The sequence below is a fragment of the Podarcis melisellensis genome (assembly GCF_964234715.1).
Source record: "Podarcis melisellensis genome assembly, chromosome: 14".
In the NCBI taxonomy this organism is placed as follows: domain Eukaryota; kingdom Metazoa; phylum Chordata; class Lepidosauria; order Squamata; family Lacertidae; genus Podarcis; species Podarcis melisellensis.
The window spans coordinates 35680538-35751865 of record NC_138546.1 but is presented as its reverse complement, the minus strand read 5'-3'; the positions used below and the strand labels follow the sequence as shown (position 1 = coordinate 35751865).

The window sequence follows — 71328 nt, the reverse complement described above, 5'->3', positions numbered from 1 at the left end:
GAGTAGCTAGACTGATGTGTGTGCATATCCAGAGCTGTAGAAGCTACTGTACAAGTTTGATCTTTGACAATAAAGAGTCTCTGCTGTGTGCATTCCTTTGGCTGGAGGTGCCCTTGACACTGGGGGTGGCAAAAGGGGGTCCCATCAGGTGAGAAGCGGGGTGGTTGTGAAGAAAGTGCAGATATTCCCTTTGCCTCGTGAGCCATGGAAGCTGAATCTTCAACAAATAAACAGTATTCAAAAGCTGGTGATTGACACAAGTGACTGAATCCATCCTTATCTTTCTGTGTACCGTGCAACCCAAAACAAGATTAAAACTGTCTGTTCGCATTATTCTGAAATTCAAGAATGCTCTTCCATATTTATTTATTTCAATCTAATTTGGGCAACTCATTTTCTTTTAATGCGATTGTTCACCTCAAATTCTGATGACAATCAGTGGTGACAAATGTTTATTCTCTTGCCTACAGGAAACCCATCTCCATAAAGGAAATCATCATACATTACTGATGAGAATAAACTGCTTTCAAACACCCGTTTGTTTTAGCCAAACTGGATTGGAATCACAAGGACAGGAGCTCTGTTTTAAACATCCCTAGATGTGCTGTTGAAGCACATCCAACAGGGATAGCCTTGTGCATAGTATAAGAATCATCATAGGGCCCAGGACCCTCAGATTAAACTGAACGTTTGGATATTCAGGACAGACAAAAGAAAGCAAATATTCACATAGTACATACCGGTAATTATCTTCTTCTTGGGCGATCACTCGTAGCTGAGTATGATCATCTTCCATAAACACAGGTTGTGGTTCGAGGACCCGATCCCCGCGCAGTGGAATGAAACCACACGGACACGTGATATAAGGTTAATGGGCAAGAAAAGGCCACAACTTTATTGATTACAGCAAGTGAAAAGGTATTGGCTTAGGCATTGGATTACGTCAGTTGACTCCACCCACTTGGAGAGGGGTGAGTCTAAAAGGGGGGTTTATTCACCAGTAGGTGGAGCCTGTTGATGCTAATCCAACTATAGGCTCTCCCCTGATGTCACCGAGGGAAAAAAACCCCTGGGGAGCCCCAACAAATGTCCCACTGTCTCCAGCAACTCTGGAGAAATACTGCTGAACCCACTGCTTAAAATGTGCCCATCAGCTGTTCAGTGGGAGGCTTAAAAGTAGCGGGCGGGTAAATGGTAGCGGCCACGTGGGCTAAGGCAAACGGAGTAAGAGGGGTAAGCTAATAAGAGAAGAGGTAAGCAGGTTTTGCGGTAGTAATAATAACGCTTCTGCAGCACGGCGCAGGGAATAGCAAATAAACACACACTCCCCCAGCACACACAGCGGCGAAACCAAAGTCGGACTGCTTGCACACGTGTGCGAAATGAGCGGGGCTAGGCAGAAAGGGATAATTTGTAACTAGGCACTAGGAGTGGGGGGAAATAGCAGATAGCAGATTTGGAAATATAAAATTAGGAACCCCTTGCTTAACAACCAAACACTAAAGTGGGGGGGAAATAGGAAAGGTAGCCTGACGAAAAGTAAACTGAAGCAAGTTACAACCAAGCTAAGATCCAAAAACTATTCCAGTACTCCAATCACAAAGAATTAGCTCCGATAGCAATAAAACAGCCACCCCACTCCAAGCCTTGCGAAATACTTCCCTGGCTTCTGCAGACAGCAACGAGGGCAGACCTGTTGACTCGCGACGGGACAACAAAGAGTGAGGCCACGTGGCTGGCGCAGCAGCAATTTACGCTGCCGTCCATGCCCCTTCCAAGGCACCTGGTTGGGTGCCTGCCAGTGGGCATGGTACGCCAGCCAGGTGAGTGGGAGGCAGGAGGCTAACGCCCCCTGCTTGAGGCGGAGATCGACTCCCGCCCACAACCCCTCCCCTCTTTTGCAGGAGGAGAGTCTTTTTAAAAGTGAGTCCATAAGTGACTGTGGAGGCCAATTCTGGATTCACACATCCTTCCTTCCATAGCGGGGACACAGGTTTCTGGGTGGGAGTTGATCACGATGAGGGTTTGTCAAGCGGGCCTTCCTCTTAGCACATTTCTCCCTTTCATCCTGAGTTCAAGCGTCTTCAAAATTTAAAATTTTTAAAGAAAATTTAATCTTAAATATGGAACCCATGTGGGGAGGGAAGGAGGTCTGAAGGTTCAAAAGAACCTTTTATTTTAATGTTTGAAATGGTTAAAGTTAAAATGTGTAAAATTGTGTAAAACCAATTGAAAATATTATATAAAAAACCACATGTACAGTGGTACCTCTGGATGCGAACGGGATCTGTTCCGGAGCCCCGTACGCATCCAGAGTAGAATGCAACTCGTGTCTGTGCGTGCGTGGGTCGCGATTCACTGCTTCTGCGCATGTACATGACGTCATTTTGAGAGTCTGCGCATGCGCGAGCGGTGAAACCCGGAAGTAACGTGTTCCGTTACTTCTGGTTCACCGCGGAGCGTAACCTGAAAACGCTCAACCTGAAGCGACTTCAACCCGAGGTATGACTGTATAACTAGGTCAGCATTCTATTCCCACATTAGTGAAGCATCCCACAAACAGGGAGCCACCACTGAGAAGGCCTGTTTTCATGTTGCTGCCTTCCTCACCTCTCTTGGAGGTGGCACCTGGAGAAGACCCTAAAATTATGAAGGCAGGGTCCAGGTGGGTTCATATGGGGAGGGACAGTCCTTGAGGTATTGGGGTCCTGACCCGCATAAGGCTTTAGAGGCCCAAACTCCTGTTCCCCTTACAAGCAGACAGGGAGTTCCCCTGCAAGGACAACATGAGGTAGAAGAGTCAGTAAAGTTAGAAGTGATCAAAGCCAAGGATACCAGCATACCTCTGTAGGCATGAACAGGCCAAGAGTTACCTTTTTAACTTTGAGACTCTCCTCCCCCCCCCCCCCGCAAGTTTATTAAATCAAAGCAAATTAAGCAGGTTGTTCAAGCCAACAACTCATTTCACTCTGTGGAATAAGCGGATTATGTGCACCGTATTTTTGTCTTCCTATATAAGGCAAGCATTCTAAGGGCCCAAAAAAGTTGGCACAAAATGTCACCAGGGCAATTAGGTTGTCTCTCTGCTGGCTCTCTGACAGATCTCAAGGTGTCTGTCTTGAGCTGAAAAGGACTTTCTTGATAAGGATAACTAGAGTTGCTTACAGAATCGACTTCAACCTGATTCCAGCCTGAATTTTGCAGTTTTGCATTTGTGACATCATTTCCAGATAGGAACTTGATGATTCAGAATCCATTTGGATTCTGAATATTTCTTAGAATTTTTTCCAGGTTAGAATGTTGAAATAAATGTTTTGTTTGTTTATTTATTTTCCCCTTCGTTTACTATGGATGGGTTGATTATTATCATATAAGTGGATTATTTAGCAAAATGACAATATGGGGCAATGGTGTAATTTGAAGAGAATGCAGACCCAACAACATCTGAGGGGACAGGAGAACAACACAGTCCTGAATACATTCTTGCCCCAAGGATCTCGAAAGAAGGGATTTTCTGAGTTACAGCCTCTTTCAAGCTCACTGTTTCTTGCATGGGAATACTGTGATAATGCAATTGTGCGATCCACACACATGTACTTTTATGGAATTTGCACATGAGCAGAATTCCACCACCTATGTTCCAAAATATAACTCCCTAACTAATCAATAACACTGATCTGTTTCCTCTAATGGTTCAACCTGAAGCATGAAAATATCCTTGGTTCAACCTGAAGCATGAAAATATCCTCCTGTTATAGAAAGGAAAGGCACACATGATCAGTTCAGAATTGTGATTAATCAGTCAAAATTGTGATTAACCAGTCAAACATTCTATTGCATCAACAAAGGTCATTGCAGGTACAGAAGCTCTCACGGAGAAATTAAATTCATCTCGAGAGTACTACAGGTGTACACACAAATGACCAAAACATACCCCGTTTATGTGTCAGCAACTCCTTTGTCAACCACTGTCCCGAGGGTAACATTGCCCCCTCATATGTAGTGTTTTACATTTCCCCAAATGACAGTCATGTGCTAATACAGTGGTACCTCTGGTTACGTACTTAATTCGTTCTGGAGGTCCATTCTTAACCTGAAATTGTTCTTAATTCGAGGTACCACTTTAGCTAATGGGGCCTCCCACTGCCGCTGCGCCACTGCCGCATGATTTATGTTCTCATCCTGAAGCAAAGTTCTTAATCTGAGGTAATATTTCTGGGTTAGCGGAGTCTGTAACCTGAAGCGCCTGTAACCTGAAGTGTCTGTAACCTGAGGTACCACTGTATAGCAGAAAATAAAATGGCCTACTCAATGACATCATTGGGGGTGGATGTCTAAACCTGCCCCCAGCTCCTGTTGATTTGAGCTGAAGGTTAATCAACTGTGGCCAAGATTACAATCCATTTACTGTGTCCTGTGAGAACTAAGATATATCTCTTTGTATAGCCATATGTAAGTAAATCGCTTTATTGTTGTGCTAGCCAAAGGCCATGACAAATCGAAAAACAGAACACAAGGATGGGATGCATTACATACAACTAGGGCCGTCAAGCCATAGCCATATTGGTTGAATGGACAGCAGATCTCTAGGCTCACAAGTATTTTTCAATGTTGCTTCTGAGCCCCATCCAGCTTTGGCATGTGGCTGCCCCCACTCTAGATGTTTCAGGGGAGAGAAGGAGCTTATTGTGATGACGGCTTCCTCTCTGTCTCTTTTTTTCATTCGATGTTTAAGAAACGGCACCAACGGCAGCAGCTCTTTAAAAAGAAGTTGAAAACTGTTGTGGGATAGCAGTGAGCCAGAGCATAGCTCCAGTCACAGTGTCCCTCCTTAGTTCTCCACCAAATGCCTATGGAGTGATATATATATGCACCTAAACAGCATTATGTCATAAAATGAGCACTGACATAACAAAAGCACTCATAACGATGACATCCGGAATGAATCTCGCCTAAATATTTCATGGCTTCCCCTTTGAGTTATGAACTTCTTATATACGAAACAGCCAAAGAGTCTATAAATCATCCCAACCTGTCGTAATTTTGGGGGGGGGGGGAAGTGGAAAAATAAATTATTATTTTTTTAAAAAAATGGAGAAAACTTTACTTGTAAATTAACAAATCTCTTTGTCGTCTGGCCAGTACGTCTATGTCTATGAAAGGTGAGCCATTCATTTAAGTCTGATATTATATTAATTTTGACGTTGTATGTCATCGTTGCGCTACTTTTTACAGCTTCTGGCTTAATGGAACGAAACAACTTGGAGGATCTGGCTGTTTGTCACAGTTGGCATCTATGCATGACCTGCCCAAAGTGAGCGCTTGGCAATGCACGGTGCGCATTTTGTAAGTCATTGAGGTAGTTGTCGATAAACATTTGCTTTGGAAGAGCGATGCACCACAGAGAAGGCCGACGGGAGCAGGGGATGCGTGACCATCAGGCTGCAATTGGTATAAATTACATACCGTAGAAAAGATAAATCCTGACTAGAGACGCTCAGCAGCAATATCTGCTCTATGACATATCAAACGCCAAGTCGCTCTGCAGACCTTGGGAAATTACAGATTATGCTATTTACAGTTCTCTCACGGAGAGTCTTTGGTGACACCAGTACAAGCTATAATGAATAAAATTCCAGAAAATGCTCCGTTACAAGGAAGGCTTGGGTCAATTCGAGGTTTGCATACAATGGAACGAAAGAGGTAACAAAATACCACTGTTTTCCATTCAGGTTCTGAAGCCTGAAAGGACAGCGGAAAGGGTCAGGCAGGTTTCTTTGTAATATAATTACTTTGGCTGGCCAGTTAAGTACAGTTGTACCTTGGAAGTTGAACGGAATCCTTTCCGGAAGTCTGTTCGACTTCCAAAACGTTCGAAAACCAAGGCCTGTGTCCTGGCCACCAGGCCTCCATAATTTGGTTTTCGCCATAAAAATGATGTCGTCCGATTCACTCGAAAATGGTGACAGCTACAAATTGCCCCTGCAGCATTTGGCAGTGCAATTGCCACGTTTCCCAGTAGGTCAGAAAAGGAGCCCTCAGCGCCATGACCTGCAAATGGTGACAAACACCTGCAAATTGCCCCCGGGACATTTGCGGTGGAAACGCAGGTAGGCCACAAAACGAGCCCTCTAAGGTAAGGACGCTGAGGGCTCATTTTTTTGGCCTACCTGGAAACGCAGCGTTTGCACCAACAAACGTTGCAGTGGGCAATTTGCAGTTGGTCGGCACCATTTCCTAGTGAATCGGAGGACGTCGGATTTTGGCGAAAACTGTGAGAGGGCACCGAGGGTTCATTTTTTGGCTTACCTGGAAATGTGGCACTTGTACCGCCAAACATTGCAGGGGGTTTACGGTGCCAATCATCTGACATCTTCCGATTCACTCGAAAACGCTGCCAAACACCAACAAATTGCCCCTTCCAATATTTGGCGGTGCAAACGCTGCTCTTTCAGCTTGACCAGAAAATGAGCCCTCGGCGTCCTTACCTTGAGGCTCGTTGACATAATGAACAGTATCGGCATTTAGGCACAAGCTGCCTTTCGGGATTTTCTGCTCAGATTCTCCAAATGTAGGGAACACGTGGAAATGTAAACACCATCTCCCTCGTTTAGTCTCTCACTAGATTGCTTTGCATAACTTCCTAAGACAGTGACAGAGAAAGTGTTGGATGCCACCTACCTACCTGGAGGCAGTATGCAAATTATTTCATTCTGTGAGCTCTCTGCTCAAATCAGAAGAGGCATGAGGAGTTCCCCAGTTCTATTCCATTATTATCCTCTGGTTTGCTCTGCTGGGCATTCCACTCCTGCATTCTGGTTTACATGTTCTAAACTAAATTCCTGAACTGGAGCACATAGAGTTTCCTGCAGTGCTTGAGCACCCTGCCACGATGATCAGTTAGATTTCTGGGTACCAAAGGCAGAGCCTTTTCGAAGTGGCACCACACCTTTGCGCATACCCCGTCACCAGGTCAGGCCCAAGATATGTTGCTGCCTGCAGCAGAGGACTAAATGGTGGGTTCACAATTCAGTGTGCAGATCATGACTGGACTGGCAGGTGAATCTTATTACCTAAGTCGGAATGGGACACTGTACCTGAAGGCAGCAAACTATCTTAGGATGTGCAGAGCAAGCTAGCTGGGAGGGATTCTGGGGGAAACTACTGCCATCCCTGGCATTGTCCTCCTGAGGCCGTTGTCTCACTCTGCCAATGAGCTGCCCTGCTCTTTCCACCACTGGCACAGTTGGCAGCAAAAGCAAACAAACAAAGAAGTCCCAAGTGAAAAAGGAAAGACTCACATGTGGTACTGCCAGATATGTGGTAAATGTGCTGGCAATGATGCTCTTCTCAGCAGCTACCTCTTGGCTGCTGCTGTTGTCCCCACGTTATGTTGGAAGCTGAGGTGCAACTCAGCTTGCTCAGAAGGGTTTACATAGAGTTAAGAGAAAGTGGGGGACCTCCAGGTGCCTAAACTGTCGCTGTCTCTTTGGTCTCTGTGCTGACTTATCCACTGATGGCAAAGTGATGTGCTAAGCTGGATACTCTCTCACTTCTGCCTCGCCTCTCATGCTTTCTCTGGACCTCAAGTCAGGAGGTATCTTCTGACAACAAAGGAGCAATCAGGGCTTCTTTCTTTCACCACCAAGTTACTCAGCTATTACTGCAGAATTCTGTCCTACAAAGAATGTCCTGTAAGTAGGTACATGTAAGGTAAAGGGCAAAGGACCAGCTGAATTCAACTATGGGGTTGCGGCGCTCATTTCACTTTCAGGCCGAGGGACCCGGCGTTTGTCCACAGACAGCCTTCTGGGTCAGGTGGCTAGCAAGACAAAACCGCTTCTGGCGCAACGGGACAATGGAACAGAAGCCAGAGCACATGGAAACGCCATTTATTTATTTTAGTTATTTATTTCTTCAATTTATACACCATCCTATACCTGGAGGTCTCAGGGCAGTTCACAAACAAGACCACAACATATAAAATCGAACCAAAAACAATAACCTAATAAACCCTCCCCCAAAAAGAGCCACATTCTAAAAGGGTGTTGGATGTCAATAAGACCAACCCAAGGCCTGGTTAAAAAGGAACGTTTTTGCCTGGCGCCTAAAGGTGTATAGTGAAGGCACCTGGCAAACGTCCCTGGGGAGAGCATTCCACAGATGGGGAGCCACTGCAGAGAAGACCCGTTCTCGTGTTGCCACCCCTCCGGACCTCTTGATGAGACGGCACACCAAGGAGGGCTTCGGAAGATGATCTCAGGGTCCAGGTAGGTTCATATGGGATTTACGTTCCTGCCACAGAGGTGCCTATTTATCTACTTGCACTGGTATGCTTTCAAACTGCTAGGTTGGCAGGAACTGGGACAGAGCAATGGGAGCTCACCCCATCATGCATATTCAAACTGCCAACCTTATGACTGGCAAGCCCAAGAGGCTCGGTGGTTTAGACCAGAGCCCATCCTGTTAAGTATAATTGCTTAATTGACAATGAAACGGAGAATGCCTATGTTTATTGCTGAAAAAGGTTTAACGTGGGGAAATTTCCCTGGAGTATACTGAGGCTCTCTGAGCTCCTCAACAGGTTGAAAATTCAGTGTTAGTTCTTCTCTGGTAGCTAATATGTGAGTGTTTCACTTTACGCCACATGGGAAACAGTTGAAGTGGAATCTCACCATCATGGAAGTGGGGTGGCTGAGTCTTTGTTCTCAGGCTTTGTGGGAGTAAGGATGTGTAAATGACCCTCTCCGTTGAGTAAATACAGCTCCAGGCAGAATGGAGACAGCAAGGAGAGCAGACCTCTGATTTTAGATCTGTTTGGAGTATTTCATACGTTTTAAGAAGCTGAGACTGTGCTGGACTGGCACATGATCTTATGGATATTTTGGGTGTATCATTTACTGTTTTTTGTCCTGTTTTGAAGAAGGTTCTGCAAGTAAAGCTATAATTAAACTTATGGGCCCTGACAATGTTTCTTTTCTTTTCTCTTTTTTATGCTCACAGTTGCTTCAAGATACACAATATTAATGTCTGCACTATGTCCTTCTTATAAGTAGCCTCAGCTTTCTTGTTTTATGCCAAGTCTCTTCCAGTTGAAGGTGTGCTCCAAGCAAGGATTCATTTCACTAAAATTAGTATATGGAGTTCTGCATGCAACAGCAGAATGAACACAATACAGTCGTACCTTGGTTTTTGAACAGCCTAGTTCTCAAAGTTTTGGATCTCGAACGATCGAAACCCAGAAGTGACTGTTCCGGTTTTTGAACGTTCTTTTGGAAGCTGAACATCTGACGTGGCTTTCGCAGCTTCCGATTGGCTGCAGGAGCTTCCTTCAGCCAATCAGAAGCCGTGCTTCTGTTTTTGAATGCTTTGGAAGTCAAACGGACTTCCGGAACGGATTCCGTTCGGCTTACAAGGTATGACTGTACCAAGTCAGCTCAGAGACGGGGGTGTGGGGTGTGGAAGAGAATGATGAGTTGAAAGTAGGAGCTGCCCCCCTCCTCAATTGCCTTGGAAGATTAGCTGAAATGCCTCCACAATTCTCAGCCACTCAATGGAGGGGTATGTGTCTGTATATGCAGGGATGTTCATGCTCAGAACTAGCTTCTCCCACTACAGCTAGTCTCAGTCTTTTCATGTTCACTATAGCAATCCTGCACTCTTTAAATATAAATCGCTTGGCTAGCGTGGTGCCATTTCCCTGTAGTTTGTCAAGATTTATATCACATTTTAACATTCCGCATTCTGTCCTGAATTGACCAATTTTTCAGTATTCTATAATCATCCCTCCAGGAAATGGCGATTACCTCTGCCTGCTTCCCTGCTGTTCCTCTGAAAATGCTGCCCCACCCTCCATTCTACTGCTGCTGTAGAGAAGGGAAGAAAATCCCATATAAGGCCCTGTTGACTTCCTTGCTTTCTCTTACTTCCTCTTATGTTTATTTTTTATCGGTTTGTTCACTTGTTTATTTAGATGCAACCCATCCAAATGCTCCAGGCAGGTTGCAAATCTTTGATTAAAACCTTCCAAAAAACTAAACACCACTAAAAACAAGATCCAAAAATCAAACTAATGGCAGATAGTGACAACATAACCTAGCTAGATGATTTAAAAACAAAACAAAACCTCAGAGACTGTGTGCAACTAACTAGGCTTCTCTTCGCTACCTTTTGGGAAATGAAAAGGAAGGAGCCCAGAATCCATCTTCCCTAGGTCAGTCCATAGCCTTGGGGCAAATGCAGAAAAGGCCCTGCTCTGTCTCAATTTTATTAGTGGGTGAAGTGTCAGGGTGGGGCCCTCTCCAAGCACACTGCTTGAGCCCTCCCTATCCTTCTTGTTTAGCACCATGGGACTTGTGACAATAACAAATTAAAGGTTTTTGGAATAAGTTTCAGATGACCTTTCCCTCGCAAAGAATCACCTGTAACTAAAGGTTTTGTGTCAATGCACACACTTTGCATGCAGAATGTCTCAGGTTCAATCTCTGGCATCTCCTGTTGAAAGAATCCAATTGTGCTGGGCCCGGGGGTAACCCGAGAATCGGGTCCAGAATTTGAAGTTTCTGCTGGGAAGAAGGGTTTGGATTTGATATCCCGCTTTATCACTACCCTAAGGAGTCTCAAAGCGGCTCACAATCTCCTTTCCCTTCCTCCCCCACAACAAACACTCTGTGAGGTGAGTGGGGCTGAGGGACTTCAAAGAAGTGTGACTAACCCAAGGTCACCCAGCAGCTGCATGTGGAGGAGCGGGGAAGCGAACCCGGTTCACCAGATTACGAGTCCACCGCTCTTAACCACTACACCACACTGGCTCTCATGGGAGACAGTCTGACAGGGCCAAGGCGGGATACGATGCAGGAAACCAGGCAAGGACAGGTACAGGATCTCAGGCAGGATCTAGAATACACAATGTTGCTCCCACAACCTGGGGCACAATCCGACAACCTTTTATCTTTGTTGGGGTAACGGCTGGTCCTGATCCCCCGGTGACTCACCTCCCTGTTTCACCCGAAGGTGAGCACTCCTCCTGCGAGTACTCAGGTCTCTCCTTCTCTCAGACCTTAGTCTCTGCAGCTCGGGAGACGTCGGTGGGTTACTAGACCCAGGGGCAGCCTCAGCCTCCCCTGACCCAACCAGTAGTGGAGCAGCTGTAAGTGATGGCTCAGCGGAAGGCAACAAGGCAATCCCTGCATCTGGAGCCAGGGCAGGCTCAGGCCCCTGACTCGGCCCAGCTGGTGTTTGTTGCAGGGGAACCTGTGCAGACTGGGACTCTTCAGGACCAGGCCCCAGACTTGGTTCAGATGATGCCTGAGGCAAAGGATCCGGTGCAGATGGAGTCTCCTCTGGTTCCAAGTCTGAGCTCAAGTCCCAGGCCATCACACCGATAAGAGGAGATATAAAAGACCTCTACCTGAGAGTCTGGAGAGCTGTTGCCTATCAGAGTGGGGACTACTGGTTTACATGGACAGATAGGCTGACCTAGTAGGAGGCAGCTTCCTATGTCCTCACTAGAGGCAGAGGAATTTGTCACTTTTGTTTCTCATGTTTCCAGACTTAAATTTAGTTCTCTGAATTTCCACATCAGCTTGGTTGTTGGTTTTTTTAAAAAAAGTCTTTGTAATTCATCAACATTTTAGTACAAATTTTCCCCGATATATACATTTTGCATGCAATTTTGCCAAATAGTCACTGTTCTGCAAAGCATTTTTTTTCCTTAATAAAATGCAATGTTGTGTCTTACTTTCACTAATATATGCATTTTAACGCACAATTTAGTACATGCATTTTTGTGCGCATTGCCTGGTGGGACAACTGCGCTGCAAAATTCAGAGAAGAGGGATTTTGAAAGGGCCGTGTTTCCGTTTGCAGATGTGCAAATTGGGTAAGTTCTGCACTCATCCTCCATAATGCTCCTTTGACACTGCAGTGCTTAGAGTGGGTACCAAACATAATAATTAAAAATGCTGCCATTGTTTCTGCATTTAGAAGGAGGTCACTGCACCACTGCTTTTTTTTTTTAATTCCCAGAACTGAAATTTGCACACAGTTCAAAATGGCACAAGGAGTTTTGCTTTGTCTCCCTAAAGAAAGGGTTGTATGTTTGCGGGACTTGTGTGTGTGTGTGTGTGTGTTTCTTCCCACTAAGGAGATTGTCTCTGCTTAGTAATTACAAAATAGAAATGTCACTGCTGTCAAATGAGATAATACACCTCACGCATCAAGACACACACTGCTTAAAAATCAAAATGAGTAGAATAAAGAGGCTGCCGGGTGAATATGCATTGATTAAATTTACAGGCATTAATCACTTTGAATCAAAACTGAATCCCGTCAAGGAGGTGGTAAATGTGCAGGGAGAGATCAAAAAAATGGAAATGATCCCCCAACAAGGCTGTATTCAAATCACTACTGGGAACAGCTTTGAAAGTCACTTCGTTCAAGATCAGCCTGGCTTTAATTTCATGTCCTTTATAATAGGAAACCCAGCTGGTGAGTGCCAGGGAAACCCCTGGGGTTTCCAGAAGTAGAAAAATATTTTTAAAAAACAAAAGCAAAATGGCGGCGGGGGGGGGGGATTTACAGACACAAGGGTTGACTGAAGCACTCCACATCCCCTCAAATATTAACTTCAGGTGAAAATAGGGACATATTCTACATCACGGCCCCTGCACATCCTCCTCAGAGCCAAGCGATCGCAACAGTCCTTTTTTATGACCCTCCTCAGCGAGACGTCAAGAGATCAGGCCTTTTCTATGGTTGGTCCCTGCCTGTGAATGCTATCCAAATACATCCCTCTTTTCCCAGGCCTTTGGCTCATTAAACACTCTATGGCCTTTTAGACTGGATGGGGTAGGTGGGTATTGTTTTGTTTGTTGCTGTGGTATGTATTTTTGCGTTATTTTATTGTAAACTGCCCTGTGCTCCTCAGATGTCTAGAAATGTAATTAATTAACTAAAGCAGTTTCTAGACTGCTTAATTTATTATTATTATTATACTAATTAATCTCTGCCTCAGTGTTCCTCATCTGTATAGTGGGTATATGTTTTCTAGTTGCCACTCCCCAGCACAAGGCTCCCTGAAGAGTGACAGCACATCATCAAGTAATGTACGAGAAGGACCATTGCTCAGTGCCAAGAGAATCTGCTTTGCTTGCAGAAGGCCCCAGGCTCAGTTTCCAGGTCTGGCACCCCCATCTTGAAACCTTGGAGAGCTGGTCCCAGTTACTGCAGGCAATACTGAACGAGGTGGACCAAGGATCTGTCTCATTGTAATGCACAGTCTTCTGTTACTATGGGGGCATTGCTACAAAGGAACGAGTTTGGTGGCAGTGGTAGGAGCCCCATGCACTGGCTAGCCACTCATCTAGGTGAACAGAAAAAGCAGCTTTGTGTGTGTGTGTGTGTGTGTGTGTGTGTGTGAGAGAGAGAGAGAGAGAGAGAGAGAGAGAGAGAGAGAGAGAACACTCCTTATGCTATTAGTAGGTCCATTCCTACTAAGGGAATGGGGAAACTTGAGTTATACTGTTCACAGGTTGCAGTCGTATGCAGTGGCGTAGCGTGGGTTGTCAGCACCCGGGGCAAGGCAAGTAATTTGCGCCCCCTAACCCATGGATTTGCACCCCCTAACCCTAGCCCCCAGATGTTGCGCCTGGTGCGGCCGGCCCCCCTGCACCCCCCACGCTACGCCACTGGTCGTATGATGATAACAGCAACAACAACAACAACAACAATACAGTTGTACCTTGGTTTTCGAACAGCTTAGATCCCAAACGTTTTGGCTCCCAAAGGTCGCAAACCCGGAAGTGACTGTTACGGTTTGCGAACTATATTTGGAAGCCGAACGTCCGACGGGGCTTCCATGGTTTCCTGCAGCCAATCAGAAGCTGCAATTTGGTTTTTGAACGTTTTGGAAGTCAGATGGACTTCCGGAACGGATTCCGTTTGACTTACAAGGTACGACTGTAGTAGTAATAGTAGTAGTAGTTAGTAGTCGTAGTAGTAGTAGTAATAATAATAACAATACACAATGGCAACTCGGTGAGACTTATTTCCGAGTAGACAGACACCCACAGGGCTGCGCTGCAAGTTCTTTTGAATTTGGATGAAGCCGCAGTTGTAGACAAGAGCCGGGATTTGGCATCATGATTTATTGCATCCGTCCCACCGCTGAATCCGATTTGCACACATGCCTCTGCAAAATACTCACCTTGGCAGCCATCCCGTTTCCACCCCAGCCCGTCAGCCCCACCTCAACTGCAAATATAGCTAAGGACATCAACAGCCGGTGGAATTTGCAACATTGAGTTAACTGTCTCATCCATCTCCCTCACTATATTTTCATATTATGTCCTGGGGTTCTTCTGCTCCTTCCTCCTCTTTCTTCTTTGTAAATGTGTTGGGGGAGGAGGCATTTGTAAAATATTTGTCAAAAGAGCAAAAAACAAAAACAAAAGGCCAGTGGGCACAGATAATAATATTTGTTCCCCATCAACAATGTACTTGAATGTACAAGTGGAGGCAGAAAGAAAAATGGAGCTTACAGCTACATTTCAACAAAAACAGAAAGACAAAAAGGAATAGGCCAAGGAAACAAAAGGTGCATCTGAATAAATGCTGTTGGGCTCACTGCACTCGACAATTAAAGCCGTATCAGAACACTTTAAGCAGTTACAGTGGTACCTCGGGTTACAGACGCTTCAGGTTACAGACTCCCCTAACCCAGAAATATTACCTTGGTTACGAACTTTGCTTCAGGATGAGAACAGAAATCGCGTGACGGTGGCACGGCAGCAGCGGGAGGCCCCATTAGCTAAAGTGGTGCTTCAGGTTAAGAACAGTTTCAGGTTCAGAACAGACCTCCGGAACAAATTAAGTACGTAACCAGAGGTGCCACTGTATGGCTTCCCCCAAAGAATCCTGGGAACTGTAGTTTGTTAAGGGTCCCGGGGGTTGTTAGGATGAAACCCTGTTCCCCTCATGAATCTACACTTCTCAGAGTCCGCTGGGATTGACGATTGCTAGACACACACCCCTCAATCTGTTGCAGAAAACACAACTGTATGGATGGACCTTAAAGACCCTTCCTTTAAGGAAACCTGTGTTTCCTTCAATGCATTATTGCATATTGCTTTATTTGGTAGAAGTTGTTTATTTTAAAGTTATTGTGACTCTTTATATAGGATCTGATTGTTGCTATTCATGTTTGATGTTTTATTGTTGTTGTTGTGTGTGCTGGAAGCCACCCAGAGTGGCTGGGGCAATATTATTATTATTATTATTATTATTATTATTATTATTATTATTATTATTATTATTTCAGGTACTGTTGAACCACAACTCCCATCAGCCCCAGCTAGCATGACAAGTGATAATGGGAGTCTTAGTCGTAGGATGGCCATGATCCTACTTTTAAGGTGGGCATTTATACAACTTCCTGTTAGTCATACCTTTCAATGCATTTTCCCATCACTTTCCAAACCAAAGTATTACTACTACTACTACTACTACACACAGTATAAAGGTAAAGGAAAAGGGACCCCTGACCATTAGGTCCAGTCGTTACCGACTCTGGGGTTGCGGCGCTCATCTCGCTTTATTGGCCGAAGGAGCCAGCGTACAGCTTCCGGGTCATGTGGCCAGCATGACGAAGCCGCTTCTGGCGAACCAGAGCAGCACACGGAAACGCCGTTTACCTTCCCGCCGGAGTGGTACCTATTTATCTACTTGCACTTTGACGTGCTTTCGAAGTGCTAGGTTGGCAGGAGCAGGGACTGAGCAACGGGAGCTCACCCCGTCGCGGGGATTCAACCTTCTGATTGGCAAGTCCTAGGCTCAGTGGTTTAACCCACAGCGCCACGCACATCCTTGCACACAGTATACGGGGTGGATTTAGGATAGTGGGACTGGTTCAGGCGCACTGTGCATGGATCCTCAGGGGCAGCACAACTATGAAGTAGAATGGAAGGCGAGAGGCAGGGGGACACATTTTGGTGTTGCACAGGGCATCACTGAGATTTGAGACTCCAAGAGCCACCTCTGCAGTGCACTGTATAGATTCAATTGGATCTGTTGAGCTAAGGCAGCAGTGTGCATTCATCTACTTTAAATGCATAAACCTGGTAGGTTTATGGAGCTCATTGTTAACTAAAGTCCTTGCACCCGATTCAAAAGCCGCTCCTTTTTCATTTCCCTCTGTATAGCATAAGAATCTTGGTGCTTCTCTGCAGAATGCATTTCTTTCACTTCCTTTTTAAACCAAATCCCTTAATAATCAACATTTTTGAAAAACCCTCTTAATTAATAGAGTTGCTAAAAGCCACTCCGGCACACGGAGCAAAACACAACAAGAGACATTAGTTTGGCGGAAATGTAATAATGCAATCACACACAAATTACAGCGTGGCTAGAAATTATAAGCCGCAGCTGGTTTCAATTTGTTGTTTTGACCTTTAACTGAAAAATGAATTTTAATTGGCAATTGGCTTCGACAATGTGTTTGGTTTCCAAAGCAATATCGGAACGCAACGGTTAAGTGGTTTAAATAATTGAGGTTCAGCCTAGTCTAATCTTTTGAGGTTCAGTTTAGATCTTGAGCAGGGGGCGAGACCCTTTTTCCTGCGGTCTTTCCAACGAGAAGCGTTCTCAGAACAAGGTAAACAGCATGGCAGTTAGGTCTTTAGGTATAAGAGAAGGGACTGGATCGGCATTTAGTGGAAGAAGGGCCAGAGCATGGTTTGGGTTCAATGGTTGGCCAACAATATAAGAAACGTCAAAAATGCTTTGTCAGAACCCAGTAAGCTTGCCTCACACTCCCACCATAAATGTACGCAGCCCAAAAATGTTAGGCTACACCAGGGTTTCCCAAATTTGGATCTCCAGTGGTTTCTGGGCTACAATTCCCACCATCCCTGACTGCTGGTTCTGCTAGCTAGGGATGATGGGAGTTGTGGTCCAACAAAGCGTGTTCTCACTAATAGAGAGCATGTGTTGCGGTAGGGTCTAGCAGGCCACCCCACTGTTGCTGGGCTGATCTGTTTGGATGGCCACAGGCTGTGATTGGGTACTTGTGTTTCTGGGGAGAATTTGATGGATCCAATTTGTGGGTTGGGCTAAAAGGTTTTAAATACTGGGCACGCAGCTTTGAGCATCCTCTTTTGCTGCGTGCATTGGATCACCCGCCCACCCTCCCTGAAATGGGGATTTTGCGATTGACCTTGCTATGCCTGTCATGCGGTCGCCTACTTTTGGGGCAGGGGCCTGGTAGGAATTTTGTCCATTTGGCCGATTGGCTGGAGCGTAGCAAATCGTCACAACTTGTAAGGTTTGTGGTTAGGCATTGGTTAAAAAAATTGGTTGGTGGAGGGGTAAGTGCCTACCCCTCCAATGCTGGTGCTGCAAAGGAATTCCGTTAAAGGAATCCGGGGGCTTGCCATGTTTTTGTCCAAGTCCCTTGGGCATCGGGCCAAGGCCTCTGGGAGCATGCGGGGAGAGGTGAGGGTCTGGTGCCCAGCTTCATTTCTCCCCAATATTGTTTTTCCTGACTGGCTTCCCCTGGAATCCAGAAGGCAGTTCTGTCCCTGGGCGGGGGGACAGATAGTCAGAACCAATGCCTAAGCAACCACTCACAGTTATGTATTTAAATAAAGTTGTGGCCAAAATTATGCCAAAAAACAAAAATTACGTGTGATGTGTGAGTTATTGGGGTGGCTTGGGGACCTCAACATGCAACAGGTGGAGATTCAGCTGGGCTACACTGTTCATACAGCAATTCCTGTCTTCCATCTTCCACCCCGCATGGTGTCAACTGAAGTAGGTTCACTTCACCCTGCTGCATGGCACGGATGCTGCTGCTGCTGCTGCCATATTTTGGGTTTTTCCTCAGGTTCTAACTTGTATCTGGAGTCATCCTGGCAAAAGAAAAAAGAAGAAACAGCACAGCACAGCAAAACAAGCAGGCAGCAGCAACCACACAAGGAAAACAGCCATTTTTCTTCTCCTCCCCTCCCTTCTCGTCTTCCTACGGAGTGAAATGCTTCCCTAGTGACACAGTTTGAAGTGCGGACCAGGGTGTTTTGCACCACAGCTGTTCCTTTGACTTTTTATCTTGCATTGTGATTTCTTTTTCTCCTTTTCAAAGGCCTCACTACAAAGAAGTCTATGTAAGCTAATGAGAAAAATATTACATCCCCCATCGTCGGGGAAGAGTGACAAACCGATCCCATTATTTTTCTTGCGGACTCCAGTCTCCCACTCCCAGCGCACGCTTTCTTTGCATTCCTGAGCAAAATGGAATGATTTTATTACCCGTGTTCCGCATGAGTTCCAGGATCTCATCAGTTTCCGAAATGCTACCACACGGCCTTCTCGGGAACATAGATTAACCTGCCTTTTGCTTCGAGAGGGGGAATAATGAATACATTTTTCCCCTTTGGCAAACACAGAGTTTTAAGGCCATTTGGTAGAAGACCTGTAGTATTTATAAAATATGAGTGCTTGTTGGCTTTAAGCAAAGCCTAGCCAGTTCAGGGTCTGAAGGCCATTCCATGGATTATTTCAGGGAGAGGTCAATGTGGTGCTTTTGATATGTTGCAGATGATAATTCCCATCAGCCTCAGCAGAGTCAATTGTCAGGGATGATAGGACTTGTAGTTCATAATGATGGGAGCGTTATAGTCCATAAGGCCTGGAGGGCACCATGTTGATTACTACGGCTGTGAATACCCCCACCTGTTTTGATTCAGGGCCTGTTCTGGTGCTTCAAAGTGGCCTCGATTTAACCTGGAATGATTCAGGACTGACCCAACCTGAATCCAAACTCCAAATCAGACAATGCATTCTTTTTTTCTTCCATTTTCTATGCTGGTCTGTAACCAAAATAAAGTTTGACACCACATTCTCCTCCATTCTGCTTTTATCCACTATGGTTTTATGCCATGAACTGCGGTCTGTAAGGTCAACTAGGGTATGGAAGATGAGAGAGGGATGGGTGCAATGCTCTATTAATTTTCTGCATTTAAGGTCTTATGCTCTTATACTCAGGTGATGATGGTGGTGATGATAATTTTATTATTTATACCCTGCCCATCTGGCTGGGTTTCTCCAGCCACTCTGAGCGGCTCCCAACAAAACACTAAAAACAGAACAAAACATCAAACATTATAAACTTCCCTAAACAGGGCTGCCTTCAGATGTCTACTAAAAGTCAGATGGTTGTTTATTTCTTTGACATCTGACGGGAGGGCGTTCCACAGGGCGGGTGCCACTACCGAGAAGGCCCTCTGTCTGGCTCCCTGTAACCTCACTTCTCACAGGGTGGGAACCACCAGATAAATATAAAGGTAGATATAAATAAATATAAATAAAATAAAAGAGGATCAGAGATAAGAAAGCTCATTTGATCTGAAAATTTTTCTTTATGCTTCAATACAGATTAAGGAGAAATAATTCACACTGAAGCATGCTTTCAGGTTCAATGAAGATCAGATAATCAGAAACATTAGCATTAGGGTTTTTTTTAAAAGTAGACAAACTTTATTTTTTAAAAAACAGCTTTTCCAGCCTTCTTGTGAAAAATTTCAAATCACATCATGAAAATTAATTCTTGTGGTAATGTTTGATTCAATACTTAGCCTGGACAAATCCACAAGACATTGCTGAGACATTGTAAACTTTAAATGATTCTTAAATGGCTTAGGTCTGTTAAATCACCTCTCCCCAGAAGCTACTGTTGCTGGAATTTTTAATAGTATTCTTAGGATGACACAAACAATTGGAAACAGGTCACCAAGTCTGTACTCTGTTAACAAGTTCAGATCCAATGGCTTTAACTGTGCATTTACAACATTTGCTTTACGTACGGAGGGTAAATGTTGCGTTTCTTTTCCAAAAACATCACCATTAAGGTCAGCAGGATATTGCTCTGATAAAGATTTCCTCACTTTCAAACATGGTGAGAGATAAGTATCTCAAACGAAAGATTGTTTTCTCCTGTGGAGTCTACTATTTCAGCAAAGTACTTCGCAGGTTGCCCCTCAAGCAAAATGTGTTGTTTCACAAGATTCAAGGATTCTGAAATAAATTCATTTTGTGAGTCAGGCAACAGATAATGAACTCAAGTCACTCCTTTTCTGTGACTCCTCTGCACTTAGCACCTGTTCCAGTTTAGGGAAGTTTTTAATGTTTGTGTTTTTAATATCCTGTTGGAAGCTGCCCAGAGTGGCTGAGGAGACCCAGCCAGATGGACAGAGTATTATTATTATTATTATTATTATTCCTGAAGGATGGGGCCTCACCTGGAGAGCAGTTCAATGAGTCCTAAATGTGTTGGGATAAACCATTAAATACTAGGCCATCTTCTCCCAAGAAGAATACAACATTGATGATGCACTTTAAAAGGTTGTTCTATTTCACAGCTTCAGTTTCGATGATTCTTCTAAGATGATGTCAACTCCTGTCTCAGACAGCAGGTACCTTTCTAGTACCCACCAAGCTAAGTAACAGTCTCTGTGACTATTACCTTTTTCATGTTTTGGGATCCTGTAGGAATGCTTCTGCCACTTCCCATTAGAATCCCTTGTTGTTGTTGTTTAGTCGTTTAGTCATGTCTGGCTCTTCGTGACTGTATGGACCAGAGCACGCCAGGCACTCCTGTCTTCCACTGCCTCCCGCAGTTTGGTCAAACTCATGCTGGTAGCTTCGAGAACACTATCCAACAAAGACAACAGGCATTAGAATCCCAGTCTTCAGCAAATCTCAGTGCAGATGTAGAGGCAGAAGTGCTAGTCTTGACTGTTTGGTATCAAAACAATTGACGTGGAAAGCAATATAAGGCTATATCCATTGACTTCAGGCAAGCCACTGTGTTAAATGTACTTCTCCATTAGTGCTTTGAAATTTCAGTATGTATTTGCAGCGGCACTGTTGAGATGTGACTAGCCCTTTTATCTGCTGTAACATACTTCATGCTATAACTGATCTCCCTCTATTCAACTTTAAAAATGCTCTCAGGGCTTCACCATTCTTTCTGTCAGGTTCAGCTTTGTTTGTAATCAATATTACAAAAGTAAGTAAAAATCACAGCACCTAGCTGTGCTTGCTTGCTCAAAACAACAATGCAGCAAGAGAGCCCCTGAAAACTTTGCCTTGTTGCAAGTTGGCCGAAATAACTTGAGTTGTGCTTTAAAATTCTCCGTTCATTATATCTGAGCAACACCGTTTCTCAGGTTAACCATTAATTCCAAATTAACAGGACAGAGATGAAAAATTATCCAGTCTTAATAGGGCCAGATTTAGGTTTGAGGAGGCCCCAAGCTACTGAAGATCATGGGGCCTTTTATATGTCCAGCTGTCCTTTGTCAACAACAAATTGCTGCTGTTTTTTTGTGTTGAGTATATGCTATATGGTAATTTATGGACCTAATAGGTATCTAAAGCCATTTTATTTGTTTTCTATCTTATATTTTGGAAATGTACATCCTTGGTGGTTTTTTTTCTTTGAATTTTTTTGGGGGCCCCAAGAGCGTGGGGCCCTAAACTATAGCTTGTTTAGCTTATATGTAAATCCAGCACTGAGGCTTAATAAAGCAGAGCACTATGAGACGTCGTTGGTGTGTTGAGTTTTTGTTTTTATTATACCTTTACAAATAGAATTTGAATCAATGCAACTACTAACTATCTGCTGATCCTTAGGAGAGTTGTTTGGAAAAGATAATTTGACCAGATATAGTCGGCACATCATTTGTTCATGATAGTAATGGTGGCAATGAGCTGTTTCACCCTCCTCTGCTTAAAGGGGGGGGCACAGTCAGTGCTGACACCTGCTGCCCTTCACTCTGTCCCCTCTTAGGTAGGGTGCATCGCCCACAGGAGAGGCAAGGCAATCCCACCTTTTCATCTCGCCTACTTCTGCTCTCTTTCACTGCCTCTCTGGATTGCCCATAGGAGACGTACGCAGGGGCACGGTGTCAAACGAGGAAGCAGACTTACAGAAAATGTACTGTATTTTTCGCTCTATAAGACGCACCTTTTCCCTCCTAAAAAGTAAGGGGAGATGTGTGTGCGTCTTATGGAGCGAATGCAGGCTGCGCAGCTATCCCAGAAGCCAGAACAGTGAGAGGGATCACTGCGCAGCGCTCCCTCTCACTGTTCTAGCTTCTGGCTTAGTCGCGCACAGCCTCTTCAGGGCAGCGGGGAGCCTTTATCCCGCTGCCCTGAAGAGGCTGTGCAGCTATCCCAGAAGCCAGAAGAGCAAGAGGGGTTGGTGTGCACCGATCCCCCTTGTTCTTCTGGCTTTGGGGATAGCCACGCAAAGCCTCTCCTTGCTGTCCGACTGCTTTGGATTGCTTGGTGTGCATCTGATCCAATCTTGGGCTGCCTCAACCCACTCTGTCCAAATTCTGGGTCAATTCTGTTCAGGATCTGGGATTCGGCCAAAGCACAGCCCTATTGATGACCCAGTTTTCCATTAAGGTTACATTCAACAGTGAACTGCAGTCGCTTCTTGCTCTCCGATAAATGTAACTGCATGACTAAATTGTTACTAGGCACATTGTCTCATTGACACACTATGTTTTAGGTTTACACTTCTTTTTTTAAAGAAATAAAATGCTTGTTTTAAGCATTCACAGACAGGACAGGAAACCAAATGCTGCAACGTGGAATGCTTCTCTTCATTGTTACAGCCAGCTAGTCAATGCCGCCATCTATGAGACTCAAATCCAACCCAACCCACCCCAACAATCCTGTAGCCACTGAGGATGGTCAGTCCTCATTGGGCAGTTTGGGGGGATTTTTAAATGTAGTTTTATAAATCTCCTCAAGCCCAGGGCTTTTTTTTTCTTTTCTAGCCAGAATGAGCCAGAACTCAGCTCTGGCACCTCTCAGGTGTGCGCTGTTGCCATTCTAAGAGAACGAGGGAGAGGTTCGTGGTGAGTTCCAGCACCTCTTTTTCTAGAAAAATAGCACTGCTTATACATAAGGACATAACTGTCATGCTGTTTACCACTCCTTGTTTAGAGAGTTTCTCTCACTGGAAAGACCAGAGGGAAAAGTGATTCAAGGTCTAAATCATTACAGTGGTACCTCGGGTTACAGACGCTTCAGGTTGCATACGCTTCAGGTTACATACGCTTCAGGTTACAGACTCCACTAACCCAGAAATAGTACCTCGGGTTAAGAACTTTGCTTCAGGATAAGAACAGAAATTGCACGGTGGTGGCGCAGCGGCAGCGGCAGCAGGAGGCCTGATTAGCGGTACTGTTAAGAACAGTTTCAGGTTCAGAACGGACCTTCAGAATGAATTAAGTTCTTAACCTGAGGTACCACTGTATTTCCGAAACTTGGGTCTCCAACTGTTTTGAGACTACAATTCCCATCTTCCCTGACCACTGGTCCAGCTAGGTAGGGGTGGATGGAGGGAGTTGTAGTCCAAAAATAGCTGGAGGAGACCCAAGTTTGGGAAACATTGGTCTAAATTAAGAGAACTCCGGTGAGTTCCGGCTCCTCTTTTTATAGAAAGATAGCAATGCTCAAGCCTACATATACCTTCCCCTTTTGTGTCATTTTGACTTCATAAGCGGCGGCACTCACATCTGAACATGAGAAACAGAGAGAATGCTATATTGCTTTACAGCTTAATTGCCTCCCCCCAAGTGGTTCACAAAATGCCGAATACACTTATCAACGAAGAAAGGATTAATACAGCATAATAGGGAAGCATGACAGAAAAACAACAAGAGATAAACTCATCAGTCCCAACAAAGCCCAGGTGATATTTTTAAAAACACACTGAAAAGAAAAGGGACTGCACCAGGTGAGCTTTGCTGGGTATTATGAAAGATGGAGACAAACTACTCCTTCGCTTTCTCTGTGCCGTGCAGAATATTATACACCTCTATCATTTCAAGAACTTCAAAGCTGAGAACTAGTGCTTGATTTGATGTTTTTCTCCTCTCTCCCAATCAATTTTCCTTTTCTGTTGTGTCTTTTATATTGTAACCCTGAGGGCAAGGAGTATCTTATTACTGGAGACTCTGGCTAAACATCAGGAAGAACTCTCTGGCAGTAAGAGCTGTTTGACGGTGGAACAGATTCTCTTTCTATGGAGGTTTTTAAGCAGAGATTGGATGGCCACCTGTCATCCATGACTTAGTTGAGATTCCTGCATTGCAGGGAGTTGCGACTAGATGACCCTCAGCGTCCCTTCCGACTCAGCAATTCCATGATTCTGTGATTCTATGATTGTTAAGAGCCATTTTTAGTTGAAGAGCGGGATAAAAATGCTTCATATCAACTGAGAAATAATGTTTTGAACTAAGAGAAATGGCCCAAGAAATAAAGAACACCAGAACTGTCCAATTCCCCCTGCTTCTGCCCTTTCTAAAACAATCACACATAAATTCATGTCCCGTCATCACAATAGCATATTGCCTGTGTCGTTTCAAAACTGTGAATCCCACCTCCTTGCCAAAATGCTTATCTTTCCCCCTTCATTCCTCAATAAACCATAACAGAAACTAAGCCAAACATACCCCACTGTTTTGCTACTTGGGCCAGGAACGGCAGGAACCAAGGAAAACATTGGCAAGTTTAATTAAAAACTTAGCAATGTGGTTTGGAGTGAGCCATAATAGTGCAGATAGCATTGCAATAACCCTTTCCCATATTAAATATGGCTTCAATATTGTTCAACAGAGAGTAGGGCATTAGCACAAGTAATCATCCCTGCCCAGTCAGGGTTAAGGGGAATTTGCTATAGCTAGAAAGGTTGTTTATATAATATTTCTTATATTTAACTTAATACCATTTCAACACCACCCTTTGGCCCAATGTACAAGACAGAATTAAAATCGGGGGGGGGGGGAGAGAAATAAATTAAAAAATCAAATCACACTGAAAGACAACAATTAAAAGCAGCAGCTACAATTGTACACATACACACAAAAATACAAATACAAATAACAGATAAGAGCACAAAGGAATTTCCACCCAAACAGATAGGACAATTGGAAAATGAAAATGTGTGATCAAATCTAAAGGCACATACAGTCGTACCTCGGCTCCCGAATGCCTTGGGAGTCGAGCGTTCTTGGCTCCCAAATGATCGAAAACCGGAAGTGAGTGTTCCGGTTTTTGAACATCTTTTCGGAAGCCAAACATCTGATGGGGCTTCCACGGCTTCCGATTGGCTGCAGGAACTTCCTGCAGCTAATCAGAAGCCGCGTTTTGGAAGTTGAATGTTTCGGAAGTTGATTAGACTTCCGGAACGGATTCTGTTTGACTTCCAAGGTACAACTGTACACTTGAGCTTAAGTGGCTTCTGAACAGCAGTTACAAAAGATACTTAGGGTGCAGTAAGTGAACAGAACAGAACAATGTGCAATGTTCTGTGTACAATGGCATTCCAAACATGATCCTTCCATTACAGACTTTTAGTACCTTGTCCTTAAAGATTTGGCTAAGTTCATGAAGATTTCAGAAGGTTTCGCTGATTTTCACACCCTTTTTAAAAGGATAATCGTGACAAAGGCAAAGTTAGAAGCTTGTTAGCAGTCTTGCTGATTCTCAAGCCCCTATTTGCTTTCAATGTGGCAAAATGATGTTAGGGCAGGGATGGGAAAATTTTAGCCTTCCAGATGTTGAATTACTGCTTCAATTAGCCTGAGCAAGCATGGCCAATGGCCACGGTTGATGGAAGATCTAGCTTAGCAACAACTGGAGGTCTAAAGGCTCCCAACACCTGTGTTAGGCAGGTTTGTGGGAAGCCCCTCAAAACCCTTCCCTCACCCGGGTTCTCCACAACAAGTCCTCTCCACAGCTGCTTTCCCTACCAACCCAGGGAACTCATTTGGAAACTAAAGTATGACAAAGCTATAATTTGGTTTGCTATCCCCTTGCATGGCTTTAACAAGGAAAAACCTCAGTAAATATTATGCTATAGAACCAGTGAGATGTGTTACTGAGAAGCTTGGTTTGGCTAGAACTCTGCACGTCCCCTGGAATTATGTAGCTATTTTGGCTGCGATATGAGCAATTAGTGTGGTGCCACTGCAAAGCAACAAAGCAGCATTTGTCTAAGCTGGAAAATCTCCTTTAGCATCTAGGCGTGGGATTGCACAGCAACATCAGTTGAAATGCATAGATAGATGATTGATAGATAGATAGATGATAGATAGATAGATAGCCCAGTTATACCCTGGAACTCTGCCATATTTAATGGAAGTATTTACCTCTCTTGGAGTATGGATTAACTCTGGCAAGAACAAGAGTCTTCCTTCCAGCAAGCATCTTCCACTAGCAATCAGATGGTGCCTAAATTTCCATTTTCTGGGGTAACACCACCACTTTTCTTCAATGTGGGGAACTTTGGCCACTTGGATCAGTGTCCTAATTAGCTAAGGAACCATCCATGACCATTCAGTTATTCTGTATTGTTATGCTTGCTGACAGTTTACCTGTGTTCATGAGCCAATGTCTCTTCCAGCCATATCACCAACATTATTATCTATTGTCTTAGTTCTAATGCCCGTCAGGAAGCTTCTTTCCTATAAATGAGCATCTCAGGGGTCCCCAAAAATGTGCACTGCATGAGTTTAATGCTTGCTAGGCTGCTCCACATTTTCCTTCAAGCCTGCTTTACTCCGTAGATGAATCTCTCTGCCCCCCCCCCAATAATCTTTATTAGTTTTCCAGTTACATACTCCACATACACATAATGTGTTGCATTTTACATTTATACTTGCTCCTAAGCGCTGACTTCCCTCTTCCTTTTTCTGGTTTTTTATATCACATATAATTTTATCGCATTATTTTCATCCATTTTGTATATTGTTATTCATTTTCCATATTTGTCCATAGTATATCCATAAACAAATAAATCCTCCTGTTTATACAATTCTTGTTGTCTGTCTGTATTCATTTACAACTACTGTTAGTTATATTAATCTCCTTATACATTTTGCTTATTATTTTCATTATCCATCACTTTTCTTAATCTTTCCCGTTATGAGGTTTATTTCCAATTCTACTGATTTCACTATTTCATCTTATCTTTCCTATATATGACATAATTTTTTCCCATTCTTTTTCAAATGTTTCCTTGTCCTGTTGTCTAATTTTCCCAGTTAATTTGGCTATTTCTGCATATTCCATTACCTTCTGTTGCCATTCTTCTACTGTTGGTATTTGCTGTTGTTTCCAGACCTGGGCTAACAGTAACCTTGCCGCTGTTGTTGCATATAAAAACAATTTCTGGTCGTTCTTGATTCCATGGATGACTCTCTTTAACTTAGCTAGATCCCTTCTCCTTGCCTCTCAGGTACGGTTGTTATTTTCTTCCAATTAGTCAGGGCCCTTGCAGAAATGACAAGCCAGGAAAGCTCTTTGGATTTCTGAACCACATTAAAAAGGGTTTGAAGGAACCTAGAACAGGAATCTGGTTATGGCTCAAGGCCAACCTATTCCTGGTCGCTTCATCCTGGCCTAAGGCTGTATATTTCTTTCTGAAAACAGAGGCAGCTGGGGCTGATTCTCTCTGCTGGAGGAACCAGCCACCCAAACAATTGAACTGCTGGCAAGAATCTATATATAGCCTCAACCTTGCACCCACAGATCATGGTGAAATTTTGGGAAAGGCTTCTTTTTGCACTCCCTTCCTGTAATCATTAGCATCTCGCTTCTCTCTCCTACGCTTACTTATCTCAGTCTCAAAATGTTGCTGTCTTTCAATCCTTGCATTATCCAAACCAACATCTGAATTCAAGCATCGAGTGCTGGTTCTACAGAATCCATCTCACTGCACATGCAGCAATTCTCCATCCTCCGATTGTTTCTATCACTACATTAGTAACTGTTCCAAGTATACGGGTCACACACCTGGTTTTGGGTAGCCTGTGCAATAGCTTGCAACAACTACCCATCTCCCTGTTTTATGCTGCTGTACTGGCACTTCAAGCTTCAAAGCCGATTTACACAAAATGACAATGAGTAACTAAATATTTTATTTTCATTTATCTCGACATTTGTTGATTCTCGCCAAATCCTTCAAGTAATCAAGACAGTATTGGTAATTCTAAATTAATACTAACATATTGCAGTAGCCACTGTGGTGTGAGACTGTCTCCAAATTCAAGATCCCCAAACATGATGTAATATATGGGTTCGTGTTTTTGTGTGTACAGAGAAACATTAAATCAGTTAACAAAGGTTTCCTAATCATGAACACTAAAATTCTACTCTGCAGGTCTTTTAGACTGGCAATTACAGGAATGCCCTTTAAAAAGTATCTCATCAATCATTTCTGCAGTGCTTCGTAACTGCCAGACGACCTTCTTGGGAGGTAGAACACAATTTAGAATGGCTTTAGCTTTTACACTTGTCTCATGACAATAGAAAGGAAAATAACCCTATGTTCTAGCAGTACACGGAAGCAACTACTCTAACAATGCACTATCCAAATGAAAACACAACCAGATTTTTTCAAAAGGCTAGAATGTACAAGAAAATCATGTGTGCATCTACTAACAAAATAATTACGCTGCAAGATGACTCCTCTATAATGTTCAGAGGGGAAATGGATTTTAAAAGTCTCTTAAATGAAGATGCACTGAAAAAGTCAAATCACAAAGCAGGAGTTCAGATTCTGTTCCAAATAGGATAGGTGGGTTGGAGAACTTTAAATGGCAATGCTGGGATCTCAGTTTAGCTGTGCTGTTTTTTAATAACAAAAAATCCCTTCCATTTGTGTCTTGCTGACAAATGGGTGTGCATGAGTAGTTCAGAGAATGCAAGAAGCTTGCAGTAACTGGGCTTTTGCTGCCTTTCTGCAGCAGTCCATGCCATGCAAGGTACTCTGTTATCTCTGCGTCTGGCAGATAGTGTATTCTGTGTATATCGTGGTGTAGGGGCTTTGTGGAAGCATCTCTCAACTCCCTATGCTTCGACTGGCTCCATTCATGCCTGGCTGACATGAGAGTGGGAATTCGCAGTGCTACCAAAGACACTGGGGTACGGATGGTACAGTTGCTTGTCGTGTGCTTTAGAGTACTTCTGTTTTCTCCTCACCTTCTGCACTAGAAATGCATAGTATCCCAACGTATGTCCCCTCCAGACCGTCCTCATATTGTGCATTCATGATGACTTGCGTGCATGATGGTATCAGGGAGGTTATCCGCAATTCCACCGTCGATACTGTTTGAGAACTGCTTCGTTTGCAATTAGTGCATGTCCTGTAGCTCCCTGCTAAAATCCTGTAATGTTTATGCTACAAATGTTTGGGGGCGGAGGGGTTGCCCCACTTTTGTTGCATTACAGCGCAAGGAGTGTCCCTCCAGGCAGTAATAATGTGATAACAGGGAAGCATCGCAGAATGAGGCTTATAAATCCACTATTAATGATGCACCTATTATTGCATCAATGGCATGTTGCAGAACACAGCCACACACACAAAACACCTGCATCACATTGATGATGGCTGTTGGCTTGCTGTACCCATAGGACTACCAAAGCCAGGTTAATAATAATTGATTGCTACAATTATATGCTGATGTTGGGGGAGGATCTCCCTTAGGATGGAAGCCAAATTGTCCCATAAAGCGTCGCCCTAAGAGACAGCTTAACAACACACCAGAGGCCTGCGGCTTATTCACATTTGTGGATTAAACTTTTAAGATGGTTGTCAGGAGTATTTCCACATCAACACACAAGATAAATATGCTGATGGTTCGTCTGCATTTTAAGGAAGACTCTTGAATCAGCTGCCTACTTTGGCTGTGGCAATGCAGCGCTCTCTAGTGGAAAGTTATGCTGTTGACATTCTGCTCGGAAAATGACTCTTAAACTCATAAACGAGGTTGCCAGCTCTCACAAGTACTACCCAACTGGATCGCAGAGACGCGGGTTCAAGTTCACCAAAGCTTATTCCACAGTAGGGTTTTTTAGCTTTTCAAGGTGTCCCGAGCGATTTTGTGAAAGGTTATTGCAATCCCAAAGCGCAGGGTGTTTCAGACTTACAGTCCTAACCATGGTTTAGCACAATGTGAACAAACATAGAGAAGCCTTGAGATAACGTGCTTTCTCCCTCTATCCTGGGTTTGAAACAAACTATGATGTGCCATTTCATCCTGTTAAGTGCAAATCCTTGTTCTGAGGCTCAGACTCAATGCCAAACTCTAATATGCCTCAAACCAGGATGAGGACAGGTATGCAAAGAAAATAATGAGTGCATCATTCCAAGGCTCTTCTTCATTTGTCCACACAAACCATGGATTGCCATTATGTTTGAGCCACCTTGCAGCCTGTGGGACCCTGGACCAATGAAGAGCGCTCCACTGTGATTTGGAAATACAACTAACTGCCAGTGGGAAACAATTGTGACTGTATCTCCACCACTAAAAGTACCTGCAAATAGAAGCAGCACAGACCACATTTTCTTGCTCCTCTGCAATTTATTTGCATGTAAGGTTCCCATATTAACAAAGTGAACATAGTGTCTTCTGTTGTTATTTATTTGCTGTCTTGTACTATTCATTTTTAAGATGTCAAATACTGGGGGGTGCCTTGCAAGAATTAAAAAGCAATCAAACCTAGGCCCTATCTATAGGTTCAGGTTCTGAGCAGATGAGGAGGCAGTGATGGAAGAGACAGTAGACTTAGCGCACTTGCAGAGATTTCTTCAATATTCTGTAGCACCACATATTCCAGTTTCCCAGTATCTTTGCCTATGTCTCCTGTATTTTGCTCCACTTCCCCCTTGCCCTTCTCTGACATTAATTACGTTTTAACAAGGTTTGCCCTTTAAGCTTGACAGTCTATTCCCGTTTTGGAACTCATTACCTATTGGGTTCAGAGCCCGAAGGCTTGTGATGGTGGATCGGGTGCTCTTTGAAAGGATCCAAAAAAAGGTTATGGGACAAAATAGCCAAGTTACGCTCACTGCTAGAATTCCTCAAAGTGCTCAAGCAAATGGCAAGGATGCTGTCCATACAGAATGTAATTCATTGACTCATCACTGAGTCCTCTGACTACTGTGCCGGCTGATGTGTCATGGCTCTTCAGTATCCCTGGGAAAGAAGTTAGAGCAGGAAAGCAGAATTAACTGCTGATTTAACAGCACCATATGCAAGTCTGGGAAGGAAATGTATGCAGGCACAACCACAGTCGCTATACCATATAAGCTTTCCAGAGGTCTCTGGGCTGGAGCAAGTGCAATGCATTGGAGCTGGAAGCAAGGAAGAACCCAGAGTAGGGTGTTGCAGCTAGAAGTTGGCTGCACTTTTAGGTACTGTGCTCACAAGGGACAGGAAATGGGTTTAGCTAGGGCTGCCATATGCCTGGAATTTCCCATACATATCCGGACACAACTTTTGTGTCTGGATTTTCACTTAATGAAATATGGCAACCCTAGTTTAGCACAACCCTTCATGGTAACCCAAGAGTTGCCAATTATCCTACAGGACTCAGCTCAAAGGTTTTGATTTTATCATTTGAAGTCCTACACCTCAGTTTTTGGGACGCAGGTGGTGCTGTGGTCTAAACCACAGAGCCTAGGGCTTGCCAATGGCCTCAGCCCAGTATCCCTGAAGGAGCATCTCCACCCCCACCGTTCAGCCCGGACACTGAGATCTAGCACCGAGGGCCTTCTGGTGGTTCCATCACTGCAAGAAGTGAAGTTACAGGGAACCAGGCAGAGGGCATAGAGGACCATGAGACACAGACATTTTTCTAACACTAACTGGTCAATAACATCCTTCCTAAAAAGGTAAAGGGACCCCTGACCATTAGGTCCAGTTGTGGCCGACTCTGGGGTTGTGGTGCTCATCTTGCTTTATTGGCCGAGGGAGCTGGAGTACAGCTTCTGGGTCATGTGGCCAGCATGACTAAGCTGCTTCTGGCGAACCAGAGCAGCGCACGGAAACATCGTTTACCTTCCCGCCAGAGCGGTACCTATTTATCTACTTGCCCTTTGACGTGATTTCAAACTGCTAGGTGGACAGGAGCAGGGACCGAGCAACAGGAGCTCACCCCATCGCGGGGATTCGAACCGCCGACCTTCTGATCAGCAAGTCCTAGGCTCTGTGGTTTAACCCACAGCGCCACCTGCATCCAACATCCTTCCTAGCAGGAGGCAAAAGGGTAAAAAGCTCCTCATGTCAGTAAAATAACCTGCTTTAGGAAATCGCCTGGACTGGCAAAGGATGGATAAGCAGCTGCCATTAAGATGACAGGCATGGGTTGGTGAAAGATACGGCAACACAAAATCAGCCTCTGAGAGTGACCAACTCACCTAGTCTCCTCTTCCTCTACCACTTCTTGTGACTCTCCCTTTGCTAAGGATTTCGCGCAGTTCTTCAGCAGGCTCCAGCACTCGGGCATCTGTTGGCTAATTGTGGACAGCCGCTGCAAGCTGGCAACGAGACAAAGACAGAGATTCCATCTCCCTGGGCTCCTGCCTGAGCCCACTTTGCCATGCCTCATTCACTCAGTGCCAGATGGTTAAGCGATAAGGAGTTAAGTCAAAATGGTGCTCCCCAGCACTGTAAGTAAGGCTTATCCTTCGTAGTTCTCACTTTCAAGTTCTCAAAGTGATTCACATTCGTTCATTTTTATAACAGCCACATAAAAGTAAGTGATCGGGACAAATGTAAAAACGAGACGTATAAAAACTTTTATAAATAATGCAATTAATCCTCATCACCGCCTTGTACCATTTTAACTGGTTTTGGTTGTTTCATATTATTGTTGCATTGGTTTTAACATGCTGTCAACCACCTAGAGGACACAATTGGATAAGTAGTATAAAAGCATGAGTAAATAAAATTACTATTACTATTATTATTAATTCAAATTATATCTTTCATCTCAAAGGAGACCAGGATGGCAGTTTAGGCCAGTTTAGCCCTCAGAATAGGGAATACTCAGAATAAGGAAAGGTTTCATGGTGCTCATCTGTGTGGATCATGTTGTACTGCCATCTGATGACATTACAAACAAATTGCACCCTGTGGAACGCATCACAATAAATGTAGTATGCAACCTTCCCTGAAATTGGGGCTTGATACATAGTTTATCCAAGGAAATCACAAGTCTTCTCTACTGCACCCAAAATAAACAGTTCAAAGGTATTGAACTGTCAAGGCAGGTACTGATCTATAGGCATATGGCTGCTATTAAATCTGGAAATCTTGGGACCTGGGGTACACCCCGTTGCTCCATTAACAGTGGCCACTATCCTGTGGATTGTTTATTTCATTTATGAATTGCTTCCCCTGAAACATCCTGAAGCAATTAACATCAGTTTTTACATCAGCGATAAAAACGTTTATGAAAACAATTTCAAGTCCAGTGCAAAGAAAGGCTGGGATAAAAGTATCCACATAAAAGGCTTGTTGGGAACGGAAGGTGTCCATGAGGCACCCAAAAGTCAATAGAGACACCACTTGGGAGAGAGGGCAGGTGTTGTTGCCACACTATAAGCCTAAATCCCAGAACGGGCATCCTGATTATATGGTATCTGCCCTCCTGGAGACTGGTGAAGCAACTGGTTGGGTATGTGATGGGTGAGATTATATTCCAGGTATCCTGGGCTCCAAGCTGTGTGTAGATGTGCATGCCAATATCAGCAGCTTGAACTCAGCTGGAACAGAATATATGTTTTCCTTATGTCCTTGGTGCTACGCCAGAGGAGAGTCGGGATGCACCGAGTTTGTTTGAGAGTCTAACGTTGTTAGGTAGGGTGCTGATCTCTCCAGAGAACATTCCTGCTCTGGTCCCCTGTCGCAATCACATGAGCAAAAATGGCTCGCCAGCTCTAGGTCTTTTTCCGATTCAAGAAACTTACCTATCTTTTAGGAAGATGTTACAGCGCTTGTCCCAGGGTAGGACTACGGCTAAGGCTTCGGGTGGCTCTTCGGCTTTCAGGGCAAAAGCTTCCATGAATGGGTAAGTCGTGAAGTCAAAGATGAAAATAGTTTCAGTTTGCTGCTTGACCCCTGTGGGCAGAAAGAAAACAGCTTGCTAAGAGAGAAATACACACACACACAAGTTGGGATGGGCACTATTTTTCTCTTTTGGGGGGCTGTACTCCCGTGGGAGAAATTTGTTAGGAGTCGCATGCCACTAATGTGTTATTGTTTTTAAATCACATACAGTCGTGCCTTGGAAGTTGAACAGCTCAGCTCCCGAATGTTTTGGCTCCTGAACATCGCAAACCAGGAAATGACTGTTCCAGTTTGCAAACTATTTTTGGAAGCCGAACATCTGATGGGGCGTCCGTGGCTTCCAATTGGCTGCAGGAGCTTCCTGCTACCAATCAGAAGCTGTGCTTGGGCTTCCAAACGTTTTGGAAGTTGAATGGACTTCCGGTACAGATTCCATTTGACTTCCAAGGTATGACTGTATTCTACTGTTGAAAGTAATTTGAGTCTTTGTGGTTGACAGTGACAAACAGACAAACTCATTCATTCATTCATTGATACGATGCATTCATTCATTGATACTTATCAGCTTGGCAGAGTGGTTCTTGGTTCTTGCCTCCAGGTGCAAGCAACAAAGTTCAATAAATAGGACCAAGAAACTTCTAGAGAGGAGGGAAGACACAGGGAGATTCCACATTAAACAGCGGGTGTGCTGGATCACTGCAATAGGATATCTGAAAGTCCGCTGCCTGCTAATTGATACATTTCTCCCTTGGTGATTCCCTCAGCTAAAAGGAACCTGATAAGGAATCTGGAAAGAACCATGTGGGGGCGGGCGGGCTTTCTCGTGTCACTTACAAATGTGACGCTCACTTTCACTTCCCGTGAACCAAAAAAACCCAGCAGTCTCAAAGTGAGCACATTTTGCATACAGAAGGCCCCAGATACAATCCCTAGCATCTCCAATTGAAAGGATCAGGTAGCCAGTAATAAGAAAGGCCTTTGCCTAAGAGTCAGGAGAGTCATTGCAAGTCAGAGAAGACCCTGCTGGACTAGATGGGTCAGGGGTTTAACGGTATATGCCACCTTCATTTGTTCATGAGGTTACAACAGTGGGAACTGTTAATTAGCCAGGAATTAGACCAGAAAGGAAGTCACTCAGCTTGTAAATTGCTGCATGCAAGCTTCATTGTCTCAGAAACAGGGTGGGAGGGTTACTTGCAATTTGACTGGAAATATTATAAACTACAATCTTGCACATGCATGGCATGAGTCTTCCATCGAGAGATGGGGAACCTGTGGCCTTTGAGATGCCCTTGCCCTACAATTCTCAGCAGTCCTGGCTAGTTGGGGCTAATGAAAGTTCCAGCCTTGAACTATATGGTCAAAGGCAGCTGGAGTTGGGCTTTGTGCATGCTCACTGTTGAACCAAATGGGCCACATTTCAGCTGAAACCATTGACTTGGCAATCTAATTTCTCCTACGTGACCTGGCGGCAAGGCGATGGGGCCGCACAGGAAATTTTGCATACCACAACAGTCTACAGTGCAGATACAAAGCAAAAGAAGTTGCAAATTTTGGAAGGGGGGGTTCTGTAATTACAGAAGTTTTAGTAGAAGCATCTGGTTGGCCACTGTAAGAACTGGATCCTGAACTCAATGGGCACATTGGCCTGATCTAGAAGGCTTGCTTTATGTTCTTAAACTGATTTTTGTGAACCACCAATCAATTAAAAAAATTATTCAAAAACTCCAAATCGCCAAAAGAGAGGAAATGCTTCAGCAAAAGAGGACTAAAGAAAGCAAAGATTTTCAAATGCTAATTGAGAGAGAGAGAGAGATATGCAAATTTAGAAGCCATTATTGTGATTTAAATAGAAATATATTGCATCATATCAGGGAAGACTCTGGGCAAGTGACCTGTGTCCTTGCTCTGTTTCCTGTTCAAGTGTTAACCACTATTGGGCAGTTTCAAAGCTCCTGCCCTCACTTCTTCTGTTTTTTACCATTAACCAAACTTTAATTGGGCAGCCTTCCAAATAGAGGACTCCTTCAAGTTGAGGTCTGACCTCTGAAAAGTAGGGCACATGGCCACCCCATCTGTCTATCAGATCTTGGCCTTCTTCCCATATGTGTCTTGTGATATATAAAGTGGTACCTCGGGTTAAGTACTTAATTGGTTCTGGAGGTCCGTTCTTAACCTGAAACTGTCATTTCCACATTTTCAATTCCATCTTTCTGTTCTGATTCATCTCAGCATTAATTTGCACATTCAAAAAAATCTCAATATATGCAATAAATATGCATCACTTTAGCTAATGGGGCCTCCTCCTGCTGCTGCGCCGCCGGAGCATGATTTCTGTTCTCATCCTGAAGCAAAGTTCTTAACCCGAGGTACTATTTCTGGGTTAGCGGAGTCTGTAACCTGAAGCGTATATAACCTGAGGTACCACTGTACTAGAGATTCCTGAAGAAAACATAAGCAATCCTTTTCTTTTAAACAGGACGTAAGAAAAATAGAATGGTAGAAGTGGGGGAAGGGAAAAGGAGAGAGGGCATGATGATGATAATTAATAAATAATAATAATAATAATAATAATAATAATAATAATAATAATAATAATAATACTTTTATTATTTATACCCTGCCCATCTGACTGGGTTTCCCCAGCCACTCTGGGCAGCTCCCAACAGAACAGTAAAAACAGAATAAAACTTCAAACACTAAAAAGTTCCCTAAACAGGGCTGCCGAACAGTATTATGTTCTTCAGCCTCAATTCCCCCATCTTCCCAGGTCAGAGGAAGACTCAGTGGGAGGAGGCATCGCCCAAGAAGCAACTTTCCTTCTACCCTCATAGAGTTCAGATTGTGTGACTCTTTACTTAACTCCTCAGACTCAGTCGCATAATAGGGGTTGGTGGCTGCTGAATCGGACAACAGCCCTTTTGAGAAACACTGACAAGCACCTCAGAGGTAGCAAGTTATCTGCAGGTCCAGACTAGTCAGCCTCCACCACAGGGCCTCAGCATGCTACTGAAATACAGTGGTACCGCGGCTTAAGTACTTAATTCGTTCCGGAGGTCTGTTCTTAACCTGAAACTGTTCTTAACCTGAAGCACCACTTTAGCTAATGGGGCCTCCTGCTGCCACCACACCGCTGGAGCACAATTTCTGTTCTCATCCTGAAGCAAAGTTCTTAACCTGAGGTACTATTTCTGGGTTAGCAGAGTCTGTAACCTGAAGCGTATGTAACACGAAGCGTATGTAACCCGAGGAACCACTGTAACAGCTCTCCTTGGGCAAGTTTCAGCCGGCATCTGCCACAGCTACCTGTCCAGGGTCCTGAAAGGCCATGCTTTGCCTTGCCTGTTGTAATCCTGCATGGTCTCTTTTAACTTTGCCCTATCAGATGCGGCCCTGCAATGCCAGTAAGTCCCTTGCTTTAATCCATCATCTCCTGGATTGAGCCAAGCTAGGGCACAACAAGCAGGCATCTTAAAGAGTTCTCTGTGATGCTGCAGAGACCACAATAGAAAGACATTTGCTAACCACCTGAGGCATGTTATGGGGTCTTCCCACTTCAGGGGAAGGGCTTGAATGCCTTCAAGTGCTATTTCTGAGTTTTGAGTGCCTGCTCCCTTTTGTATCTAGGAGATCCTACCTTGGAGGAGCAAGTATTGGCCCTGAGTATCCACAGAAAAAACGGGCTGCCAGGAAATTGCCACCTTGTAGGAAGGAGGCATGATGAACTGGGAAATATAATCTTCTGTGGTGGTGTCCATCAGAATGACTGTGCCATCCCAGAAGAAAAGCAGTACCTGGAACAATGAAAGTTCATCACTTATGACAGAAACCCACCTAATGAACTGATAGTGTTTCCCAGTGGCGTAGCGTGGGTTGTCAGCACCCGGGGCAAGGCAAGTAATTTGCGTCCCCTAACCCGTGGATTTGCGCCCCCTAACCCCCAGATGTTGCACCCGGTGCGGCCGGCCCCCCTGCACCTCCCACGCTATGCCACTGGTGTTTCCATAGCTACTTTCTTGGATGGGATCAGCAGTGCGTCTTGGCTTTTTCCCAGGTAGGTTATGATTCACATTGGCAGGCACAGCTGAGCAGAAGATTTTTTCAGGATTTTAACAGTGCAACGTAACAGGGCCAAAGCCTACCAGTCTGGCTTCGTCCTGCCCTCAAAATCCAGAGGATGAAAGATGTAGGGCTAGGCAGAATTACAAATCCCACTTCAGCCAAAAATGTATTAACTGATGCTGAGAAAACTCAGTTTCTTAGCCTCAGTTCTCCACATGGAGAGAAAAGCAGTTCAACTCAATATAAACTGTAGACAGATGATCACTACTGTTGTTGGACTGGACAGCCCCTGTTAGGGCTACTGACCTTTTGGTTTTGTGTGCTTTTAAGTATACAAGCATAGTTTATGTGGATAGTGGGGTTTTTTTTAAGTCTGACAACTACTCTAGGCCCCAGTTTAGATGTGTTATGGCTGCCCACACACTTCTATGGGCTAGCTGTCTATACAGCATCCATTCTCTACCCACAAGAAATTGTAAGTCTTAACTGAAAATTTCACGCCCAGATACCTTAATCTTGGTGTGTTAATCTAACTAAAACAGTATCTCCTCTCTCCTCTCTCTCCCCCCACCGGCCACCCGCAATACTGCTTTCACAATTCTGGTATTCAGAAGATGCAGAAGACATTATGGGAGGTAATCAGAAAACACTCACTGTATCAGGTAAGGAAGAAATGGTTGCTATAGCAGTGATGGTCTGATTGGGAGTCTCAGGCCTAAGAAAGAAACCCAAGTTTGTGTTACTCTTTGTGCATTTCTTCTTTGGGCATCTTGCGGGGAAAGCACATCAGTGAGAGCAGAGAGGTGGATTCACATAACTAATCTGGGGAAATGGTTTGGTTTTGCTTCATATTGCAAATGAGGCCAACAGAGTGTTCTACAATGTTCAAAAGTCATTGCCTCCAGCAGTCATAGCCTGATGTGTTCTTTTATTTTATTTTATTATCATTTTTAAACAACACAAGTCTCAGATTTCCACTTTGGTTTCATTTCTCAAAAAACAAACAACCCCCCCCCCAAAAAAAAAAAACCACTATGTTGTCAGTCAGGATTGCTGGGTGAAATCCTGAGAATATATCAGGAACTTCCTCTAAATGCTTTAAAACTCTAGGAGTGGAGGTATTCATTTTAACTAATGAGAAACTGGACTTCCACATTTCACCCAGTTCCTTGGCCTTCAGGATTATCTTGTCAGAGGTCACTTAGTTTATCTGCACCTGCTCTTACCTACTTATGCTCTGTTTCCCTAACAATACCCCCTTGTATCCCAAGTGGCCTTCCCTTGTCCCTCTGGGTGGTATTTTCCAGCCGCAACTATGAATTCCAACTCCCAATACTCTCTTGGAACCAGAGTAGTCCCAACCAACTCCAATAAAAAGAGGGCTAGAAAATGAAGTACCCTCTTCTTCCGGGAAGTACAGGAGTGGAAGACAAGGTATGCAGCCCTATTTGTCTTTGGAGGGCCTGGGCTAAAGAGTCCTCTCAATAGGAGAACCTCTCCCACCCTTCTAACAAGGTTCTGGGTCTGTAAACAGCCAGGATCCTGCCTCATCCGTACCCCAGCAGCTTGGTGTCAAATTCTTTGGCCCCCGATGTAATCATGTGGAGAGACCCATCTGTGCACAACACCAGAAGCTTCACTTTGGTGCTCGCAAGAACTTCACTGGAGCCAGGTGCTTTCTCGCAGAGTGAAGGCAAACATGGCATGAACTGGATGCTTCGTATAACGTATCCATCAGGGAGCACAGTCACAGACAACGGGAACCCTAGGAAAGCATAAACATCACAGAGGGAGAACAGGAATGACAGCAGGATTCTCCTGGCCAAGATAAGACCGATGGTTTCTACTAGACTGGCTGATGTGGGTGTGGGTGTGACCTGACAGCATCCATTCTTCACATCTGAGAGCCACACTTATCCAATGCTTGGATTTTGCAATTTGCTGGCCAGCCCACATCTATCACATGCTGTAGCATATTAGAAGATGTGTTTCTTTATATTTCTTAGTTTACCCACTTGTTTCCAGGCACAATTCAAAGTGCAAGGTTTTATTTATTTAAAGTGTTTTTTATCCAGCTCTTAAGCTAAAAAGGCTCCCAGAGTGGCTGGCTTATCGTTACATGAGATCGGTAAAAACAAGAAGCGTGCTCACCTACAGTCTAATAATCTAAAATTCATGATACGAAAGGGAAAAGAAAACTAACAAAGCCACGCGCCAATTCTTAAAGTTACACAGGAGTTATTATAGTGGCTAGCGGGAATGGAAACAGTTCAGGGAGAAGAGAAATCAAACAGAGCTGGTCTCCTGTCAGAGCTGATGGAATGGCTCTGTTTCCCCACACACACACTGCTGAAGCCTGACCTACAAATCCTTAAGCAACCTGGATCCAGAGTACTTGGAGGTTCATGGCTGTTGCGTGTTTAGACCTTTAAACCTCCTCCTTAAATTAATTCAGACAAGACTCAAATTTTGGTTTGGTTTTTGGCAGAATTTAGGCCACAACTTTATTGATTGCAGCAAGTGACTGGTTGCATAGGCTCTGGTTCAACTAGCTCCCTGCACCATTGCAGGTAGCGCTGACCCAGGGCACCAGCATAAGTCAGCCAAGGGTGAACACCTGGATAAGTGGAAAGCCAGGAACAGGCTATCTCCGCCACCCAAATGCTCCCTTGGACTGAGGCACGGGCACAACCCGCTCACAGGGGTTGACCAAACCATTGAGTCCCTGAATTCCTTTAACGGAATACCCTTCACATAGGGATGGCAAAAGCGTTCTCCCATCCCTATCACCTGAACCAGAGCCTATCCGCAACCTTACGCTGTGACTATTTGCTATGCGGCAGGCGAAATCCAAATGGCAACAGCCAATCAGCCAAGTGGGGAAATTCCTGTTGTGCTCCTGTCTTAATGACAGACGACACACGACGGCATAGCAAGGTCAAGCACACAAGCCCTAATATAGGGAGAGGTGGGCAGGTGTTCCGATGAACGCACCGAAAGAGGAAGCTCTGGGTCACATGCATAGATATATATAGGTCCCTTGATCCGTTTAGCCTGCGTCCCATTGGCCTGACTGAACCCTGCATTAAGGGACCTACCAATTGGGTGTTGTGGCTATCCAAGCGTACCCACCCGCAACACAGGGTTAGGTTGCCAGGTCTCCCTGCAACATGTGCCCTCTTTAAGGGAGGACCCCATTTCCCACATGGATCGGCCCAATCATTAAGATCTTTGGACACCATGTTCAGGGTGCCACCACCACCAGGATGTTTTTGGTTGTGGTGCCTCATTTCTAGAACTCCCCTTATTTAAATTCACCAAGTGCCTTCGCTTATGGTTGGCGAGGGAATAGCCCCATGGCAATCTCATGAAAGCTGGCAAGGCTCACCAATAGATTTTTCCCAAACTGTAATGGTTCCATCTTCGCAAGCAAAAGCCAGGTAACAGGAGCAAGGTGTGACGGCTGAGTACGTGAGTGGAGAGGCACAGGGCCAAACTATGTCCGGTTTTGGATCAGAATCTGGAAAGGAATGAAAGAGCTTATGAATGATGGGGCCTGCAGGAAGGAAAGAGACAGTGCCTTTTGCTTAGTGCTACCCTTCATTTATGCACTGTTTTTCCCCTGTGACTCAGAGCACCAAGGTGACCAGCATGCTGAACCCAGCCTCATATTGGAAAGTGAGCAAGGTCCCAACTAAAAAGGATTGGCAACCTAATTTGACAGAATATGCAGAACTTGCAGATTGAACATATAGAAGAAGAGAGGAAGAAGAATGTATGGTACATTTAAAGAAGACTGGAAAACATTTACTGAATATCTGGAAAATAACTGTATGCAACTGAAAACGCTGGCAGCATTAAGATAAATTCAACAGAGTAAATAATTTTTGGTGGATGTAAAATGGAAAACTCATTTGAATGGTTATAGTAAAATATGCAGGGATGTATGATATGTAAAATGAACCATGGAAAGAGAAGAAGGGATGCCATTGTATATTTTAAAGTTTGTAAAATGTTTATTTGGAAATGTAAAATTAAAAATTTAATAAAACTATTATAAATAAAAGAATCCAGCCTCCTAAGAGTTGCTATTTGGCCCTACATCTTTTTTCACACTGAGGGGGTACCCTGCCCATCTGACTAGGTTGCCCCAGCCGCTCTGGGTGGCTTCCAAAAGAATATACAAAACACAACAGTATGCCACCACCAAGAAGGCCCTCTGCCTGGTTCCCTGTAACCTCCCTTCCCGCAATGAGGGAAACACCAGAAGGCCCTCCGAGCTGGACTTCAGTGTCCAGGCTAAATGATGGTGGGGCGGGTGAGAGGTTCCTTCAAGTACACAGGGCCGAACGGCTATTGTGGATCCTCTTACATCATGCCAAGGGTCAGAACTACACTGCCAGACAGATTAGGCTTATGCCCAAACTGGCATCTCTGAACAGCAATATTGTATCATGGGAACACTAGATATTACAGTGGAGAAAGCAGCAAGGGGGTGGCAGCCTAGAAGTGGCAGGAGTAGGAGGCCGAAGCTCAGCTTAAAAATGCCACAGTTCCATTGCAGATATGACGAGAAGAGTCTTTCTGGGATGGATCATGAGGAGGTTTGACAATGCACATAAAATTGCAGCTGTTACTTGCACACTGCATTACCAATTTTCTCCTTTGCTGGGCGACTGAGAAAGTAGTAGCAGAGGTTGTGGCTCCTGCTCCAGTGAATGCTGAGAGCAATGGGCATATCTGGAGAACAAGAGAAAGAGAAGGAAATAAATAAAGGGCCAACAGGGAAGATAGGCACTTCAGAACCCCAGCAGCTCCCCTCTCCCCAATTCTGGGAGCAAAATGAGAAAGCCAAAAACAGAGGTGGGTGGGCCATGCAAATTTCAAATCCCAGACACAAAGTTCCAGGTTCCCCACCTAGTTTTGTTCAGGCTTGCCTCTCTAATTCTGCAGAAGGAACTTCCGCAGTACAATTACCTGGCTCAGCTCTGAATTCGGTTCCAACAGGCATAGTGCGGCCAGGCAAGTGAAAATGGAACATAGCATTGCTGAAATGGCAGCCAGGGGCGGGGGGGAGGGAGAGAGAGAAAGAAAGAGAGAGAATAAATCATTTAAAAACATATAGGATATATATAAAGATTCGGCGGGGAGAGATAGTCAATGACACTGGTATAAGTAATGTTTGTGCTAAACCACCACAAAAAGCAACAACAAACATTGCAATGTGACTTCCTGTTAAAGTATACATTATACTAGGGGCTGCCACCCCTGCTCACTCCACATGTCCGTCCACCTACCTGCCAACTCCCACACCTGGCCACCTCCTCCTGCCTAATAATAATAATACTTTATTTATACCCTGCCCATCTGGTTGGGTTTCCCCAGCTACCCTGGGTGGCTTCCAACAAAATATTAAAAATACAACAAAACATCAGGCATTAATAACTTCTCTAAAACAGGGCTGCCTTCAGATGTCTTCTAAAAGTCAGGCGGTTGTTTATTTCCTTGACATCTGATGGGAGGGCGTTCCACAGGCAGGCGCCACTATTGAGAAGGCCCTTCTCTGCCTGGTTCCCTGTAACCTCACTTCTCGCAGGGAGGAAAGCACGAGAAGGCCCTTGAAGCTGGACCTCAGGCTGAACGATGGGGGTGGAGACGCTCCTTCAGGTATACTGGGCCAAGGCCATTTAGGGCTTTAAAGGTCAGCACCAACTCTTTGAATTGCGCTCAGAAACGTACTGGGAGCCAATGTAGCTCTTTCAAGACTGGCGTTACGTGGTTCTGGCAGCCACTTCCAGACACCAGTCTAGATGCCTTTGCATCTGACCAAACCCCATTCCTTTTACACCTTACCCACCACCTCACCTATCCCCCTCACAGCTCAACCCACTTCTCCTCACACATTTTAAAGAAGGGGGAGGCACTTCAGAGAGTAGTTTTCTGAAGCATCTCCCTCCCTACATTAAACTACGCTGCAGCTGCATTTAACAGAAGGGGAAGGCACTTCACAGACTGGTTTGCCATACTGTTCTGTGAATCATCTCCCCCCGCCCCTCCGTTAAATGGCTCACCTGGGCTGCCGGCTGCCTGCACTTCTCACTCACCTGCATGCCGTCCCGCTGGAGCTGGTGTGGCCACCTATCAGCAGCCACGTGAACTGCAGCGTGACGACAGCCTTACATTCCTATGTATATAGAAAGAAATCAAGCCACTGATTAATATATTGTCCCATGAACCCAGGGTGGGCTGGAGGTGAATCTTTCCAGCTTTACTACTGCAGCAGAAATAAACTCTGGGGGTCTTGCTGCTCCCAGGAGCATGAGAAGGATGGAAGATTGAAGTAAATGTTAGATGTAATTCAACCCCCCCACTCACCAGGGTTTCTCCTCCTTGATCTCTAACTCATCTTCTGTCTCCAGATACTGTTGGAAAGTGCTGCTAAATATTGCCTCCTGCCGCTCCCATTGGCTTTCCTTGAGCATATGGTTGTATCCCAAGCCAATCACACTGCCATCATCGCTCTTCATTAAGGCTTCATAAGGATGCTTAAATGTGCTTGCTGAGTTTAAATGTATACAAAACAGTGTTAGAATCGGTCATGGAGTCCTTGCCATGAAGAATCCTTGTCTGATACGCAGCAGGAGCCAGTCACAAAGGGCTACGTCATGTCCTACTAGCCTAGACAGGAAACCTGTTGCAAATTTGCACATTGTATTCTCACTGGTCATTTTTTAGAGAGAGAATCCTCCCCTCCTAATGGCCTTTAATCAGGGAAGGAGAAACAGTAGGCATCAATTGAAAACATTCTATTTTCTTTCGGTGCACTAAATGTTGTTCAGTACTGTATAGAAGACCGGGTTCTTCAGGGATTGCAAAGACAGACCAGCTCTGGGCTCTGATGGCCTCTGCTGGTCAATGCTGGTAGTGCTCTCCATTTCTGACAAAGGAAACACTCCCTGTTAATGTTGGAAGAGGCACTTGAGAAAGTTGGAGGAAGTGCATGAAAAGTCTTAATATTTATGTCCCCACCTCCTGCAGGCTAAGGAGGTGCAATGAACATGCCTTGCCAAACAACACGCACACCCCAAGTTCCCATTTCATTCCAACTCCCCTTGCTATTTTATTTTTTTAGATTGTGTGCCTGGAGGCGGGGGCTTTCTTTAAAAAGTAAAAATAAAACTGTACCACTCCAAACATGCTTTACTTATCCTTTGTGTAAAGAAGGTGGACAGAAAGAACTTTTTCTCCCTCTCTCACCATACTAGAACCTGCAATCAGCCCATGAAATTGAACAGTAGTAGCACATTCAGAATGGACAAAAGGAAGTATTTCTTCAGTGTGCAAAGATAAGACAATGAAATTTGAATGACTGTCCACAGAAATTGCTTTAGAAGGGGGTTAGACAAATACATGGAGGGCACCAGTGGCAACTAGTCACAATGGCAAAATTCAAATCCCAGGACCAGAGACAGCATGCCACTGAACACCAATTGCTGGCGAACCACAGCAGGAGAGGGTTGTTTTATTTATGTACATTTTAGTTGGTCCTAATACATGCATTTATCACACTATTTTTACATTTTGTGTTTTTACTGTTGCACTGTTTCAACAAAACACAGAAACAGAAAAAAACAGGTAAACAGAAGAAGGTAAGGAGAGTTCATACGTGCAAATGGTTTGGGTGATCGGATCTTCAGCAACAGAACAGGGGGAATCAGCCTCGATTCAAGCCTGCTTAGAAGCACTTGAGGATCCTGTAATGAAGCAGAGAGGCAATTCTAAACAATTCCACTTCCAGAGTCCACTTCCCATCTCGCCCCATACACCGAGATTTTCCGAAGCCAAGCAATTTCTGGCTATCCTCTTTGGAATGTTAACCAATCACTTGATACGAAGACTGGGGGACCTCCTCTATCCTACAATAAAAGTGGCTGGACTCCAAAAATAGTGCATGTGTCTCATAGCGCCACTCCAGGTCCAAGACACAGGACAATGCATGGTATAAGCGTTGCACTCATCTAAAGCAAAAATAGGGGCCAGAAATTAAGGCTGCAAAGTCCAAACCAGCCCTGTAATGGCTGCTGGCTGCCCCCCCCCCCACGAGTTGTCAACCAAGAAGCAATAATGGTGTAAAGGAGTAGCATTTAGGAATATGATCTTCAAGTTTGTTGCAATTCTGCCTGCCTCGGAGCAGATAAATGGTTAATTCTTTCATAAGAGGCTTCCTTTACAGCTAAGCTGCAATGGGAATTGGCCGACTTCCACCTTGCGTGGTCTACTTTTTTTGTTTACTAGCATCTCTGTGATCCGGCGATGTGTGTTGTGTTTTTCAAACAAGGTGGCATGTTCAGAATCTCTCAATAGTTATGGCATAACTCATCTGTGTTAAAGGACCCTGATCACATCAACCAATACCCTTCACTTCAAGAACAGTTATAATGAAGAATGTTTATTGCTCAGATAAGCCTTGGCGTCCAGCCCGCTTCAGCTGCGCAGCTACCAGCCAGGCCTCCGGACTTGAAAGGCCACATTCCAAAGGCTCTGAGCAACACGCAGAGATTAAGCAGCGGTCAGAGAAAGCTGGAAACTCAAGAGCTTTCCTTCAGTGTGCTTAAATAAAGCCCACTCAGGATCTTTGCAGCTAAAAGCAGTTTTTATTTACAGCAGAACTATCCATTATCTATCGCAGCGAACAGCATCGTGAAAACACGTCCTCTCTCCTCAAAAGTGAAAGTAGAGAGAAAGAGACTCTCGGAAATGACGCATAGTCTGCCCCCTCCCAAATTGTAGGCAGGGCGTACACTCTGAGCTGTTTAACCCTGTAAGCTCAGGTTCTCCTCACATATATCACCTTAACAGTCATGGTTTCCTCCAAATAATGCTAGGAACTGTAAAAAAAAGGTAAAGGACCCCTGGACGGTTAAGTCCAGTCAAAGGCAACTATGGGGTTGCAGCGCTCATCTCGCTTTCAGGCCGAGGGAGCCGGCATTTGTCCACCGACAGCTTTCCAGGTCATGTGGCCAGCAACATTCTGGCGCAACAGGACACTGTGATGGAAACCAGAGCGCACAGAAATGTCATTTGCTTTCCTGCCGCAGCGCTACCTATTTATCTACTTGCACCAGCGTGCTTTTGAACTGCTAGGTTGGCAGGAGCTGGGACAGAGCAGCAGGAGTTCATCCCGTCACGGGGATTCGAACCGCCAACCCTTCAGATCAGTGAGCCCAAGAGGCTCAGTGGTTTAGACCACTGTTAGACTACTTACCACCTCTTCAGCAACCAATCCTTGGATTTCCGGAGCCTTCTTCTACAGAACCAGAAAAGGCAGCAATTATTATATACACACTGGAGTCCCTATAACATACAATGTGATCCAGGATACCCCAATTTCACCTAGGACCACTGCAGCGCCCTCAGCTCAACAAACCTTTAAGACATGGTCAGTCCTGCTCCCAGTGAAAGAAAAGGAAAACACACAGGGAGCAGGTGGTAATTCCTCCTTGAAAGAGGAGGAAATGGGGAACATGCAAGCCCATTTCTGAAAGGTTTGCTTGTGGTAACGTTACAAATGGAGGGGCAGCACATTCATGGGTTTGTGGATCTCAGCATTGGTTTATCTGTTATTTTATCTGCACACCAGTCGAAGAGAAATATTTTTTGATCAAGTGGTTCATACAAATAAATAATTTCCAGGCATGCCTATCCACGATAGAAAGACTACTTGCTCGTGAGAAGAGAACTCTGAAACATTGTCATTTGGCTTCACTGAATACAAGTTTTCTGCCTCTGAAAAAGTTTGGAAAGTACACCTGTGTATAAATGGTATCGGGACAGAATTATAAATCATAAATCATTTGATGTCTTGATACGAATGGAAGTCGTTAACATTGCTATTTTGACTGTAGTGTAATTGAAATTAATAAGATTTTTGGAATGCAGAAATAAAGTAAACCATCAATTCTAGAATGCGGGGGGGGGGCAGGCACCTAAATTATATAATTTGGCATCTGAATGATTGCTATTAGTAATTGTATTATAATTTTGCATTGTTATAATGAGGCTATTATTGGATTGTTGTAACTGAAAACTAATAAAAATTATTATCAAATTATGTTGGACTAAAACTCCCATCGTCCCTGAACATTGGTCATGCTGGCTGATGGAAGTTGGAGTCCAACAACATTTGGAAGGCCACATCCATTCATTTATTCATTCATGTGTTCATTCATTCATTCATTCATTCTAATGACAACTAAGAAGTCATGGAGGGGAGGGGCACAAAAAACTTTTGAGGGGCTAGATATGATCCATAGGAATTACATTTTTTTTATCCACCTCTACCCCAGCCTTCTCTGGCAGGGTTGCCTGGTTAACTTTCATGTCCTTGGTGTTTGCTGGAGTTGTAAGTGCGACATTCTGGGCATTTTCTGTCTCTTTTAGCCAAGAATCCTTAGGCAATCGGTAGATCTCCAGCCAAGCCTCTGAGCTGCCTGCTGTGAGGAAACAGAAGAAAACAGATGAAGCAATGGGGAAGGAGAAGAAAGGTCTCTTAGTCAAGCAATCTTTCTAGTTTTGCTCCCTAAAAGGCAAATTCATGCTTACTCTTGGCCACTTATACATAGTATGTCGGGAAATACATATATATATAGGCATGTAAGTGGCTCTTAAAGTTTCGAAGCATATGAGGAAGGGGGGAGGAATCTTACCAAAACACACAAAAAGTCACACACATTCAAAGTATCCATTACCCAATATCTGAAAGCATCCTATTTAGAAACCTCAAACCCTATTGAGAAAGTTTCCATGTCAGTGCCATAGGCTGGATTGTGTCACAAAAACTCTGCAACTAAGTCATGCAATATGCTGGTGCAGTTACTTGCCAAAATTCTGGTCCTTTACCATCCAGATTGATTTATTCTTTTTGTGATAAAGTTCATACATGTAAATACATTCTACAAATATACCCAACAGTGTAAAAAAACTAAGCTGAGGATCAGAAACCCCTACGGTTTGATAAGGGGTGTTTTTTAAAGCTCTTTGAGGATGCCTCTCCTAATAGTTTTATATTAGCAGCGTCGTATATTCTCGGTGAAAGCCAAAGGAAATGGAATCGACCTCTGTAGGGAACAGAAACAACTTCCTCACCTTGTGCTTGACTGACTTACAGTGCAATCCTATACATGTCTACTCAGAAGTAAGCCCCACTGAGTTTAACGGCGCTTACTCCCAGTAAGTGGATACAGGATTGCAGCCTTCAGGAATTAACAAGAAAGGCCCGTTGTATCCATATACCAGAGGTAGGGCCTTATTGGTGGTGACCCCATATCTCTGGAAGGTCCTTTCTAGAGAATTCTATGAAGGCCCTTTCTCTAACTGGTCTTCAGTTAGACCTACCAGCCACCAGTGTGGTGGGACAGAACCACACCCCCCCCAAACAGCAGCATTGTTGCAGCTTGCTTTGAAGGGGCTGAGGCAGGGCAGAACTGAGTTTAAGCATGTGCAGATGTACCAGTGAGATCCCCAGATTGCTTAGAAACTCAATAATAATAATAATAATGCCCTTTCACATTGATTTTATGCAGGCACCATATGTTTTAATTCAGCAGCAGGGAACCTGTGGCCACCCATATGTTGTTGGACTTCAACTTACATTAGCTCCAACCAGTGTGGCCAATAGCCAGGGATGTAAAGCGTTGTAGTCCAAGAACATCTGAAGGCCACCGGTCCCTTCCTCATATTTTAATTGATGAGGCTTTTTTATTGAGATGTACAGTATTGTGATTATAATGCCTATTTTTGTAAGCTATTTTCTGAGGACTTGGTTCCTTTTTATTTATTTTTTTAAAAGCTATAAATATGCATTTGAAAAGTTACTTGTCTGTTGAGGGTGGTCTGGATTTTTTATTTGGAAGATTAGACCGAGTGGGTGCAGTATCACAAAATGAACTACCCAAAACACATCGTGGTAAAAAGAGAGATTCCAAAGGGAAACCTGAAGGATAAAAAAATATAAAAAGTGCCACACTCCAGCCCGCAGGTTGCAACTTGTCTGGCTAAGTTTGACAAATGTTGAGACTTGCCTTGCAGCAGAAAGCCTGCATAATCAGCCCCGCGAGAGAGTTCCAGTGCAACACATGTATTTCGCTTACTAATATCTTCCTGCCAAAAAAGAGAAAAGAAGATGGTAAATATATATTCTGAAATTAGAGTGGGCTGAGCTTGTGGAAGCAGGAATGCCAAGCAGGGAAACCTGATCTGGCAGGTTTGTTGCAAAAGCTCTTTTGTCATTTATGTGTTTGACTCTGAGCACACCACCTATCATTAGAAGACTCTGATGAGGAAACCTTGATGTTCTGCCAGGAAAATGCACTATAAAACATACGTGGCTTTATCACATTCATCATTGCCTCCAGAGTTCAATAGACGTAACTCATTTTAACAGTTGGACTTGGCTGCAGATAAGGACTGCACAGTGGGGAAAGCTGTGCCTATTGATTTTCCACCTGCTGCTGGACGGTTGTTGAACGCAGAGGACCTCCTCCGGGAAGAAAGCTGGCATCGACAGGAAGGTGGACCATCAAAACACTCAGCCCACAAGTGACAGTTCTATGCAGGTAATGCAGAGTATAGGCTGGCTGCAAGAGGCTTGGAAGGAGAAGTAGAGTCAGGGCTGACACATCCAGTTTTGCTGCTTGAAGCAAAATGAAAAAGCAGCACCCCACCCTCTCCGCTGCTAGTGGAGAAGCTAGCCAGCGCTGATTTCCAAAATCTGGTGAGATCTCTCACACTCTGCCAGATCTTTCAAAATTTCAGCAAAACCTTGCCAGAAATTGACAGCGGAGGCAATGAGGTGAGACTTTCTGCTGCCCGAAGTGGCTGCTTCATCTTGCCTTGTAGGTGGGGCAGCCCTGAGTACAGCAGATATGTAAAACCTTGAAGCAGCACCAGTCGGGACTTTTAGCATGCATGCATAAAGTCAACAATAACTGCTGACATAGTCCAACCAAAATTAAGTCCCATTAATATTTACAGGAGAGGATATGCTAATGGTTCAATTTTATACACACATACTAAGTAGCAAGCAACAACAACAAAAAATCCTTCCAGTAGCACCTTAGAGACCAACTAAGTTTGCTATTGGTATGAGCTTTCGTGTGCATGCACACTTCTTCAGATACACTGAAACAGAAGTTACCAGACCCTTATATATAGTGGGAGGGTGGGGTGGGGTATTACTCAGAAGGGTGGTGGGAATGGGTGATTGGCTGATAGGTGTGGTAAACCTGTTGGCGACTGTTAAGGACTGCAATTGGTCTTACAGGAAAAAGCAAGGGGTGAGATGGCTAAAAATAGCTTTATCGTGTATGTACCATGTAGCAAGCCCTCCTGTACACAGTCAGACCTATTTTGGAGTAAAGATGCATAGGAATGAGTCATGCATCTCTTCCACTGGCATCTGTGAGACTTCTTATGGTTTAAGTTTGGCCACTGTCGGTCATTCACATTTAACCTCATTTTACATTCAGACCGAGCCGAAGCATGTTTACTCAGATGGCCTACTGAGTGAAAAGGGACTTGTTTCCAAGTACCGCAATTTTCGCTCTATAACACGCAGATTTTTTCTCCTAAAAAGTAAGGGGAAATGTCTGTGCGTGTTATTGAGCGAATGTGTGGTCCCTGGAGCTGACTGGCCCGAGCACAGGGGCAAAAATCAGGCAAAAATAAGATCGTGCAGGCGGAGGGAAGGCGGAAGCTGCTGCTTTCCTGCATTCTGCCTCAGGGTCTTACTGCCCACCCACTTCTGTTTCTGTTGCTGCGTTTGCTCAAACTCAACAAAGAGCAGGGAATCCCTTGCCCTCCTGGCAAGCAGAGGGTTAAGGAAAGAATCACGTCCTTCCTTCTAATTCTTTCCTAGTCACACTGCGAGCAGGCTCCAGCCCACCACCTCCTCCTCTCCGTGCTCTAGGGACTTGCAGGCAGTCAAAAAACATGCAGGTGGGAGAGATAGAGAGGGCTGGCTTGGGTGGGGTGGGGGACTTTTGCCTTCCTTTTCTCCCTCCCGTTAAACCCCTCTCCTGCATTGTTAGCCAGTGCTTCTCCGCATGCAGGAGAGACATGCAGGTGAGAGAGAGGGGAGAGAGAGAGAGGGGAGAGAGAGAGAGAGAGAGAGAGAGAGAGAGAGAGAGAGAGCTGGCTTGAATGGAGGGGGGACTTTTGCCTTCCTTTCCTCCCTCCCGTTAAACCCCTCCCCTGCATTCTTAGCCAGCTGCTTTTCCGCACACCCCTCGCGTGCTCCTTGTCCCTTCTGTGTTTTTCCTTCCCTCCCCATTTAAAACGTGGTTACAAAGCACAGATCCACATGGATCCTCAGGATTTTTGCATTGAGTCACCCCAAATTCACCATCAGATAACATTACATGTCCATGGCTACAGCCTGTACCAAAAAAATCACGCACCCACTGTTGCCTGGGGCCACAATGGTGCAAAAACATGGTTACAAAGCACGGATCCACATGGATCCTCAGGATTTTTGCATTGAGTCACCCCAAATTCACCATCAGATAACATTACATGTCCATGGCTACAGCCTGCACCAAAAAAATCACGCACCCACTGTTGCCTGGGGCCACAATGGCGCAAAAACGTGGTTACAAAGCACAGATCCACATGGATTCTCAGGATTTTTGCATTGGGCTACCCCAAACTCACTGTCAAATCACATGTCTGTGGCCACAGCATGAAGCACAAAAATGATACATCCACCGTTTCATTCAGAATTTTTTCCCCTTGTTTTCCTCCTCTAAAAACTATGTGCGTGTTATGGTCAGGTGCGTGTTATAGAGCGAAAAATACGGTAAGCATGCAGAAAGTTGGGGCACTGTTTTAGAAATAAACACCACTGAAAGTATAGGTCTTACTTCCAAGTAAAGCATGTTCGTTATCAGGCTGTATATCAAATGCTACGGGGGGAAAGATGTGTGTGTGTGTGTGTGAATAATTATACATATGGGTGGATGGAAGTGCCTTTCTACTTAGAATTGCACCAATATGGGTACCACACAATGGATTTAGGTAACTGGGTTTTCCAAAACTGAGATTCAGATAACCAGTAACTGTAAGAGATAGATATATAGTGGGGACTCACCACTTCATTTATGGCTTTTATAGACAGCAGATTCTCCTTGAAAAAGTAAAAAAGACGTGCAATACCTGGAACACAACAACAGAAGAAATTGCACTAGGATACCTTTTCTTTCATGTTCATTAGCACATCAGATTTCCTCTTTTCCATTATCCATTAAATGAAGTCTTATAATTGATCAGTTTTCCCTTTGGAGAGTTCTGAGGGGTGCAAATACTAATTCCTGCTCATCCATGAAGTTCGCTAGTGACCTTGGGCCAGCTACTATCTTGTAGCCTAACCTACCTCATGGAGTTGTGGTGAGGGTAAAATAGAAGCGGGAGAATCGTGGATGCTGTGCCTTGAGTGCCCTGGAGTAAAGGCGAGATATAACATCTGCATAGCTGAGGAGAAGCCCTGCTCCTTTGAACCCTAGCATCTCATGCTACCAGGCTTGCTGCTTACCTGTGACCATTTCTTACCTGTGACCATCAGCAGTCCACCAAGTCACCAACTGGAGAAGCAATAGCAAAAGGGGGTGGGTTTTATGTAGCAAAGGGATGGCTGTAGTTAAGTGGCAGAGAATCTGCTGTGCATGCAGAAGGTCCCAGGTTCTATCCCTGGCAACAGTTGAGATTAACTTATCTAAGTTAGCCATGGTCATTCGTCTCAGTGGGTTTACTCTGAGCAGGACTAACATTGGCTATGATCCAATAGAGATGGTGCTGGTTTGAAACACAATGGAAAGGACAGGTGTTGTCGTGCTAAAATCCCAATTCCAACATAGTATGGAACAGGCCTCCTGATGAGATGGTATCTGCAGTTTCATAAGGGAAGAAACATTATTTCAGTTATCCTGGTCCCGAGTTGTATAGCGATTTCTGCACCAAAACCCGCACCATGAACTTAGCTTAGTAGCTAAGTGGCAGCCAGTGCAATTCTTCCAACAGCAGGGGAACATGCTGGTGGTATCCTGTCCCAAGTTCAGCTGCTGTATTTTGCACCAGCCCAACTTCAAGGACAACCCTACATAGAAAGCACTGCAATGAATTGCAGTAATCCAGCTGGGAGGTTACTACAGCATAGAAAAGAGTAATTATGCTATCTTGGTAAAAGGGAATCCTAGCCACTGAGGTCACCTGAGCCTCCAGTCACAGAAATAAATCCAGGAGCACCTCAGGGGATGTATATATCTACAGTTGGCAAATGATCAATTATCCAGACTGGAATTGGTCAGGCAGTGCACCTCCATCTTGCCAAGATTCAGATTCAATTTGCTGACCCTCCTCCAGCCTACCATCAAGCCCAGGTGCTGGTCCATGGCTTACATAGCTTTCCTAAATGAGATGATACACACACAAAAAATAGAGCTGGGCATCATCAGTGTACTCATCACACCTTATTCTTTTATTTGAAAAAGAGAATGGTTGCTAGCGTGGGGGCAGTTTCTTGCAAAATCCAAGTCATGCACCAGTTCTGGCACAGAACTGGCTGAATGTGGGTAACCAAGTAGCAGGACAACTCAGACATATGACTACAGAGCTGCTTTAGTTGCCAAAATTAAGCTGAAAAAGACAATAAACAACATCGTCTCAGGCAGGAGTTGTGCTTCTTAGTTGTCATTAAAGCACAGGGAGGTTTTCAGAATTACAACCAGACAACGAGAAAAGGCATGGGTCCACTATGTCATTCCATGCAAGCCACTTTCTTCCTTTAGTTCTCCCTTCTGTAAAATAGAAACAATACAGATCCCTCTCACAGGGTTGATGGGACAAACATAACAGAGGCCTGAGGTCCTCATAAGACAGGTAGGATAGAAAATAGTGTAGAAAAGATAATTAATTTGCAAATGGGTGTTAAATATACTTACCCAGCTCATCCACTGAACCAATGAGATAGGAGCTACTGCCAAAGTTTGAAACCTTGATGGCACAAATCTCAACGTTGGCTGCCTCCCAAGCACATACCTTCTCGCATGTGGGCTTTTCACATGTGGGTATGCTGAAGACAGATAGTCCCATAGAAAAGCCAATGAAGATGAATTCTCCAGCGGCTACCATGCAGTTTGCCCTTCCCTCAACCTGGGAATATGGGAAGTGAAGAAAGCACAATGCCCCTCTCAGCAATTAATCCCATTACATGCATTAATTCACTGCTGATAAGTATTAGTGTTATTTTCAATGCTGCCATATTAATAACCACAGTAGCCATTTTGCACACATGTAAGTAGCCTGTTAAATAACCACCACAGTCTGTGCTTACTGCAGTTCATTTCCCTCTGATCTCATTATCCCACCCACTAACAATCATATGTATATATGCCTACCACCTCAGGAAAACACTTCATACATATTGTGAAGTAGATCCTAGTCCACAAAAGCTTATGCCATAATAACTTTGTTAGCCTTTAAGGTGCCACAAGACTCTTGGTTATATCCTACTGAATTCATTGAGGAGCTACTGCTAAGTAAGAACTACTCATCCCACTATTTGCCCGGGAATGAGTACCTGGAATTCAGATGAAGGTGGGTACTTTGGGGGCGGAAGCTTCGGCTGCCTAGTTTCCTGTAATGGTTGCGGCCCCTCAACAATTTCCCAGGTCCGCTCAAGCAAAAGATTCACCAGTTTATTGATCATCCGATAAGGCTGAGGCAAAGAATCAAGGTACTCATATGGATCTTTCAAGTATATGTCCTCCTCTTCGTCTTTCTTAATCCAGTCCTTTTCAGTGGGTGAAGGGATGTCCAGGGGCTGCTTCCGGAGGAAGACGGGCATTTTTGTGCCACTTCTATTGTCCCTCTACAAGCAGTTTGGCAGCTTCGAATATTAAGAAAGCCCTGTAGTAAAATATAATCTGATTATTGATCAGGTATTTCCCCCCACTCAAAAGCAGTTCATTATATTTTGAGAAGCAATACCTGCTTCACACCGTGGCAACCAAAAGGGAGAGCAAGGACAGCACTATGGTGCTGAGGTCCAGCATTTGGGCTTCCCATAGGCATCAAGTTAGCCACTATGAGAACAAGACGCCTAACTAAATGGGCCTTTCATCTGATCTAGCATAGCTCTTCTTATGTTCCGCTCTACCAGAATGGAATTCAGTGTGTCTGTGTTCCTCACTAGAAAGCAAATATGCCCATGACTCCTCAGAAGTAAAGTTCAGGAGAGTCTTGCTTGATAAAACAGATAAAACAGCACTCTCCTACTAGGGATCCCCAGCAGATGTTATTCAAAGGCCTGCTGTCTCCAACACTAGACTAATAACTTTATCGTCCAAATGGAAACTCACTGGGTGAAATCCTGGATCAGTTGCTTTCCCTTAGCTTAACCTACCTCACAGGGCTGTTTGCAGGTGTGTGTGTTTTATAATCACCTTATACACTAAAGGGCTCCAGAGAGTGTAGATGGTTCCTCCTCCCAGTTGAATCTGCACAACCACCCTATGAGGTAGATTACACTGGGTGTGCATGTGTAAGCAGCCCAAGGTCACACAACGAGCTTTATGGGTATGTGAGGGATTTGAACCTGGATCTCCCTGGACCTAGTGTCATAATAAGAATTATTATTCTTATTTATTTGTATCCCATGTATCTCACTGAGTTGCCTCAGCCACTCTGGGCAGCTTCCAACATATATAAAAACAAAATAAAACATTAAACATTAAAAAAACTTCCCTATACAGGGATGTCTTCTAAAGGCGTTTCACACACACACACACACACACACACACACACACACAGACACACACACAGAGAGAGAGAGAGAGAGAGAGAGCTTTTTTCCCCTTAAAAAATGTTTAGGGGTACTCTCATTTTGACACAAGAAAATCCCCATTTTATAGTTCAAATTGGGAAAATTAAATACAGTAAATGGACAAAAGTACAAAGATTCACAAAATGTTTACGGGTTTGTGTCCCCCCCCCCCAGAAAAAAGTACTGTAATATATAATTTATACTTTTCAGATTTATACATTTTCACTGATTTCAAAACTTGACTTCCTCCCCCGACTTCTGCAGTTCCTTAAATTTATTTTTAACATCTTCTGCATATCCACATCAACTTAATTTGTTCATTTATTCATCTTCTTTAAATATATACACCTATGAAACTGCAGGTTATTGCAATAATCCCGCCCATGTTTTTAATCTCTTTACAATTTATCTGTAAATATTCAATAAACCATTCTAAAGGTTATATAGTTCCTCATCTCCACTCTTACTCTCAAACCAACTGGCCCCATTAAAAAAAAAAGTGCATGTGAGAAAGATAAATGCGTGTGTGTGTGCGTGTGTGTGTGTGTATACACACACACACACACACACACGGTGCTGAGCTCCAGAGACATGTTAATGAATCTTATTAATTGATTTCACAACAAATCACAACCCCTTACTCCGCTTTCCAAACCCCAGCCCCGCACCTATACACGTGTACAAACGCGCGCGCACACACACAAAAAAGCCCCCTGCACCTGTTTCCGGAAGTTGACATGTTGCCATAGTAACCCAGACCCGGAAGGAAGGCCGGCCGGCCGTTTTGAAGGGGCTGGGCGATCTACGGGCGGGGAGGCGGGGCTAACTCTGACCACGCCCACTCCCAGCTGATCGCACAGGTGGCGCGTTGCGGGAAGTTCCGTGTCGGGGTTCCGAGCTGCTTGGCCGCCGTCCGGCGTGGGGTTTGCCGCCGCCTTTGCAAATGGAAGCGTTTGTGCACTTCACCAACCAGACCCAGGGTCGAGATCGGCTCTTTCGGTGAGGGGGGAAGGAAAGAGGCGAGTGGGTGGGCGGGCTGAATGGCAGGTGTCCTCCAAAAGTTTTGTTTTAGCTTTATTTTGCATTTATTGCTAAAGGCACTTTTAAGGCGGTGTTCAGATAGAGTTGTCGATTTCGCAAGCAATTGTGTAATCCTATATACTCGCCGTGCTTTTTTTCTAAAAGTTTAGGGGTACTCATTTGGACTCAAGAAAATCACCATTTTAGAGTTCAAATCGGGGGGAAATAAATACAGTAAATGGACAAAAGTACAAAGATTCACAAAATGTTTGGGGGTATGTGTACCCCCAGGAAAAAAGCACTGTATGCTCGGTAGTAAAAGGTAAAGGTAAAGGTACCCCTGGCCGTACGGGCCAGTCTTGCCAGACTCTAGGATTGTGCGCTCATCTCACTCTATAGGCCAGGAGCCAGCGCTGTCCATAGACACTTCTGGCTCACGTGGCCAGTGTGGCAAGCTGCATCTGGCGAGCCAGCGCAGCACACGGAACGCCGTTTACCTTCCCGCTGGTGCTTTCGAACTGCTAGGTTGGCAGGCACTGGGACCGAATGACGGGAGCGAACCCCGCCGCGGGGATTCGAACCGCTGACCATGCGATCGGCAAGTCCTAGGCGCTGAGGTTTTACCCACATGCTCAGTAGTAGCTCCAGTTAAACTCAGAAGGACTTACTCCCTGGTAAATTAGGTTGTAGGATCTCTGCCTTAAGTATTGCATACAACTTCATAGAAATGAAATGCAACCCAGGGACACCCCTCTGAACCAGGCATAGGCAAACTTGACCCTCCAGATGTTTGGGGACTTCAACTCCCATGATCTGACCAGTGGTCAGGGATGATGGGCGTTGTAGTCCCAAAACATCTGGAGGGTCGAGTTTGCCTATGCCTGCTCTAAACCATAAGGGGTGTCCCCTGCCTGAAACCCTGGAGAGGCTGCTACCAGTCTGAGTAGGCAGTAGATTATTATGCAATCATAGAGTTGGAAGGGAACCCAAGGGTCATCTAACCCAACCTGCTACAATGCATGGTGCTTTCATTCCATGTCTTTAGGTGCAAGCCAAAAACATTCCTCATTTCCCAGGCATTTGGCAAATTTAACAATCTATGCTTCACATCTGTCCCTGGGTAGGTTCAAGCCACCAACCTTCTGGTTAACAGCCAGACCCATTGTGCCAACATACTGAGCTCGATGGGTCAGTGGTCTGACTCATAGAACAAACATAAAATACTGCCTTCTACTGAGTGTAACACTGGAGCTAGGAAAACTGAGGTTCAAATCAAGTCTCCACCCCCGTCATTCAGCCCAGATACTGAGGTCCAGCTCCGAGGGCCTTCTGGCAGTTCCCTCCCTGCAAGAAGTGAGGTTACAGGGAACCAGGCAGAGGGCCTTCTCGGTGGTGGCACCCGCCCTGTGGAAAGCCCTCCCACCAGATGTCAAGGAAATAAACAACTCTCTGACTTTTAGAAGACATCTGAAGGCAGCCCTGTTTAGGGAAGTTTTTAATGTTTGATGTTTTATCGTGTTGGATATTCTGTTGGGAAGCTCCCAGAGTGGCTGGCGAAACCCAGCCAGATGGGCAGGGTATTAATAATAATAATAATAATAATAATAATAATAATAATAATAATATCAACATGAAGCTCACTGGGTGACTTTGGGCCAATCACTAGTTCTCAGCCTAGCCTATCTCATTGGGCTTTTGTGAGGATAAAAATTAGGCATGTATTGTCTGAGCTTCAGGAGGCGGAAGTGGCTTATAAAAGAAATTGATTATAATTATTTTTGAAACTGTGGTGCTCTTGTCAGCAGCAGTTTAATCTGGAGCAATGAACAGCTGATCTCTCGATCTCTCTTCTGTGAAAACGCAATCATGTGAGGACCAGCAAAGCTAGTTATGTTTAGCCTGGAGAAGAGAAGTATTCACATATCTGAAGGTCTGTCGTGCAGAAGATTTGGCAGACTTGTTCTCTGTTGCCCTGTGTGGTGGATGACCCTTGCTCCGAAAAGCGTGGTCAAAATTAAAGGGTTCAGGAACTCAGACCAGACCGAATTTCATCAAATCATGCACAGACTTTACTAAAACAAAACTCTACAAGAGAGGGTGGGGAAGCAAATCTGTTTTGATTGCATTTTTATGAGAAGCTTTTTGAACCAACATGGAAACCATTACCAACTATTCTTCAAAATTCACACTCCTTTGATTTTTGCGAGGCTGGTCTCCCGACAGAAAATGTACACATCAATGCATATATCGGGGAAAAGTGTGCATGAAAATACATTCATTGGTGAAAGTAACACATAAGCATGCAATACAGTGGTACCTCAGGTTAAGTACTTAATTCGTTCCGGAGGTCCGTTCTTAACCTGAAACTGTTCTTAACCTGAAGCACCACTTTAGCTAAGGGGGCCTCCTGCCGCCGCCGCACCGCCGGAGCACGATTTCTGTTCTCATCCTGAATCAAAGTTCTTAACCCGAGGTACTATTTCTGGATTAACGGAGTCTGTAACCTGAAGCGTATGTAACCCGAGGTACCGCTGTATATTGGTGGGGGAGGGAACCGCTTGCAAAGATGTGTGTCTTGGTTGGAACGGCATACAAAAATAGATAAAATTCACGTGGAAAAATACTGGTGGATTTTTATGAGGATTAAAAAACAAAAAACAAAATAACAGCCACAAATTTCCAGAGAAATGTGGAGGACTCGACCTAAGGCTGAAAAAATGAGAAAGTTAATAGAAGTCAAAAAGGACAGGTTCATCCATCCCTAGTAGTGCTAGACAAACAGGACTGCAGCTGATATGCAAAGCAGCCAGAGGGAGAATGCTGCCTCACTTAGTCATAACTCAGTAACAGGGCAAATTCTTTGCACACAGAAGATGCCAGATTCAGTCCTTGGTATCTTCAGGAAGCTGCTCCTGTCTGAAATTCTGTAGAACTGGTGCCAGGCAGCCTTTGGCAACCTGATGCCCTCCGGATATTTGGGAGGAAACAAACCACAGTCCCTGGCTTAGCTTCGCACCTCAATCGGGGATCATGGTTTTGTCTACGGCACATCATTAACCTTGGTTTAGCATGATGTGTGAACTGGGCCAGACTTTAGGAAAGAAATGGGAGTTAGGGAGATGCTTGCTTGCTCCAAGCCAACACATTTCAAGAATACCTGCTCTTACTCTTGGGTGTTTGCTAATAATATATATTTATAATTTATATATTTTGATTCATTTACATACCACTTAATCATTTCTAGGTGCTGGACATAAAAAAAAAAACAACAACCCACAGAAAATGGGTCAATAAAACAATACAAAGTTAGAAGGAAACCAAAGACCACCTTTCAATGCTTGCTGGAACAACAAGCCTATAACCAATAACCGTGTGTCTGAGGTTGAGCAAGGAGGCTGGCTGTTTAATCTCAATTGGGAAGGAGTTCCACAGGGACTGAAAGCATGGCTTCTAAAAGTTATGAGCCATGGGATACCATCAAGGGACTCCACAAAGATCACAATGAATGGGCCATGATATAAGGGAGCAGGCTTAATAGACCCTGGACCCATATGAGCCACCAGTGTAAGTTTTTAATCACCAATGCTGTGTACTGGCGGTAGTCTGTCCTCATCAAACACAGCATTTTGCACTAGCTGGAATTTCCGGATCAGCCACAATGGTCGCCCCACACACAGCATGTTGCTGTAATGGATTCTTGATTATAGTCCTTGTGTGCATGTTCACATTGCTTGAGTTGCCTCCTAAACCAGGAAACATAATTGTGTGCGTAAGGATATTTTGTGAGCAGTCGCTCCGAGGAAAAGGATAGTTCTGCCCCTTTGATGCTTCTGCCTTAATTTAATTGTGGGAGAGACAGTCCTGTCCCTCTGCTTTTGCCTGTGATGTGAATTGGGTTCTCCGTGTTTTTCCTCCCCATTCCAGAGCAACTCAGTATGCATGCATGCTGCTTAGCTATATGTTAGAGCATAAGACCAGCCGAGAGGAAGTGATAATGAAGCTCAAAAACCTGGAGGCGAGCATGCGCTCCGGCCGCAAGTGTAAGTATGTTTTCTTATAAGGAAATACCAAAAGAGAGAGAGAGAGGCACGTCTTTTGTAGGCATAATCTGGGGATGAGGAGCAGAAAAAAGGACCATTTGCAAATGCACAAAAGCAACATATAATTGAAACAGATCACAAATGATGATGAAAACAGTAGAGCCTGTGCTGCTGCACTTGAGCTAGTTTGGAGTCCTGTTAATTGAAATGAGAAGAGCACATGCTTATAATTCTTCATCAGATCTATCAAAAATGGTCTGTTGTAGGGGTGGGGGACCTTTGAAAGCCCAAGGTCCACATTCCCTTCTGGGCAACTTTATGGGGGCCACATGGCAGTGGTGGGTGGGGCTAGAGACAAAATGTATGTAAATGTATGTATGTAAATGTTACCTTTGTACCATAAGCTAGTTGGTACACACCCACACAACCCCACTCCAGCCAGCCAAGCACAAGGCATTATCAGAGTTCAAGGACACGTTCCAGACAGACAAAAACAACCAAGGGGGGTGCAAAGCAGGACCAGTGAGGGGTATGGTCTGGGGACAGTATCAAAGGCTAAATAGAAAATTTTGGAGGACTGCATTCAGCCAATGGGCCTGAGATCAAACACAACAGAGGTTTTTGCAAGGTTTTTTAAATTAAGTAATTTGCATTAATTATATGTGTGATTTCATTGATGTAGACATGAATGGACATAGTGACTCAGGCTGCATTTCATCCACCCTTATACCTGGAAATGCTCCATTTGAGGAGGACATGCTTGCAAATAAAATCCTATACATCCTCCTTTGCTTTTGCACAGTTTCAGCATGTCACCTTAATTGGCTTTTAATAAATAAATTGCTCAACATGTAAGTAAGCAGTGTACACTGGCGGGGGGGCGGGGGGAGCCAAGTGGTTGAAATAGTTTTAAAACCCATGACTGATTCCCAAGGGCAGATCTTGGCTGTTAGCTTCCTTCTAAAACTGTGTGGGAAAGGGGGGTGCTGTACTCGCCATGAAAATGTGCCCTGTTCCAGAGATCTGAGCCCAATTCTTCCTGTATAAGTCTTATCTCCTCCAATATCCAGCATTATCTGGTGGGCTGTTGGTACCCAGTGTGAGGTATATTGATGGATCTTGGATTAAGTTCCTATACCAGAAGCATCCATGTCTGTTGACTGGGTGGTGAGGTTTGAGGGTTTTGTTGTTGTTTTCAATCAAACAGTGTATAACTTTTATGAAATAGGAAAACAAAAAATGAAAGCTGCTTTCTCATTTGCTTGTTGTTCAGAAGTCCACTTACCGTACCTTTAACGGTCAGGCGGCTTTTCGGCCTAGCCTCATCCCCATTCACAATCTGGCAGTGACGGCTTGGGAGGGAGTGCCCAGCCAGCAAGTGTGGTCTCCTGGGGGATAAATTGAGGCCTGCCCAGGCTCTTCACCTCGTTCTCCTTGGCGGAATACTTTTTGTGCAATAGGTGTGCAAGTCTACCCATCTCATCACCTTTTGTATTGCTGAAGCCATGTAGTAAATCTGTTTTGTTTTTAAGTACTCTTCTGCTCTGGTTCGCCAGAAGCAGCTTAGTCATGCTGGCCACATAATAATAATAATAATAATAATAATAATAATAATAATAATAATAATAATAAATTTTATTTATATCCCGCCCTCCCCAGCCGAAGCCGGGCTCAGGGCGGCTAACAACAATCAAATAATCAAACAGTCAAATAATCACACATTCTAAAAATATTTCATTATAAAAATTAATTAAAATCAAATTGATGGCAACCGATTAAGCAAAATTCTGTGCAGGTTGCCAGAGGAGGGAGTCAGGCTGCACCCTGACCAAAGGCCTGGTGGAACAACTCTGTCTTGCAGGCCCTGCGGAAAGATGTCAGGTCCCGCAGGGCCCTAGTCTCTTGTGACAGAGCGTTCCACCAGATTGGAGCCACAGCTGAGAAGGCCCTGGCTCTAGTTGAGGCCAGCCTAACCTCTCTGAGGCCTGGGACCTTGACCCGGAAGCTGTACGCCGGCTCCCTCGGCCAATAAAGCGAGATGAGCACCGCAACCCAGAGTCGGCCACGACTGGACCTGATGGTCAGGGGTCCCTTTACCTTTACTTTACTCTTCTAAAGACCCTAACTTGCATTATGTGTTGCTGTTATATATTGTTTGCTTGCCTGCAACCATATCCAAGAAGCTGATATTTAGAAGACCGTAGGACCCTGTCCATCCAGCCAAATGATGGAGTGTAATTGGGATAATAAATGCGATTAACTCCAGCCAGTTCCAGGTGGGATTTTGTGGGTGGGATTCACTCACAAACCAGCAAATTCAAGATGTGCAGTGAAAGTGGATTTGGCACTCTTGTGCAACCAGCTGGCTTCGTGTGCGTGTGTTTTTGTAAGCACTTTCCTTACACATATGTACATTCACACAAACACACACACACACACACACAAGATACATATATTTGTGGTAAGGAAAGTAATGGGAAAATCCCCTGAAAAGTGGGGGGGGGGAGAGATAATTGCTTTACATTATGTCGTAGAGTCACCCCCACAAAAACATCAGAATGTATGCTCAGTGAACGGTGGCTGTCGTATAATCTCCTGTGCAAACTTTGAGCAAGCAAATTGGGATGAAAGCTCAGTAAACAGGCTGTCTGGAAACAAGGCCCTTCTAACAATTGTGGGTTCTCTTGCAGTGTTCAGGCTTGGTAACATGCTGCATGCCTTCGTTTCGGCCAGACACGCCTCCCAGTTGCCAGATTTGGTTCCCCGCTGCTGCCTGACTGCCTCCAACCTCAACCGTGTCCTGTACTTCATGTGCGACACTGTCTTGTGGGTGAAGAGCGTGGGGCTCATCTCGGATATCAACAAGAAGAAGTGGCGCAGCCGGGCGACCAAATACTACTACTATTCCCTGCTGATAAACCTGGTCAACGACTTGTACGAGCTCTGCTGGCGCATGGAGCAAGCCGCACGGAAAGAGAAGCTTCAAGGGGACTCATCTCGGCTCCAGAGTTTAACTTCTCTGGCAACTAGTGGCCTGCAGCCATTTCTCCTCCTCCTCTACATCACACTGAAAAAACATCCTCCTTTGCTTCTGGACACGGTGAAGAACCTTTGCGATCTCTCTAGTCCATTGGACGTTCTGGGAATCTATAAAACCAATCCCGGAATCATTGGGCTCTGTGGCCTTATCTCCTCCTTGGTGGGGATCCTCACCATCGCCGTCCCACAATTGAGACTGAAGCATTGACTTTTGACACTTCCCTGATGGCTTCCATTTTGCAGAGCAGTCCTTTGGATATCAAGCCCAATTGGGTGGGCTTCCTCTGTCCTGTCAGCGGACTTGTTCTCTGCCACTGCCTTCGTTTCCACCTCTTTCCTCATATGATTTTGCCGCCCTTCGATGGGAGAAGGCATCAATCAGTGATGGCATCAGAAAGAGTGTGCTGGATTTATGTACAAGCTAAGCAAGCTATAGCTTAGGGCCCCACTCTCTTGGGGGCCCCAAAAAAATTTAAAGGAAAAAAAAAACCACCGGGTGTACTTTGATAAAATACATACTTTGTTATGTGCAAATGGCTTTCGATACCTATTAGGTGCATAAATTAAAATATAGCATCTATTCGGCACAAAAAACAGCGACAATTTGTTGTTGACAAAGGGCAGCTGGACATATAAAAGGCCCCACTACCTTCAGTAGCTTAGGGCCTCATCAAACCTAAATCCAGCTCTAGGAAAGACTGAAGGAAATGACTTCGGAACTATGTAACAAAGAATGTGAAATTGTACAGACAAGATTTGGGTCTGAATGTAGAAAAAAATGGCCCGTGGCCCTCAAGAGACTTGGGCTGAGGGCAGTCAATGGGTTATGTCCAACGTAGCACTAAACAGATATTCTGATCTCCCCCTCTCCTCCCCTGCTCACCCTTGAAACCTATTCTGGGGGCTTTCCCTAACCTTCCAGAGCAGATTTGGGAATGGTGAGGGGGGGGTGTAGAATCCTCTAGCCCTAATCCTTACACTGAAGTCTTGTTGAATACCACCCAGTTTATCTTTCGCTGGAGAACTGAAGTTGGTTTGGAGTCATAGAATCACGGAATTGTAGAGTTGGAAGGGTCCATGAGGGTCATCAAGTCCAACCCCCTACAATGCAGGATTCTTTCGCCCTTGAACCCATGACCCTGAGATTAAGAGTCTTGTGGGTCACATCTCAGGCTATGGGCGCTTTCACATCTGATCTAGTTTTGCAAGTTTTTTTGTTTTGTTTTTTAATCGCTTCAAAAACTTGCCAAGCTGTTTGACTAGAGGCTGTAGTGGGAAAGCAAAGCCTTGTTAAAAAAAACAACCCCAACAACAACAAGAAGACTGTTGTGTGTACAACTTCATTTTATCCAAATGCTGCTTCCAGTCAAACAGAATATATAAAAGTGCAAAACCTAGTTCACCTTTTGTATAATGACATGAGTATGAATACTATGAGGAAACCATTTGACTCTTTGGAGAGTGGGGAACTTCTCCCCACACCCAAAAGATGTGAAGGCATTGGGGGAGGCAGAAAAATGTGTTGTGGGAAACAGTGTGGCTACTGACTCTTGATATGGACTCTAAAAAAGGTAAAGGGACCCCTGACCGTTAGGTTCAGTCACGAACAACTCTGGGGTTGCAGCGTTCATCTCGCTTTACTGGCCGAGGGAGCCGGTGTACAGCTTCCGGGTCATGTGGCCAGCATGACTAAACTGCTTCTGGAGAACCAGAGCAGTGCACGGAAATGCTGTTTACCTTCCCGCCAGAGCAGTACCTATTTATCTACTTGCACTTCGTGCTTTCGAGCTGCTAGGTTGGCAGGAGCAGGGACCGAGCAACGGGAGCTCACCCCGTCACGGGGATTTAAACCACCGACCTTCTGATCGGCAAGCTCTAGGCTCTGTGGTTTAACCCACAGCACCACCTGAGTCCCTTTATGGACTCTATGACTGTCCAAATACAGTTGTACCTTGGAAGTCGAACGGAATCCATTCCAAAAGTCCGTTTGACTTCCAAAACATTTGGAAACCAAAGCTCGGCTTCCAATTGGCTGCAGAAATCTCTTGCAGCCAAACGGAAGCCCCTTCAGACGTTCGGTTTCCAAAAATAGTTCGCAAACTGGAACAGTCACTTCCGAGTTTGTGGCATTCAGGAGCCAAACCTTTCAAGAACTAAGTTGTTCGAAAACCAAGGTACAACTGTATGCAATTGCAGGTATCCAGGAATTCTGTGCATGTTCTTTATAGGGCTACCTCCTGGCCCATATTTATCCTGGCCAGTCTGCAGATTCTCACTCCCAGCCTCCTAACATATAGGGATGCCAGGCCTAGCACAGAATATGCCTTATTTTCTCAGATAGCACTGCCTTTCTTGTTGCTTATGGTAGTGGGAAAATCACTTTTTCCAAATGTCACTAGGTGAATGCTTTGTTTGTGTTTCCCTGCCCCCTTGGGGGGGCATGTGGGGGTGCAGTGTATGCACACAGATGAATCTGAGTTAAGGCACAACTTGCTTTACAACAAAAGGAAGGGGTTGCTTTGCAACAAAAGGAAACCATAGGTCAGCTGTAGTTGGAGAAAGGCCCGAGGAACAAGCTGGGTGGCTTGAGATGGGAGAACATTGTGCAATGTTGCCAGCAATTTTGTAAGGTTCTGAGCAAGCAATCTTAGCATTATCAGAGCTTCGTGGTTCTCCCCCCCCCCCCCACACACACACACAAACTTCCAGGCGGCAGTAGGTTTTGGTTTGGTTTTGAAAATTAAGGGTGTAATAGGATACATTAAGGGGGCGCAGGTGGCGCTGTGGGTTAAACCACAGAGTCTAGGGCTTGCCAATCAGAAGGTTGGTGTGAGCTCCCGTTGCTTGGTCCCTGCTCCTGCCAACCTAGCAATTCGAAAGCACGTCAAAGTGCAAGTAGATAAATAGGTACCGCTCCGGCGGGAAGGTAAACAGCGTTTCCATGCGCTGCTCTGGTTTACGCTGCTCAGAAGCAGGCAGGTTAGTCACATGACCCGGAAGCTGTATGCCGGCTCCCTCGGCCAACAAAGCAAGATGAGCGCCACAACCCCAGAGTCGGCCATGACTGGACCTAATGGTCAGGGGTCCCTTTACCTTGGATACTTTAAGAGCCTGGCTCTTTTGGTGTAGAGGATGCAAGTTGACTTTGGAATTCCATTTCCAATGCAAGCCTGCAGGTTTCTGAGTTTTAGCAAGTCATTAATTCTCCCCCCCCCACACACCCCTACTTTGCAGGGTTGTTGTGAGGCTTCCCGCATGACCGTTGGAGTCCTTTCCAACCCAACGATTCTAGTTTTCCTGCTTCTTACTCTCTTAATATTTTGTACGTAACTGTTCCCTTTTGCCAAGGATGCTTTTGACTGCACCTGTAAGCCCAACAGACATAAACTCATGACATAGAAATGCATTGTCTTCTTGTGTTCAACAGAATTCTGATGAAAGTAATGAGATGTATTTCTGTCTCATGAGATTCGGGCTGTTGGGCAATGCTAGCAGGTGCCATCAGAATCGCCCTCCAAAAGAAGATACTGTATTGAAAAGGCTCATTTTAAGACTAAAATCTGGGAGTAAACTGTTGGGAGCTCACACATTAGGATTTCTAAAAGCTATGAAATTAAGCCATATTTGTGTGACTTGGGACAGGGTGGAATCCTTTTCTTGGTGCCTTTTAATCTTGCATATTGGGAATTTTTTAACGGTGTTTATATTATAAGAGATTTTAACTTATGCTAATATTTTGAATATGCTGTAAGTTGCTTTGTGACCTTTTTCTGCAATGAGCAACTAACAAGTTTAATAACATGAATTTTAAAGAGCACCCATCACCTTGAATATCACATTATCTGGAATAAAAGCTGCTATACTGTACTTTCATTTTTTCCAGAAAAAAAAGAAAAGCAATTGCAAACTTCTGAGTTTGAATTTGAGTCTTGTGTTTGGTTTGCACATGGTAGGTGAAAAAAGTCACTGATAGAGAAATTGGTGTTTGTTCCTTTCTAAAAAGGGAATACAAGAATGGAGCCTTGCAATGTGTACTTCACTGTTCAGCTATAAAACTTCACCCAGCTGCTGGCTTTGCAGCCTAACCAGACCTTAAGAGGAATGAATTCCTGTGGAATCTCTCAAGAACAATCCGATTCAGCAAGATGTCTGTCAGCCTCCAGATTGTCACATCAAAAAGCAGATCCCCTGCTGCTTCCAATTTTTTATTGCTTCTTGTAAAACCATCTTAGAGGACATTTCAGCCTTCTTTCAGCTTTGCAACATACATTCAAAGGTGGTTGGAACTGAATAATGTAGGTCCGCCTTTCTCAACCTTGAGTTCCCAGATCTTGTTGGACTACAACTCCCATCATCCCTCCCCACTGGTCCTGCTAGCTACATATGATGGGAGTTGTAGTCCAACAAGATCTGGGGACCCAAGGTTGTGTAAGGCTACTTTAGGTGGTAAAATGTGGTTTAAGCACCAGCTCACCCCTATGAATTCAGGCCTTGGAACAGGGATAGAGAACCTGTGGTCTTCCAGATGTTCTTGAACTACAACTTCCATCACTGCTGACCAATGACCATGTTTGCTGGGTCTGATGGGAGTTGGAGTCCAGCAACATCTGGAGGGGCCACAGGTTCCCCATCCTAAGTGTTCTGCAGCTTCATTGATAAACCGTGATGTGGCACCTAGCGCTCCTGTGAAGCTCTTGAATTTTAAAGCCTATTCTTCAGCTGTTTATATTCCACTATTTGAGTTTAGCAGGTCTCACTGCATCCATCTCGCAGACCTAATTGCAGGCAAGAATGTGTAGGGCGGCAGTGTTGTACAATAAGATGAGTCAATCAAGTGTTCTGCTCTTGTCTCAAACAGAACAAGAGAACGGTATAACAGCCAGTGTTTGCATGTTGGATGGGAAAGAAGCAGCACATCATTCATTTGAATAGTTCCCTTCACATGAAAGGGCCATGGCTCAGTGGAAGAGCGTCTGCCTTGCATGCAGAAGGTTGCAGGTTCAATCCCCAGTACCTCCAGGTAAAGGTAAAGGGACCCCTGACCCTTAGGTCCAGTCGTGACCGACTCTGGGGTTGCGGCGCTCATCTCGCTTTATTGGCCGAGGGAGCCGGCGTACAGCTTCCAGGTCATGTAGCCAGCATGACTAAGCCACTTCTGGAGAACCTTCCTGCCGGAGCGGTACCTATTTGTCTACTTGCACTTTGATGTGCTTTCAAACTGCTAGGTTGGCAGGAGTAGGGACCAAGCAACGGGAGCTCACCTTGTCGCGGGGATTCGAACCACCGACCTTCTGATCGGCAAGTCCTAGGCTCTGGTTTAACCCACAGCACCACCCGCATCCCTATCTCCAGGTAGGGTTGAGATAAAACTCCCTGGCTGAGACATGCAGCTTCTTCTGGTGTTCCTGTAAACTTAGCTGGCGAGCACTGGCAGAATTGTAGGCAAGGAGAGACAGACAGTGAAGAGGTAATTCCCATCTGCTTGGCATGAAATTTATTCCAGGCCCAAATGTCTCCCTGAGGAAGGACATGTTCTGAACCATCTTGAGCCCAGAATAAATTTTGTTTTCAGCCCCTAGTTTATTTTATCCATTTGCCTGCCATTTGTACTTTCCCGGTTTTGCAGCTGGTTGTCTGACAGGATTTTAGCCAAAAGGGAGACACGAGAGAGAGGTGACAGCTTGCCCTGGTGAACTCTGAAATGCAGAACATCTTCAGGGGAAAAGATTAAGGGTGCAACCTCTCCCCGCACTCCAAAAGATGAAGCAGCAGCCCATGGAGGGCTGAGAATACTCAGTGGCCATACAATACTGACCAACGGTTCAATGGGAATGGAATAACAAGAGGGAAGAAGAATGGCGTATCCTGGAAATGGGCAGGGCTGGCAGAAATGCTGAACAGGAGCCCTCAACCCTGCACTTGACACTTCCTTAAAGGCAGTCCTGAAGATACAATCACCCACAACGCTTTGATCTTATGGTAGCTATTTTAAATCAGAAATAGCCAGTGCGCTTTCTTTTTTTCTTTAAAGGGGTACTCTCATTTTGACTCAAGAAAATCACCATTTTATAGTTCAAATCGGAGGGAATAAATACAGTGGTACCTTGGTTTGCAGCCATTTTGGGTTACAACCACATCAAACCCTGAAGTGTGTGTCCCTTTTTTTTGGATTACAACCTATTTTTTGGATTGCAACCCATTTTTATTTTTGGAGGGGAGGCCCCATTGGCGAAAGTGCGCCTTGGGTTACAACCTGTTTTGGTTTACAACCAGACCTCCGGAACAGATTACGGTTGTAAACCAAGGTATCGCTGTACAGAGAATGGACAAAAGTACAAAGATTCACACAATGTTTGAGGGT

General features: G+C 44.6%; 2 protein-coding genes across 7 annotated transcripts; one reads left to right on the top strand and one right to left on the bottom strand.

Annotated features, from left to right (window-relative positions):
* Window positions 1-30978: 30978 nt before the first annotated feature.
* Window positions 30979-57683, bottom strand: WDR93 (WD repeat domain 93). Of its 4 annotated transcripts, none has more exons than XM_081888549.1 (18): window positions 57588-57683; window positions 55624-55952; window positions 54986-55196; window positions 53140-53204; window positions 50071-50153; window positions 48330-48480; window positions 47260-47301; window positions 45661-45748; window positions 44370-44553; window positions 42972-43042; window positions 42648-42734; window positions 41383-41514; window positions 39552-39759; window positions 38649-38709; window positions 37570-37726; window positions 33833-33983; window positions 32279-32398; window positions 30979-31055 (listed from the first exon to the last, which is right to left on the bottom strand). In XM_081888549.1, the coding sequence occupies exons 2-18, from the start codon at window positions 55888-55890 to the stop codon at window positions 31037-31039; spliced, it is 2097 nt and encodes a 698-aa protein (XP_081744675.1). In that variant the 5' UTR covers window positions 55891-55952; window positions 57588-57683; the 3' UTR covers window positions 30979-31036. The 4 variants fall into 4 exon arrangements, with proteins under 4 accessions (XP_081744675.1, XP_081744672.1, XP_081744674.1 ...); XM_081888546.1 differs by having other exon boundaries at window positions 48315-48480; window positions 57588-57681; XM_081888548.1 differs by lacking the exon at window positions 57588-57683 and adding an exon at window positions 57537-57586 and having other exon boundaries at window positions 48315-48480.
* PEX11A (peroxisomal biogenesis factor 11 alpha) lies at window positions 50297-66120 on the top strand. 3 transcript variants are annotated; one of them, XM_081888784.1, is made up of 4 exons: window positions 50297-50608; window positions 51521-51579; window positions 61813-61928; window positions 64619-66120. In XM_081888784.1, exons 1-4 carry the CDS (start codon window positions 50603-50605, stop codon window positions 65173-65175), a joined length of 738 nt encoding a protein of 245 aa, XP_081744910.1. In that variant the 5' UTR covers window positions 50297-50602; the 3' UTR covers window positions 65176-66120. The 3 variants fall into 3 exon arrangements, with proteins under 3 accessions (XP_081744910.1, XP_081744912.1, XP_081744911.1); XM_081888786.1 differs by lacking the exon at window positions 51521-51579 and having other exon boundaries at window positions 50307-50608; XM_081888785.1 differs by lacking the exons at window positions 50297-50608; window positions 51521-51579 and adding an exon at window positions 57729-57867 and having other exon boundaries at window positions 64619-66116.
* Window positions 66121-71328: the final 5208 nt, after the last annotated feature.

What these genes read in the sequence shown, in the direction of transcription:
- PEX11A (XM_081888784.1), top strand. An exon ending in GAAAAGGGACTTGTTTCCAA is followed by an intron (nt 51,580 to 61,812) that starts GTACCGCAATTT and finishes TCCCCATTCCAG; the next exon opens with AGCAACTCAGTATGCATGCA. An exon ending in CATGCGCTCCGGCCGCAAGT is followed by an intron (nt 61,929 to 64,618) that starts GTAAGTATGTTT and finishes GTTCTCTTGCAG; the next exon opens with TGTTCAGGCTTGGTAACATG.
- WDR93 (XM_081888546.1), bottom strand. Translation starts at nt 55,890, where the DNA reads ATGCCCGTCTTCCTCCGGAAGCAGCCCCTGGACATCCCTTCACCCACT. An exon ending in CGAATTCAGAGCTGAGCCAG is followed by an intron (nt 42,735 to 42,971) that starts GTAATTGTACTG and finishes CTTGTTCTCCAG; the next exon opens with ATATGCCCATTGCTCTCAGC. An exon ending in AACATCTTCCTAAAAGATAG is followed by an intron (nt 32,399 to 33,832) that starts GTAAGTTTCTTG and finishes TCTCGTTGCCAG; the next exon opens with CTTGCAGCGGCTGTCCACAA.